We start from the raw sequence: 72089 nt of genomic DNA on the forward strand, positions 1-72089 counted from the left end.
TAGGCCTGTTGTTGGCATGCCTATGGTTTCTGTTAAGATAGGAGATCATTGTTATCATGGTTTATGTGACGTGGGTGCTAGTGTTAGTGCAATACCTCAATCCTTTTATGATGAAATCAAAGATGAGATTGCACCTGTTGAGATAGAACCTATAGATGTCACTATTCATCTTGCCAATAGAGATACTGTCTGCCCTGTGGGAATTTTTTGGGATGTTGAAGTCTTGTGTGGTAAAACGAAGCATCCTGCTGATTTCCTCGTTCTTTCTACTGCACAAGATAGCTTTTGTCCCATCATAATTGGCAGACCTTTTCTCAATACCGTCAATGCTCATATTGATTGTGAGAACCAAACTGTCACTGTTGGCTTTGAAGGTGTGTCACATGAGTTCAATTTCTCCAAGTTTGGTAGACAACCTCATGAAAAGGAGTTGCCTAGTAAGGATGAAACTATTGCCTTAGATTCTATTGTCGTGCCTCCTACTGATCCCTTAGAGCAATACTTGCTTGATCATAAAAATGATATGTATATGGATGAAAGGGATGAAATAGATAGAGTTGTCTTAGAACAATATCCTATTCTTAAAAATAACTTGCTTGTTGAACTGCTTGGGGATCCACCCCCACCAAAGGGTGATCCTGTGTTCGAGCTTAAACAGTTGCCTGATACTCTTAAGTATGCCTATCTTGATGAAAAAGAGATATATCCTGTTGTAATTAGTGCTGGCCTCTCAGAGCATGAAGAAAATAAGTTACTAAAAACTCTGAGAAAGCACCGTGCTGCTATTGGTTATACTCTTGATGATCTTAAGGGCATTAGACCTACTCTATGCCAGCACAAGATTAAAACCGATCCTGATTTCAAACCAATTGCTGATCATCAAAGGAGATTAAATCCTAAGATGAAAGAAGTAGTGAGAAAAGAAATACTAAAGCTCCTGGAAGCTGGTATCATCTATCCTGTTGCTCATAGCGATTGGGTGAGTCCCGTGCATTGCGTCCCTAAAAAGGGAGGCATTACCGTTGTCCCTAATGATAAGGATGATATGGTCCCACAGAGGATCATTACTAGCTATAGGATGGTGATCGATTTTAGGAAAATGAATAAAGCCACTAGGAAAGATCATTACCCTTTGCCTTTTATCGACCAAATGCTAGAAAGGCTGTCCAAACACACACACTTCTGCTTTCTAGACGGTTATTTTGGTTTCTCCCAAATACCAATTCCACAATCTGATCAGGAGAAAACCACTATCACCTGCCCTTTCGGTACCTTTGCTTATAGACGTATGCCTTTTGGCTTATGTAATGCACCTGCCACTTTTCAAAGATGTATGATGGCTATATTCTCTGACTTTTGTGAAAAGATTGTCGAGGTTTTCATGGATGACTTCTCCGTTTATGGGTCTTCCTTTGATGATTGCCTCAACAACCTTGATCGAGTCTTGCAGAGATGTAAAGACACCAATCTTGTCTTGAATTGGGAGAAGTGCCACTTTATGGTTAATGAAGGCATCGTCTTAGGACAAAAAAAAATTCTGAAAGAGGTATTGAAGTTGATAAGGCTAAGGTTGATTTAATCGAGAAAATGCCATACCCCCCAGATATCAAGGGTATAAGAAGTTTCCTTGGTCATGCTGGTTTCTATAGAAGGTTCATTAAAGACTTCTCTAAGATTTCTAGGCCTCTTACCAATCTCTTGCAAAAGGATATTCCTTTTGTTTTTGACGATGATTGTGAGGAAGCCTTCGAAATACTTAAGAGGGCTTTGATAACTGCACCTATTGTTCAACCACCTGATTGGAACTTGCCTTTTGAAATCATGTGTGACGCTAGTGATTATGCTGTTGGTGATGTTCTAGGGCAAAGAGTCGATAAGAAGTTGAATGTTATTCACTATGCTAGTAAAACTCTAGACAGTGCCCAGAGAAACTATGCTACTACGAAGGAGTTTTTAGCAGTCTCGTTTGCATGTGAAAAGTTCAGGTCTTACGTAGTTGATTCCAGAGTCACTATCACACTGATCATGCTGCTATTAAGTACCTCATGGAGAACAAAGACGCTAAACCTAGACTATTAGATAGGTTCTCTTGCTAAAAGAATTTTATTTGCACGTTGTCAACAGAAAGGGTGCCGATAACCCAGTAGCAGATAACTTGTCTAGGTTGGAGAACGTTCTTGATGACCCACAACCTATTGATGATAGCTTTCCCGGTGAGCAACTGAATGTCATCAATGCTTCACGTAGTGCACCGTGGTATGCCGATTATGCAAACTATATCGTTGCCAAATACATACCACCTAGTTGCATGTACCAGCAAAAGAAGAAATTCTTCTTTGACTTGAAACATAACTTTTGGGATGACCCTCACCTTTATAAGGAAGGAGTAGATGGTGTTATTAGACGTTGTGTACCAGAACATGAAGAGGGACAGATCCTACGGAAGTGTCACTCCGAGGCCTACGGAGGACACCATGCGGGAGATATAACTGCACACAAGGTATTGCAATCAGGTTTCTATTGGCCCACTCTCTTCAAGGATGCCCGTAAGTTTGTCTTGTCTTGTGAGGAATGTCAAAGAATAGGTAATATTAGCAAACGTGAGGAAATGCCTATGAATTATTCACTTGTCATTGAACCATTTGATGTTTGGGGCTTTGATTATATGGGACTTTTTCCAAAATCCAACGGGTATACTCACATCTTAGTTGTTATTGATTACGTCACTAAGTGGGTAGAAGCTATCCCCACTAGTAGTGCTGATCACAACACCTATATCAAGATGCTGAAAGAAGTTATCTTCCCTAGATTTGGAGTCCCTAGATATCTAATGACCGACGGTGGTTCACACTTCATTCATGGTGCTTTCCATAAAATGCTTGGTAAGTACGATGTCAACCATAGAATTGCGTCTCCCTACCACCCTCAGTCCAGTGGTGAAGTAGATCTAAGTAATAGAGAGATTAAACTGATTCTACAAAAGACTGTCAAGAGGTCTAGAAAGAATTGGTCTAAGAAGCTCGATGACGCACTGTGGGCTTATAGAACTGCCTATAAGAATCCCATGGGCATGTCTCCGTACAAAATGGTGTATGGGAAAGCATGCCACTTACCTCTTGAGCTAGAGCATAAAGCTTATTGGGCAATCAAAGAGCAAAACTTTGATTTCAAACTTGCCGGTGAGAAGAGGTTATTTGACATTAGCTTGCTTCATGAATGGAGAAGTCGGGCATGATAAGAGGATACAAAAGCGTGAGTTCGATGTAGGTGATTATGTCTTGCTATATAACTCTCGTTTAAGATTCTTTGCAGGCAAGCTTCTCTCTAAATGGTAAGGTCCCTATGTTGTTGAGGAACTATATCATTCCGGTGCTATCAAGATCAACAACACAGAAGGTAATTCTCCGAGAGTGGTAAATGGGCAGAGAATCAAGCATTATATCTCAGGTACTCCCATAAATATTAAGAGCAATATTATCAATACCATAACTCCAGAAGAATACCTAAGGGATATTTATCAGCCTGTTTCAGACTCCAAAAACGAAGAGGTATGTGATTCAGTAAGAAAACAGAGTCCAAAACTTTTCCAGTGGGAAATTTTCTCCGTTTTGGAATATTTGAAAAAATACAAAAATTGGAAGTAGTCCGGAAAGGGCGCGAGGAGGCGACAAGCATCCACGGCGCGGGCCCACCCCTTGGCCCCGCCGTGAGGGCTTGTGGCCACCTCGTGCGCCTCCCGGACTCCGTTTTCGTGCGGGGTACACCTTCTCGTCTGGAAAAAATCATTATATATACTTCCGTTTGGTCTGACCCCTGCATCACACAGATTTCCTCAGTTTTTCGTTTCGAGCCGGTTTTTGTTGCAGATCTAGATCGCTATGACTTCCCCACCTTGGAAGACGGAGGATCAAACCCATGTTGCAACAACTCCTCCACCATCACCACCAAAGGAAGACAACTAAACATGGATATGGGCAATCCCCTTGGCTTGTGCCAAGCTTGGGGGAGTTGCCCCGGTATCGTATCACCATCACATCTTTTGCCTTTACGTTTGTTTTAGTTTTTCTTTTCAGTTTTCTTTTTCTCTAGTAGTTTTAAAAGTCTTAGTGTTTTAGTCTTGACTTTTGCTTTGTGTCACCCCCGATGTATTCTTGCTCGTGAGCCATATAATAAAGAGTGTCTTAGTTGATGGGCTTTGCCTCTTGCCATGATCAAAAGAGTGAGAATAGAACAAAAGCATGAAACATCATGTAATGATCTTATGGGAAGTGATGGCTTCACATATAAAAGGGATGATGATTGAAACTTGTTGAGGGTAGACAAACGTAGACCTTGGTCATGGTTGCAATTAATAGGAAGTGATAAAGAAGGAGAGGTTCACATATAAATATATCATCTCTGATACCACCTATTATTGTGAACACTCACTAAACTATTGCATGCCTAGAAGTAGATGTTGGACAAGGAAGACAACGTAATGAATTGTGTTTGCTTGGCTCTAAACAATGTTATATGATTAGAGATCCCTTAGTATGTGACGATTTCTTCCACCTCATATTAGCCAAAACTCCCGCACCAAGTAGAGATACTACTTGTGCATCCATAAACCTTCAAACTAGTTTTGCCATGTGAGTCCACCATACCTACCTATGGATTGAATAAGATCCCTCAAGTAAGTTGTCATTGGTGCAAGCAATAAAAATTTCTCTCTGATATGTATGATTTATTAGTGTGTGGAAAATAAGCTTTGTACGAACCTGTGATGAGGAAGACATAAAAGCGACAGACTGCATAATAAAGTTCTTTATCACAGGAGGCAATACAAAGTGACGTTCCTCCGCACTAAGAGGACACGCATCCAAACCTCAAAAGCGCATGACAACCTCTGCTTCCCTCTGTGAAGGGCCTATCTTGTACCTTTACTTTTTGCCCTTGAAAGAGTCATGGTGATATTCACCAATTCCTTGTTTCGCCTTTATCTTGGCTAACGTCATATGCTTGGGAAATATCTATATTCATATGTCAACTTGGTTAATATGCCTTGAAAGAGGCAAAACTATAAGCCCCTATCTTTCTCTGTGTCCAGCTGAAACTTTGATCTCATGAGTACCACGTGAGTTGTAGCAATTGTAGTATGATTGAGTATGTGGATTTTCTTTACAAGCTCTTATTTGACTCTTTCTGATGTTGTGATAAATTGCAATTGCTTCAATGACTAAAGGCTATCGGTTGTTACTTCTCGGTAAGGTTCTTGATCCATGATTTACTGTGTGAAGTAATTATCACTTTAGCATGAGAGATTATATGTTGGTATTGTTGTTCTGATCATGATCATGATGCATGCATGTTCGTATCTTGTTTTGTTGGCACCTCTCTCCCTAAACATGTGGACATATTTATTGAGCTCGGCTTTCGCTTGAGGACAAGTGAGGTCTAAGCTTGGGGGAGTTGATACGTCAATTTTCCATCATGTTTTCATGTTGATATTTATCGCTTCTTTGGCTGTTATTTCACTTCACGGTACTATTCTTATGCCTTTTCTCTCTTATTTTGCAACGTTTACATGAAGAGGGAGAATGCCGGCAACTGGAATTCTGGCCTGAAAGTGGAGCAAAGTTGAGATACCTATTCTGCGCAAATCCAAACGCCGTAAAAATCAACCAGGATTTTTTTCCCGATTTATCAAAAATACTGGGCCAAAGAAGTGCCAGAGGGGGGCGTGCAGGGGGCCACAAGCCTGCACGGCGCGGCCACCCCCCCAGGCCACTTTCGTAGTTGCTTCGTAAGGGGCTAATTTGGATCCACTAGTTTAATGCTATGGTTAGACTTTGTCTTAATTCTTCTTTCGTAGTTGCAGATGCTTGCGAGAGGGGTTAATCATAAGTGGGATGCTTGTCCAAGTAAGGGCAGTACCCAAGCGCCGGTCAACCCGCATATCAAACTATCAAAGTAACGAACGTGAATCATATGAACATGATGAAACTAGCATGACAGAAATTCCCGTGTGTCCTCGGGAGCGTTTTTCCTCCTATAAGACTTTTTCCAGGCTTGTCCCTTGCTACAAAAGGGATTGGGCCACTTTGCTGCACTGTTGCTACTTTTGTTACTTGTTGCTTGCTACGAATCATCTCACCACACAATCACTTGTTACCGACAAATGCAGTGCGTGCAGATTTTACCTTGCTGAAAACCACTTGTCACATCCTTCTGCTCCTCGTTGGGTTCGATACTCTTACTTATCGAAAGGACTACGATTGATCCCCTATACTTGTGGGTCATCACCGCCCCACTAGCTGGCTCCTCTACACGTGCCCGCTTGGCGGGGTCATGCTTTGCCTTCAACCGCTTCTCCTTGGGGGGCTTCTCGGCTCGGTTGGGTTGAGGTTGGCCTTCGGCCGCCTTTCGAGCCGCGGTCTCCCAGCGGAGGGTGGACTCATCGTCCAGCGCCTTCTTGGCAGCGTCAGCATCTTCCCAGGCAACGCGCTCGATGGCGGAGGTTGTCTCCTCCTCCACCTCTTCGTCATCCCTACCAAGTTCAAACCAATGAGGAATTTATCCTCGCGCAAGAAATTAGAAGAGGCTAATGAAGATCTCTAACCCGGCCACGACGGGCACTCGCTTCCTGCCGGTGTCGGCTCGATGCTTCTTAGCGCCGCCGCCTCGGCTTCCGGCTGGAGGTCCCGTTGCGGCGTGCTTGGTAGCCGGCTTGGCAGTGGCGACCCCCTTTCCCTTTTCCCGGGCCGCCTCGCCATGCGGCGCCGTCTCGCCGGCATTTCAGCGAGCTCGCGTCAGGGGAGGGCTGGTGACTTCCTCCAGGTCCTCTGGGTCCTCCCCGAAGGCTGCACCATGCAGAGAAGGTGGCATCTTGTCATCGTTCGTCCAGTCAAGAAGGGAGGGCTTTAGGTGCTCACTAGGCGGCTCGGAGCCCTCTGACTCCAGCGCATCCTCCAAATCTTCGAAGGTGGCAGCCCGTGGTTCTATCACCCCTTCATCCTCTATCTCCGAAGGGTCTGATGCCTCCACGTCGCCAGCTGGCGGCTGAAGCGCTTGTAGGCGTTCAAACATCTGGATGATGGAGTCGGCATCCGGCTCAAAAAGAGAACAATACATTCAAAATAAGTAAAGGGGATTTTGGGAGATACTTACCACCGGAGCCGGATGGTCTCGGTCGTAGGGGTGCATTCCCCATTCCCAGTCTCTGCCATCATCCATTTTGGCGGAGGAGATCATGTTCACATTCCGGGCCACCGCGTCGGGTCGGAATCTTGGTGGAGAGCAGGCAAGGGTCGAGTCAGCCGCCCATCTGGCAAATCATATGCGGCCGTCGCTGCAGAGGCATGACCTGCCGTGACACCGTGGTGGTGAGAAGGTCATCGTCGAGAAGGCCGTTAATCTTCATGTTGTCGAGGTGAGTGCATATCTGCGCCACCTCGGCAATCAGCTTCGGAAGCGTCGCCTTCCAATTCTTCTTCACCGCCGGAGGAGCGATGGCGAAGCGGGGCAAGTTGATGCAGTCGTGGGAGGGGTCGATGTTCTTCACGTAGAAGAACCCCCTCTGACACATCTTGATGGAGTCTTGCAGCGGCATCTGGGGAAGCGAGACGCCGTCCGGTGATGAACCAGCACCGCGCCGCATGGGGTCATCAGCTTGGGGCCCTTAAACTTTGCCGCCTAGAACTTGTGCATTGTCACAGACTGCTATTTGAAGAAGAACAGCTTCTACCACAGGTCCAGGCGGGGTTCCATCCCCAGAAATTCTTCGCACAAGACGATGAAGGAGGCTAACTCGAGGATGGCGTTGGGCGCCAGATGATGCAGCTGCAAGCCAAAGAAGGTGAGTAAGTGGGCGAAGAAGTCGCTCGCCGGGAGCCCGAAGCCATGGTAGAAGTGTTCTTCAAACACCACTACCTCGCCCTTCTCCGGAGTCGGGGCTACTTCGGCTCCAGGCACCCGCGCCGCCACGAGGGTTGCGGTAGGCGGCATGCGGTGGTCGCGGAGCTCCTCAATATTTCTATCGCAGATGTCGCAGCCCACCCAACCGCCGCGGTGCTGCCCCTTCTTAGGGGCACTGCTGGACATGGTTGGTGGCGGCGGAGGCTAGGATGATTCTGGAGGCGCCCGGTGGCGATGGCTGGTGCGACGGTGAAGACAAGGCAGTGCTTCTTCTTTCTCTAGCTCTGGAAAGGAAGGGGCGCTGGTGCGATGCAAGAAGGGGGAGAATGGCCTCCTCGATGCCCCCGCACCCTATTTACACCCCCACGATAGATCGTGGGGTGGGGATCCGGTGCGCATAATGCCCACTTCCTCCGATTATTATGGGCGCATTTACGCCCATTGGAGCCCAACCGTCACGGAGTAATCCGTAGAGGATCCGTTCGCACGGGGCCGAGGGGCGTCATGGCGGGACCCAGGGCTCAGGCCTAGTCGCGTCACCTGTTCAATTCATCATTACGTCAGCCTGGGCCACGGCACGTGGCGCAACAATGCAACTTGCGGCGAAGCTGAGGCGTCCCTTGGAAGCCAGCCGACTTCCGAGCCGGCGCCTCCTGTAACAGGCGGATTAAGAAGATCATCAGCAAAAAACTCAAGCCGGCGAGGCCTCCCGCTTTAGGGCGGCGGGCCTCCCCTGCTTCGGGGACTACTAACGGCGGGATAACCCGGTGGTAGGCTCATCGAGCCTACTCCTTTGCCTTCTATATTGAAGGAAAAGCACAACTCGTTCCATACGGTAAAATCCCCCTGGCCGTCTAGGAAGCCCCTGCCGGCTAGGGGCGACACGGCCAACTCCTCCTCGCCGTCTAGGAATCACCTACCCGCTAGGAGCGAGATGGCTACCTCCTTCTGGCCGTCTGGGAAGCGTCTGTCGGCTAGAGGCGAGATAACCATTCCTAGGCCGGCTAGCGAGGCCGCTAGCCAGTCAGTGAGCTCAAGTCACATCAGATAGTAGGTCATGACGAGACCCGATGATTAAAGGTGAATACATGTCAGCACGGGTACAGGATTGGAACGCACTACACGTACAGTGTCAGCGGCCATACCGCTGACCTACTCCGGCTCTGATCCGTCAACCCCGCACAATATCAGCCCGTCAAACTCCCACTCCATTACCACACTCAGCGTGGGAACAGTGGAGACGGCCGTACTGGCAACCCATGACGGATCTCGCAAGACGACGCTGGACGTACCACATGTGTCCTGCGTCGTCCTTACACGAGAGCTTCATTGGCTGGCCGGCGGGTCCGATAGTCAGATGGGACCTCGCAGCCGACGGGCCCCTCCAGCGACAAGCAAGACCACTGTGGACCCCCAGGCCAGCCAGTGAGGCTGCCATCCGGGTCCCTCCTTTGTACTTTTATCCTTATTGTAGGTCGGTGGGTTCGTCTATAAACCCCCCCGATCCCCCTTCATGCAGAGGGTCGACCAACTGCACACACACACACCCATACATGAGAGGTAGTCGCGAGCCAACAGCTCCTTCTTCCTCCTCCGTTGAACAGATCAAGGAGCACACTATAACCACCCTGGTGTATTATACATTCCAGCAGGACTAGGGGTGTTATCTCTAGGAGAGCCCCGAACCTGGGTACATCGTGTCTCCGTGCTTGTACCAAGCCCGTTCCCAGAGCCCGCTGGTGTCCTTTCAGTCTCCATCTCATATCTTTAGCCTACCCATGGCTTATGTCGTGAGTAAACACCGACAAGCTACTCACTTGAGAGCCCCCTTGATAGTACGACAATCTATCCTAAAAAAGAAAAACCTATCAAGGGCAACCCTATACCTTGCACCTAGTCATCTTGAGCTAGTTGATGATGATGCAAGGATGCAAATAGTTTGAGCTCTCAACAAACGATACGATCAAGGTACTCACTTGAGAGCCCCCCTTGATAGTACGACAATCTACCCTAAAATAGAAAAACCTATCAAGGGCAACCCCGTACTGTGCACCTAGTCCTCTTGAGCTAGTTGATGATGATCTTGGCTTCCTCGAGATGGACCATCTTTCTTGATTGCTCCCCCATACTCACTATGGGTGAGCCAATCTTCAGTACATCTTACCAAGTCCATTGCCACCACAATGGATGGCAAGCTTCAAGCATGATATATTCGCGGTGCTCCACTTGAACTTGCACACCGCAATCTTGATGACGATTAGCACTTGATGTCATCCATACCATGGGATCACTTGATCCTTCTCGGTACATCTTGTACGCTTTGTGTGTTGATCATCTTGATTTACTCTTTGTCTTAGTCTTGATCGACCTTGTGTCTTTATGACCATTCTTTGGATAATACCTTGAATACCACCTTGGTCATCATATAAACTCCTTGAAACCAACAGATGGACTTCAAGAAGTGCCTGTGGACAAATCCTTCGAATATAACTTAAGGCAACCATTAGTCCATAGGGATTGTCATCAATTACCAAAATAACATACGGAGAAATATATGCTCTAACACCATAGAGAACGAATTAGGGGGAACCAGAGGCTCCTTCTCGTGAATCTGGATGAACTCACAAGAGTAAAGTTATTAAGCACCTCTCGGATCTCTAGCAGTCTTGCTACATAAGCTTGTAGCTGAATGGTTTGACAAAAGGTGTCTAAAAGGATGGGAAGATGGGGTTTTACAGCAGGGACAACCCCCTTAGCTAGGTGTGAAAATATTTCAAAAGTAACCAGCTTTGCATGAAGTCTTTGGGAGAATAAGCACTCAACTTTGGGAGTGCTACCTCTTGAGCTTGCGTTGGTTTTCCCTTGAAGAGGAAAGGGTGATGCAGCAAAGTAGATAACTAATTCCCTTAGTTTGTTGAGAACCAAGGTATCAATCCAGTAGGAGGAACAAGCAAAGCCCCAATAATGGCACCTACTCAAACAATCAAACACTTGCACCCAACGCTATAAAGGGGTTGTCAATCCCTTTAGAGTTATTTGCAAGCATGAGATCTGATATAGATAGATATAAAAGATTGTGGAAACAAAAGTAAATAAATTGCAACAAAGTATTTTTGGCATTTTTGGTTTATAGATATGAAAATATTATATGGAAAATAGACCCGGGGGGCATAGGTTTCACTAGAGGCTTCTCTCATAAAGTAAAATAATATGGTGGGTGAACAAATTACTGTCGAGCAATTGATTGAAAAGCGAATAATTATGAAGATGTCTAAGGCAATGATTATGCATATAGGCATCACATCCGTGTCAAGTAGACCAAAATGATTCTGCAACTACTACTATTAATCCACACATCGACCAACTCCTACCTTCATATAGAGTATTAAGTTCACGAAGAACAGAGTAACACATTAAGTAAGATGTCATGATGTAGAGGGATAAACTCAAGCAATATGATGAAAATCCCATATTTTTATCCTTGATGGCAACAATACAATACGTGCCTCGCTACCCCTACTTTGTCACTAGGTGAGGACACTGCAAGACTGAACTCAAGACTAAGCACTTCTCCTATTGCAAGAATTACCAATCTAGTTGGCCAAACCAAACCAATAATTCGAAGAGACTTGCAAAGATATGAAATCATGCAAATAAGAATTCAGAAGAGACTTAAACAATATTCATAGATAATCTAAACATAAACTCACAATTCATCGGATCTCGACAAACACACCGCAAAAGAGTATTACATCGGATAGATCTCCATGAAGATCATGAAGGACATGGTATTGAAGATCAAAGATAGAGAAGAAGCCATCTAGCTACTAGATATGGACCCGTAGGTTTGTGGTGAACTACTCACATATCATCGGAGAGGCAATCGAGTTGATGTAGATGACCTTCGTGATCAATACCCTCTCCAGCAGATTACCGAAAAAGGCTCCTAGATTGGATCTCACAGGAACGATGGCTCCCGGCGGGGTAATAGTTATTTCGTGGCTCTTTTTGGCGATACAATAATATTTGGGAATTTATAGGCCAAAGAATAGGGTTAGGAGACCTGCAGGGGACCCACAAGCCAGGGGCGCGGCCACCCCCAGGACGCGCCCTACAGGTCCAAGTTTGATGGGTGTCTTTTGGTCCAAGAAAAATCTTTCCGAAGATTTTGTTCCATTTGGACTCCATTTAATAGTCCTTATCTTCAATACTCATAAACGTGGAAAAAACTAAAATCAACACTAGGCTCTAGACTAATAGGTTAGTACCAAAAATAATATAAAACAACATATAAAACATCCAAAACAGATAATATAATAGCATGGAACAATCAAAAATTATAGATACGTTGGAGATGTATCAGGGAGTTGTCGGAGAGCTCCACAAAATTCGTGAAGCCTTTACAGCGTGGACACCTTACACGAGAATGACTTGAACTTTTGACTCCCAACTCCAAATGATGTGAAGATTTTTGCATCGAATAGTAAATTTGATTTAACTTCTGGTGATGTACTCCTATGTAGGGTTGGGCGTTCGGTTTATATGTTTAATACGGTTTGGTTTATTCGGTTCTATATAATTTCGGTTTTGGAGGAATAGAAACCGATATAATCATTCAAAATTTAAAAACCGAACCATGTTAACCATAATATATCGGTTCAGTTTGTTCGGTTAACCGAAAAACCAAAATTCATGCACTTGTCAGTATAAGTGTAATGACTCGAGATCACTGATGGATTGTATAATATGCAAAAAGATAACCACAAGTTATAGCAACCTTAATATCATTCTATGGTTTATTTGGTCAAGCAAACTAGTAACCATAATTAAGTACAAAAATCACATGGAACGTGAAATGTATTATGTGCGGAGAAATGTGTGATGCCTACTATTGCACTTTCGGAAACAAGGTATTACATGGGGTATCCCACATATCGGTTTGTTCGGTCTATTCGGTTTTTGGGCACCAAAATACAAACAAAACCAAAACATCGAACAACCTTAAAATTTCCCACCGAACAAAAAATCAAACCACCAAATAAGCCAACAAATCGGTTAATACAGTTTGGTTCGGTTTGGTTTTTCGGTTTTCGGTTTTACAGGTTGTGGATCAATGAAACATTAGAGGTAAAAACTGACAGCATCACCTTTATTTGAAACTTGTTTCTCCAAACCAGTTCCTTCAAGATCTCGTAGGATGTTGGATTTGTTCCATGTTATACCTAAGTTCAACCAACAACAATGGAGATGAAAGCATAGTTGTGCCATCAAGCTTACAAGGTAAACTTAAGTTAGCATTCACCAGGTCACGTATCAGTTTAGCGCGACTTCTTGTGATCGGTCCTATAATTGGTGAGGACTTGTTGATGGTTGTGGTGTCCTCATGAGATTGTCAACAATTACCAAAACCATACATGGAGAAATATGCTCTAATAACATATCCTCGTGTGTCGTCTGGTCTCCCTCTAAAGCTTCCATGTCTTATTTTGGTCCAGAAAAAACCATCAAAAAGTTTCATAGTGTTTGGACTCCGTTTGGTACTGGTCTCCAGAAAAGTCAAAAAAGATGCAAAAAACAGTAACTGACACTTGGCACTAGGTCAATAGGTTAGTTCCCAGAATGAATATAAAATCGCATATAATTGCATATAAAGTATCCAAGATTGATAATATAAATCATGGAACAATAAAGAATTATAAATACGTTAGAGATGTGTGAGTGGTGTAGAGAACCCACCATACAAAGAGGTCAACCTCTTCTTCAACTTTCGGGGTGGAACTAAACTTAGAGCCACCACTTGCTATTTTATCCATGGGACACTATTTGAGATTTCAAATATAGTTATGGGACTAGTCCATTTATTTCTAACACCTCGTCCTGCGCCTAATACGTCTCTGACATATCTATAATTTTCTATTGTTCCATGCTATTATATTATCATTCTTGGATGATTTATATGCATTTATTTGTTGCTTTATATCATTTTTGGGAGCTAACCTATTAACTCAATGCCTAGTGCCAGTTGTAGTTTTCTGCATGTTTTTGGCTTTTTAGAAAACCAGTACCAAACGAAGTCTAATAAAATGTCATGAAACTTTTAGATGGCATTTTCTAGACGAGAATAAAACGTGGGAGTTTCAGATGGAGGCCATACACCACACGATGTGGTGCCGAAGCAACATGGCACGCCCCAGGGGTAGGCACGCGATGATGCCTTGCAGCCACCCTAGCTCTGTTTACCTTAATTCCGCCTCTATATATTATCTCAAATTGGGAAAACACCAGAGATCCACCCAAAATACTTTTTCCGCCGCTGCAAGTATCTGTACCGCCGTGATCCCATCTGGAGCCCTGCTCTGATGCTTTGCCGGAGGGGGGCAATCACGAAGGGCCTCTACATCAACCTTGCTGCTCTCATTATGTTGTCTTAGTTGTCTACCATAGACCTACGGTTGCATAGGTAGTACGTAGGTGGTTATCTCTCTCTATGATCTTCAATACAAAGTTAACTATGATTCCCGCGATGATTTATTCCATGTCATCTTCTTTGCAATGTGTTTGTTCGGAACCGATGGATTGTGGGTTTATTATCAAATTATAAATGAACAGATACTGATTCTTTGATGATTTCTTATATGCATGATTGTTATAGCTTCGTATTTCTCTCCGATCTACCAGTTTAGTTTGGGGAACTAGATTAGTTTATCTTCAGTGTGAGGGTGTGTTGTGATAGTTTCAATCTTGTGGTGCTCTATTCCAGTGACAGAAAGGGACATGAAATGTATTTGTATTGCTGGCATTAAGGATAAAACGATGGGCTGAATTCATATTGGTTGAGTTCACTTTGTCTACATCATGTCACCTTGCTCCAAGCATTACTCTGTTTCATACTTAATACTCTAGATGCATGTTGGATATCGTCCAATGAGTGGAGTAATAGTAGTAGATGCAAGCAAGAGTCGGTCTACTTGCTTATGGATGTGATGCCTATATGCATGATCATTGTCGTGAATAAATATTTCATAACTATGTGTATTCTGTCAATTGCCTAACAGTAATTTGTCTACCCACTGTATGTTATCTCCGAGAGTGATGCCACTAGCGAAAACTATGGCCCGCGGGTCTATATAAAATATATTACTAAAACCCAAAAAATATTGCTTCCAATTACTTTTGCGATTTTACTTTGCATTTATATTATCTTTCTACCACTATTTGATCCTTGCAAATAACGAGTTCAAGGGACTTGACAACCCTCTAGCCCACGTTGGGCCCAAGTGTTTGCTCTTTTGTGTGTAGGAGTTGACGACGAGAGTTTGCGTGATTCTTCTATTGTTTCGATAACTTTGATTCTCACTAAGGGAGATACTTATCTCTACTGTGCTGCATCTCCCCTCCTGTTCGCGGAAACCCAATGCAGTTTACAAGTAGGAGGAAGATTTTCTGGCGCCATTGCCGAGGAGACATCATCAAATTCTTATGAGGTTCCTTCATAAAAATTATCATTCACTAGTTCTACTTTTTATTTGACTTGATATTTGCTTGTCTAAAAATACAAAAAACACACAAATATTTATTTGTGCTAGTTTACTTGTTTGTTTGCTTTACTTGCTAGTTTGGTTTTTTCGCTTGGTAGTTTGCTTGCTTGGTCACTATGTATCACGATAGTACCAAGTTGTGTAACTTCTCGAATACTAATAACAATGATTCTGTTAGTACTTCTATACCACCCGCCTCTATTGCAGAGTTTTATGATATTAATGATGCATTGCTAAGTCTTGTTATGAAAGAACAATTTTCCAGAAGTCCTAATGAGGATCCCGCTGTGCATCTCAATACTTTTGTTGAATTATGTGATAGGAAAAAGAAACACGATGTGGATAATGATATAGTAAAATTGAAATTATTTCCTTCCTCACTAATAGATAAAGCTAAAGCTTGGTTTTCATCTTTACCTCATAATAGTATTGGAACATGCGATTCGTGTAAATATGCTTTTATTGCCAAGTAGTTTCCTCCTGCTAAGATTATCTCTCTTCATAACCAAATTACGAAATTTAGACAACATGAGCAAGAACATGTTTCACAAGCATGGGAGAGAATGAAATTGATAATTAGGAATTGTCCGATGCATGGTTTGAGTCTATGGATGACTATACAAAATTTCTATGTTGGACTAAAGTTTGTATCTATAAATCATATAGATTGTGTTGTGGATCATACCGTTATGGGGGTTACATTGGGAGTGGCCAGAAAACTTCTGGACAACATGATGACAAATTATTCTCAATGGCACACAGAGCGAGCTCCAACTGGTAAGAAAGTAACACTACCGAGGAAAGGCTTATAGGTGAACCCCTTTTAGTGGCGGGCGGTGTGTGTCACCCGCCATAGCTAATTTTGAAAGCAAGCACTAGTGGGCACAACACCCCAGCTGCCAGTGCTACACATGTAGCTGTGGCAGGCGGCAACAACCACACGCCACAACTATATTTTTTCCAATTCGTGCATGGCTAACAAACTACTGGGGTGGGAGAGGATAACTGCCCGCCACAGCTAGCTTCCATACCAGTGGCGGGCCACCTTTCTTGCCTGCCACAGCCATATTTATGCACCCTTCCGCCAAATGTTTTCAAATATTTTTCATCGGTCTGGTGGCCGGTTTTGGCCTTCGCTCGCCACTGCTATATTTGGTCACATTGCCTCCTCCAACGCTTATATTGGGGTGGCGCTTGTCGCTCTGCATTCCTCATTGTTAAACAAATTGCTACCCACGCCCGCGGAAGTCGGATCAAATTCTGAAATCCCAATCTTTCTCCCTCCTCTCTCGGTGCCGCCAGCATCCTCGCATCATTCATCGCCATCGTTGAGGTCCTTGTCTACCGCCTCAAACAACAGCGAGGACCTATGATTTGCAACATAACTTTTGGAATGACCCGCATATTTACAAAGAAGGAGTAGATGGTATTATTAGACATTGTATACCTGGGCATGAACAGGAACAGATCCTAAGGAAGTGTCACTCCGAGGCCTAGGAAGGACACCATGCTGGTGACAAAACTGCACACAAGGTATTACAATCCGGTTTCTATAGGCCTACTATTTTTAAAGATGCTCGTAAGTATGTCCTTTCATGTGATGAATGTCAATGAGTTGGTAACATTGGTAAACATCAGGAAATGCGTATGAATTATTCACTTGCTATTGAACTATTTGATGTTTGGGGCTTTGATTTTGTGGGACCTTTTCCTTCCTCTAATTGGTATACTCATATTTTAGTTATTGTTTCTTACGCTACTAAGTGGGTAGAGGCTATTCCAACTAGTACTATTGATCTTAACACCTTTATTAAAATGCTTAAATACACCATTTTCCCGAGGTTTGGGGTCCCAAGAAATTTAATGACTGATGGTGGTTCACATTTTATTCATGGTGCTTTCCGTAAAATTCTGGCTAAATATGATGTTAACCATAGAATTGCATCACCTTATCATCCTCAGTCTAGTGGCCAAGTTGAATTGAGTAGCCAAGAAATAAATAGATCTTTCAAAAGACTGTTAATAGGTCTTGAAAGAGTTGGTTAAAAAACTTGATGATGCTTTATGCGCTTATAGAATTGCTTATAAAAATACCATGGGGATGTCCCTATACAAAATTGTCAATGGAAAATCATGTCATTTACCTCTTGAGTCAGCTTGGGCATTCATTTATTTCGCTTCTTCGGTTCAGTTAATTCGGTTTACGAGTAATTCGGGTAGCCACAAACAGAAACCAAAGTTCTACATGCCAAAAAAATAACAAAACCCAAATTGCTCGTAATTTTCGATTCAGGTAATTCAAATACCCAAATAATCGAAATGTTCGGAACTCACAAGGAAAATGTTTGCAAATTCAGGTAGCGCATATAGGTGCATACACACAGGACAAAGAAGTACCTTTCCAAATTTAGCAATGTAGACACACATGACAAAGCACCATGTCTGCAAATTCAGTAGTGCATACACAGAGTACATAAGTTTTTAAATTTAGATAGTTGAGTAGTGCACACACTCGACATACATACAAGAAGCGATCAACATGATGCGGATTGTCTCGTTACCTCTGGCTCCGGCAACTGGCATCATTGCACACATGCCTCCGGCGTCTGGTGTTTTAATTTGGCATGCCTCGTCGATGCCCGCATGGTCACGGATAACGCGTCGTTAGCATCATCTCCTTCGGCATCCAGGGTCATGACGCGCGAGTGGATGAGAAGATGCAGTGATGCAGGCGCCACCGGCGGCAGCCGCCATGGTCCGCTGCCTCGTCTATGGTTAGGATGAGGCGGATCCAACGGGTATTGGAGTGCAGCAGTGTTGTGCGGGGCTGAAAGGTTTCGTCTCCATGTCGTGCATGCGACTTGGGCCTTTTTTTGATGGGCCTGATTTATTGGTGAATTTAGCACAACCAAACATCAACGAATTCCATAAATATCGGTGAATTTGATTATTTCAGGATTTTAGGAATGAAAACTTAACCCGAATCAAAGACCAAATTGGCAGAAAATAAAAATGGAATCCTAACCCGATAACCATATTAACCGACAACTTGGTTAATACCGTCCGGTCCAGGTTCGGGGAGCGGGTTCGAATAACCAAATGTCCATGGTAGCTTTTGAGTTAGAACATAAAGATTATTGGGCAATCAAAGAACTTAATTATGACTTTAAGCTTGCCGGTGAAAAGAGGTTATTTGATGTTAGCTTATTAGATGAATGGAGGACACAAGCCTACGAAAATGCCAATTTTTTAAAGAAAGGGTTAAAAGATGGCATGATAAGACGATCCAAATATGAGAATTCAATGTAGGACTTCTAGTTCTTTTGTAGAATTCTCATTTCACATTCTTTGCAGGTAAACTCCTCTCCAAATGGGAAGGCCGATATGTTGTCGAGGAGGCCTATCACTCTGGTGCTATAAAGATCAATAAGTTTGAAGGAAAAAATCCGAGAGTGGTAAATGTGAAAAGAATTAAGAATTGCATCTCACGTACACCCACCAATGTTGAAATTAATATTATTCAAGTAATAACATCAGATTAGTACATAAGAGTGACCTTTCGGAACGCTCCAGAAACTTGAAAAAGGAGTGGGTACACAAAACAGTAAGAAAACCGACTCCAAAAATTCCCAAAAAAATATGTTCTGTTGGCTTTAGTATTTAAAAATCCAAAAATAAAAAGGAGTTGTGTGAACCCACGAGGGAGGCACAAGCCAACAGAGCGCACCCACCCCCCTCGGCGCATCGTGATCGCTTGTGGGGCCCTCATGTGCCTCTCAGACTCCCTTTTCTTCCCAAGCACGTATTCTTACATGAAAAAAATCTTTATATATACTCCCGATTGTTTTGACCACCGTATCGTGAGCTTATCCTGTTTTCTTGTTCCGGGATGTTTTTCTCACTGATCTAGATCGCCATCACAACATCAAGTTCCTCCAAGGACAAGTTCTTTGAGAAGATCATCAACCCTTACCTATCAGAGGTGATAAAGCACCATCGGGCCATTGAGATGCATGACGGAATGCTTCACATACATTACATGTAAGGACCAAATAAGGAGGGAAGCGAGAAATCTAGGCTTGTCGCGGTTGAGCCAGAGATCTTCAAGTGCCAAGGGATGGTTGAACGTGGTTTGAGTGCTAATCACTCTATGATGGAGAACAAGTTGGACACTAGGAACATGGGAGAGGACCTCTTCAAGCTTCAAGAGTGGATTGATTATCTACAAGCTCAAATATTTGACGTGCAAAACCAAAACTGTGAATATGAATTGAGGCTTAAGAGGATGAGCATCGCTGCTGATTTTAGGATTCCGGAGACAAGATTCTCTTTTTATGATGGTGAGGCAATGCCTTGGAATGCAGAAGACCAAGCTGCTGCAACATCACCACCATCACCTAAGAAGGATGCGTGAGTACATGGGTATGTGCACCACCCTTAGCTTGCTCCAAGATTGGGGGAGGTTCCCTGTATTGTATCACCATCACTTCCACCATTACCATATATCTTAGTTCGGTCCTTAGCTATTTCATGAGTTAGAGAAATAAAATTTCAGATTTTCTTTGCTTAGAATTTTTGCTTTGGGTTCTACCTGTCCTTGTAATCGAGTATGAGAATTATATAATTAATATTAGCTGAGCTTGTGTGCTCTACTTATGTGCACCCATCATCATAGCATGGCAATAAAAGAAATAGAAATATCCTAAGCTTATCTCAAGAGGAGTATTGAATTCACATAGAAAAAAATATAAGTTATAAAAGTTGTTGAGAATAAACAAATATATATTAGTCATTGTTACAATCTAAGCAAGATTATAGTAGAGTAAAGGAGATTATCATATAACTACACTATCTTGGACACCTTTTTATGATTGTGAGCCCTCACTAAATAATATATAATGATCAGGTATTGATGTAGGACATGGAAGACAACGTAATGATCATGGTAGTTTATATTCACATAGAAGTTATATGGTCATTCATACTTTAACATGTGGTTCTTGCTTTAGATCATTTTGAATCCCAAAAAACTCGCACTAAGTAGGGATACTACTTGTGCATCCATAACCTTGAAACCCAGTTTCTTGCCATGAGAGTCCACCATACCTACCTATGGATTGGATAAGATACTTCAAGTAAGTTTTCCTCGGTGCATCAAGCAATAAAAATTGCTCTTATATATGCATGATCTTTTATTTCAAGGGGAAATAAGCTTTGTACGATCTTGTGATGGCAAATAAATAAAAGCAATCGAGTGCATAATAAAGTTTGCTCTCATAAGGGGCGATATAAAGTGACATTCCTTTGCATTAAGAGTTTGCACATCCAAAAACTTAAAAGCACATGACAACCTATGCTTCCCTCTGTGAAGGGCCTATCTTTTATCGTCAGGAGTTCACTCATGTGTGTGTGTCAATAAAGTTTATTCCTCTTCCTATCTATTAACTCTATAGTGGCAAGCATCATGTGTTGAGGAAAGATCCGGACTTATATATCAAAGTCGATGTAGATGATCATGATTTATTATCGTTCATATTATCCTTGAGGTAAATAAGTTGGGTGGCAAATCATTTAAGCTCCTATCTTTCTAGGTGTCCTATGGAAACATGAGATGCAAAAATATGTCTTGAGCGTGAGCAATCATAGAATATTAAATGATAGTTGAGCATGTGAACTTGCCAATAAGAAAGCTCTTACATAGACTCTCCTCTAAAATATGATGAGTTTTGATTGTCCTAGTGACTAAGAACATAGTTTGATTATTGTCAATAAAGTTTATGCTTTATACTCCAATAATTGTGAATGGATTACTACTTGTTTTATCAGGAGATATATGATAAAAATACTTGCTTCTATGATATTATCCATGATGCTCCCATGTCTGTATTTTGTTTTTACCAACTTCTCCCGCTCAAATCATGTGGACATTATTTTCGGGCTCTGCTTTCACTTGAGGACAAGCGAGGTATAAGTTTGGGGAGTTAATACGTCCATTTTGCATCATGATTCCTAATTCATATTTGTGTTATTCTTGTCCTTTATTCCCTATTATCATACAATTATTATGCCCTTTCTCTCTGAATATGCAAGGTACATCACGAAGAGGGAAATATCTCAAAACTAGAATTCTGGACCGGAAAACCGAGCAAATGGCAGAAAAATCAACAAACTCCGAATGACCTGAAACTTCACGAAGCAGTTTCTGGAATATTTAAATATTATTGGGCGAAAAATATACCACAGGGCCACCTGCTGGCCACAAGCCAAGAGGGTGCGCCCTGATAGCTTATGGGCCCCATGCACGCCCTTTGATGCCCCTCTTCTCCTATATGGAGTGTTTTGACCTAGAAAATTATAAGCAACCTTTCGGAACGAAGCGCCGCCATCTCAAGGTGGAAACCTAGGCACAGGCCCTTTTGCTCTCTGGTAAAGAGATTCTACTGGGGGAATTTCCCTCCAGGAAGGGAAATCAAAGGCATCATCATCGCCAGCGCTTCCTCCTTCGTGCGAGGACCAATATCCATCAACATTTTTACCAACACCATATCATATCCAACCCTAGTTTATCTTTTGTATTCAATCTTTGTCTCAAAACCTCAGATTGGTACGTGTAGGTTACTAGTTGGGTTGATTAAATCTTGTAGTTGATGCTTGTTGGATTACTTGGTGGAACATATTATGTTAAGATCATTAATCATTATAAGTACACCTATGATGTTGAACATGTTGATGGGGTGTGATTAGTTACTATTGTTCCTGAGGACATGGGAGAAGTCTTGTTATAAGTAATCATGTAAAGTTGGTATTCGTTCGATATTTTGATGATATGTATGTTGTTACTTCTCTTAATGGTTTCATGTGAGCGTCGACTACATGACACTTCACCAGGTTATGGGCCTAAGGGAAGTCATTATGAGTAAAATTTAGATGATGGGTTGCAAGAGTGATAGAAGCTTAAACCCCAGTTTATGCTTTGCTTCACGAGGGGCTGATTTGGATCCACACATTTAATGTTATGGTTAGATTTATCTCAATTATTCTTTCGTAGTTTAGGATGCTTGCGAGAGAGGGTAATCATAAGTTGGTTGTTTGTTCAAGTAAGAACAACAGCTTAGCACCGTTCCACCCACATATCAAATTACCAAAGTAGCTAATGTGAATCAACTCAACATGATGAACATGATTAGACAGATTCCCGTGTATCTCGGGAGCTCTTGCATAATATAAGAGTACTTTCTGGATGGTACTTTACTACAAAAAAATTGGCCTACCTTGTTGCACCTTTGCTACTACTATTACTTGTAACTTTTTACAAATTATCTTGCTACAAAACTATCTATCATTGTTAGTTACAACATTTGCAGACAATACCTTGCTAAAAACTGCTTTTCATTTCCTTCTTCTCCTTGTTGGGTTCGAGACTCTTAATTATCTAAAGGACTACGATTGATCCCCTATACTTATGGGTCTCGAGGTGGAACTTGGAGAAGAGCACTTTTGCTCTCCGACGGAGCGATTCCGCCGAGGATACTTCCCTCCGGGAGGGGGAAATCGAAGCCATCCTCATCAACAATAACCCTCTCACCTTGGGAGGATCAATCTTCATCAACATCTTCACCAGCACCATTTCATCTCGAAACCCTAGTTCATCTCTTGTGTTCAATCTTTGTATCAAAACCTTAGATCGGTACATGTGGTGACTAGTAGTGTTGATTACATCTTGTAGTTGATGCTAGTTGTTTTATTTGATTGAAGATTAAATATTCACATCCATTATGCTATTTATTACCCCTCTGATCTTGAGCATGAATATGATTTGTGAGTAGTATCTTTTGTTCTTGAGTACATGGGATAAGTCTTGTCATAAGTAATGATGTGAATTTGGTATGTGTTCACTATTTTGATGATGTGTATGTTGTGATTCTCTTATTGGTGTTATGTGAACGTCGACTACATGACACTTCACCATCTTTGGGCCTAAGGGAATACATTGTGGAGTAGTTATTAGATGATGGGTTGTGATATGTCTCCAACGTATCTATAATTTTTTTATTTTTTCATGTTGTCATATTTTCATTCTTGGATGTTTTATGATCATTTTATAGCAACTTTATATCATTTTTTGGGACTAACCTATTGACATAGTGCCTAGTGCCAGTTGCTGCTTTTGCTATTTGTTTCCTTTGCGGAAAATCCATATCAGATCGGGTCCAAATGCCACGAAACTTTACGGAGTTTTATCTGGACTAGAAGAAATTTGGGAGGCAAGAATGAGAAGCAGATGAGGCGCAAGGGGGCCACTAGATATCACGGCACGCTAGAGGCCCCTCACACGGCATGGTGTCTCGTGGGGCCCTCAGGCGCCTCCTCCACCGCCTCTGAGCTCTATAAATAAGACAATATTCAGAAAACCCTAGAGGAGTCGATGAAAAATCGTTTCAGCCACCGCAAGTTCCAGAGTCATGAAATCCAATCCAGAGCCCGTTCGAGAGAGGAACATGCTACCTCTTGAGCTTGCGTTGGTTTTTTCCCTTGAAGAGGAAACGGTGATGCAGCACAGTAGGAGTAAGTATTTCCCTCATTTTGAGAACCAAGATATCAATCCAGTAGGAGTATCAAGATGAAGCACCAATATCCCTTCATGATTGATTGCAAGGTGAGATCTGAAGGCGGAAAGTGCAACAAAGTAAAAGTGTAAGGCTGAAAATATGATGTGAAGTAGACCCGGGGGCCATAGTGTTCACTAGAGGCTTCTCTCAAGATAGCAAATATTAAGGTGGGTGAACGAATTACTGTCGCGCAATTGATAGAACCGCGCAAAGTTATGGCGATATCTGAGGCAATGATCATACATATAGGCATCACGTCCGAGACAAGTAGACCGATACTTTCTGCATCTACTACTATTACTCCACACATCGACTGCTATCCAGCATGCATCTAGTGTATTGAGTTCATGACAAACAGAGTAACGCCTTAAGCAAGATGACATGATGAAGAGGGATAAATTCATGCAATATATATAAATCATATTTTTACCCTTGATGGCAACAACATGATGCGTGCCTCGCTACCCCTTCTGTCACTGGGTGAGGTCACTGCACGGTATGAACCCAAAACCAAGCACTTCTCCCATTGCAAGAATCATATATTAAGTTGGCCAAACAAAACCCACAACTCGAAGAGAATTACAAGGATATGAAATCATGCATATAAGATATCAGAATAAACTCAAATAAGATTCATAGATAATCTGATCATAAATCCACAATTCATCGGATCTCGACAAACACACTGCAAAAGAAGATTAAATCGGATAGATCTCCATGAAGATCATGGAGAACTTTGTGTTGAAGATCCAAGGGAGAGAAGAAACCATCTAGCTACTAGCTATGGACCCGAAGGTCTATGGTGAAGTACTCACGCATCATCGGAGAGGCAATGGTGTTGATGAAGAAGCCCTCCGTATCCGAATCCCCCCTCCGGCATGGCACCAGAATGTAGCGACCCGACTCAATACGAGTCAAGCCTCTGGTGTTTCCGTACCATCCCAAGATCATGCTGGTACACACTCAGTACATCAATGTATATATCAAGAGTTCAATCACACAGCTTTATTAATTGAAATATCATATCGAGTACTTTATTACAATAATAAATTACAATAAAGTGGTTCAAGGCCATCTCATGAGATATCTAACGAAGACTAGCGGAAGCATCAGGTAGACAAGTCCATCCGACTCCAGGGCATGTCGTTGAGCGTAGATCATAGCCTCACTCCTGGTCAGAAAAGTACTCTGCAACATGATACGTTGCAGCCGTGTAGGTCAGCATATGGAATATGCCGGCACGTCATCAAAGAGAGGGGAAAGATAATAACCAACTGTCTCTACATGCATATTTGGCAGGTGGGGCTATAAGTTTAAGCATAAAGCCAATTTTCTCCTACAACAAGAGAGGCCTGAAAGCAAAATATTACTAGATTGTTTGTTGTTAACGACATGGTTCCGCCAACCAATTCTCATGCCCGAGTTGTTGATAAATCCCACATCATTATTAAGTTGTATCGAGAGTTCAGGGAAAATTTCAATGCCTTCGGCTCAAGTTGTCCATGACCGTGGACACGGCTAATCGATTAGGTTTGGGCACTCTGCAGAGTTTTGCACACGTTCCCCACAAGATTTGATCGCCTCCGAGTATATCGTCGCACTTCAGGGTGTTTGAAGACCAGAGGATCAAAACATGGTCTTTCAACGGGTGCCTCTGAATCCCTGTCGGTGCCCATCCATTCCTATCGTTCTTCTACATCTGCTAGCACTGCCTATCCAGAGTCGCTGCATTGTCCAACCAACCAGAGCCCATAATGACTTGTGGCTGTGCACATAAGCCTTGGGTCTTGAAGCCTCCGTCCGTCTCTTCGAGCCTGGGTGAAGCTTTCGGCAAGATGTCATGGCACGTCTCCAGCATCCCGGGGTCGTCCACTGGTTTCTCTAGGGAGCCCGTCAAACCGTCCTTCAGCCAGAGTTGCATTGCTTCACGAGGTCTTGAAAATCTTGACTTAACCGGTCTTGGTTATTTAATTATCTTCGCATCACTCGTGTTATGCACTCAACCAGAATCCCGTCTACTCAAGAATAGCAATGTGAAATTTGTCGTCCCGGGCCAAGTATCGGGGTTGTTGTGTGCCTACCACATGATACTACAACCTATAACTATAATTTCCAAGTACCTACTCAGCATGCAATTGGGCAAAGAAAGGTGAAACTACCATGCATAGAAAAAACATAGGAGATAGTATGATCAAAATGACATGCCTTGATGATAGTTGTCTTGATCGAGCGCTTCTAAGTAATAAGCTTTGCACTCCGGGTGATCTACCGATACAAACAAATACACACCATAAGCACTACAATCATCAACAAGTAAAATAACATCACAAGCATAAAGTAGCTATGGCATAAAGTGAAGGAATTAACTTCACCTAACTAAGGCATAAATTGTTTCTGTTAAAACCCCAAGTAAAAATATTTAAACAAAATGGAAACTTATACTACAGTAAGATATAATCACTAGGAAGCAGTAGCAAAAAGAATCAAATACAAATCATTTTTTAAACTCCTGGAATAAGCAAAACAAGGTTTAAACTAAATCTGATCTAAAACAAATTTGCAAATTTCAAACATAGACAAATTGTATGTTTTTAAAAACTAAAGACAAATTGCGATCTACTCGAAAAAGAATCAACCTCATTGGGTCTATAGATCAAGAGTTATGAGCCAAACAAAATTAGAACTTTCTCTGTTTTTGAATTAAACAGAAAAAAACAGAAAACTAACTAGTCAACGGGGGGTAGGTGGCAGCTCCTGATTCGCTAAGGGTGTGTGTGTTGCGGGCATAACCAGCAAACGACCGGTATGTAAACAAAAGCACCGGCTAACTAATAAGTGAAGAGAAAACCGTTTTGGTTTTTTTCTAAAAGACCGAAGGGGTATCTAACATTTAATCTAGCGCGTTTATCTTTGATCTAACGGCTACAGGAAGTTAGGGGGGGGGGGCTCACCGTGAGTTGCTTCTTCTCCGGCGAACAGGAAAGTGGAGGTCGATGGGGACGGGGCTCCGGCGGGTCTCCGGCGAGTCCGATGGCACCAGGGGACGGCGGCGAGGCTCCTCCATCCGTTTGCTGTGTCGAGGAGACGAGGGAGCATCGGGGGCGAGCGGCACGAGCTCTTCAAGCTTCTGCGGTGGCCGAACTCCGGCGAGGGGAGGTGTAGCGGTGTGGGGCGGGAAGGGGGGTCTATGAGGGAAAATGGAGCGCGGCGGCGATGGGAGTTTCTCCGGTGGCGTTGGGTGGTTGGGGCGGCGAGGGGGTGGCGCAGGGTGGCGAGGCGAGGTTCTACTAGAGCCTCGCTCCAGCGAGGTGCGGCGGCGTTCTAGCGTGGGGTGGAGGGGCTGAGGGGGCTCGGGGCGGCGGCTTAAATAGGGGGCAGGGGGGCCGAGGGAAGGAAGGGGGAGGCTGAGTCGGGGGGATCCATCGGATCCCGGTGAACACGGGAGTCACGCCATGGCTGATTGGAAGGAAAGGGTCACGGGAGAAGAAAGGAAAGAGGAAGAAGAAGGCAGGAAGGAAAGAAAGGAGAAAAAAAGGAAAGAAAGGGGGTGCGCTGCGTGGGGGCTGGATCCCGGTGGAATTCTGGCCCAGAAATCTCCCAATTTGGTTTTTTTTAAACAGCAAGAAAAAGAATAAAAGGAAACAAAATAAAAATAATTTATATGGGGTATGATATACCAAATCGATCAGAAAAATATTTCCTAATTGATTATGATTTTTCCAAAACCAAAATAAAACTTTTTAAAAATGTTTTTTCAGAAAAACCCCTAAGGCTTTATTTTCTTTTTTTTTTGAAATTATTTTCTCCACAAAGTTTGTGTTTTCTTGGCTCAAATAATTTCAAAAATGCCTCACATTGTGGAGGGTCATTTTCCTCCGCTCTTTCTTGCTTGCAAGAATTTTGTCGGGGCATTTTGTCGGGGAGGAAAAATAGAAAAGCAAAAGCAAGTATTTGACGGAAATCAAATGCAAAACTTTATTGCAAACAAAATGCATAGATGCTTAGCTACATTTGTAGAACATTCCCAATTAGGAAAATTGGGATGGTACAAACCTACCCACCTTAAGATGAATCTCGCCCTCGAGATTTGGGTTGGCCAGAAAATAGGTGAGGGTGGTCTCGACGAAGATCTTCTTCTCGTTCAAAGGTGGCTTCTTCCTCGGTGTGGTGGCTCCACAACACCTTGCAGAACTTGATGATCTTGCTGCGGGTAACTCTGTTGGCAGTCTCGAGAATCCTGACGGGTTTCTCCGCATACGTCAGATCACTGTCAAGGTGTATGGCCTCTAGAGGCACTGTATCTCTCAATGGAACATCAGCCATCTCAGCGTGGCATTTCTTCAACTGGGAAACATGGAAGACATCATGAACTCCGGACAATCCTTCCGGCAGTTCCAGTTTATAAGCAAATTCGCCTCTATGTTCAAGAATTTTGTAGGGGCCAATGAATCGGGGTGCTAACTTTCCTTTCACACCAAATATCTTGATTCCTCGAAGTGGAGACACCCGAAGATAGGCTCGGTCTCCCACTTCGTATGTAACTTCCTTGCGTTTGCTGTCAGCATAACTTTTCTGCCTGGACTGAGCTATCTTGAGTCGGTCACGAATCAGCTTGACCTTCTCTTCAGAATCTCGGATAAGGTCAGGACCAAAAAGTTGTCGGTCTCCAACTCCATCCCACATCAACGGTGTTCTGCACCTCCTTCCGTATAGAGCTTCGAAAGGGGCCATCTTCAGACTGGTCTGATAGCTATTGTTCTATGAGAACTCGGCATAAGGCAAATTGTCATCCCAACTAGACCCATAGTCTAGTGCGCAAGCTCTCAACATGTCCTCTAGAATCTGATTGACTCTCTCGGTCTGTCCATCTGTCTGTGGGTGAAAAGTTGTACTGAACTCTAATCTCGTTCCCAAGGTTTCATGCAGTTGGTGCCAAAATTTTGATGTGAACTGAGTCCCTCTATCTGACACAATACTCTTCGGTACTCCATGCAGACATATGATCCTGGTCATATATATCTTGGCCAGCTTGGCACTCGTGTAAGTAGTCTTCACGGGAATGAAGTGAGCTACCTTGGTCAGACGATCGACCACAACCCAAATAGAATCATAGCCAGAACGGGCCCTGGGTAATCCTGTGATGAAGTACATACCAAGCTTTTCCCATTTCCACTCGGGTATCGGCAGAGGTTGAAGCAAACCTGTTGGCTTCTGATGCTCGGCTTTTACTCGTTGACAAACATCGCATATTGCTACAAACTCGGCAATGTCTTTCTTCATTGCTGTCCACCAGAAACTTTCTTTCAGATCCACATACATCTTTGTGTTGCCGGAGTGTATCTAGTACGGGGAATCATGGGCCTCCTGAAGTATCAACTTCCTGAGTTCGGGATCATTGGGCACATAAATGCGATCCTCAACCCATAAAGTTCCATGTTCATCCTCATGAAAACCTTTGGCCTTCCCATCTTTCATTTTCTGCTTAATCTCAGCTATCTCCTTGTCTGATTTCTGTGCTTCGCGGATCTTTTCTGTAAAAGTGTACTGAATTTCCAGTGTGGCTACAAATCCTCATGGAACTATTCCCAATTTGAGCTCTCGGAGATCATCGGCTAACTCCTGGGGTAATCCTCCCGCTATGAGTGTGTTCACATAACTCTTGCGGCTCAACGCATCGCTTACAATATTTGCTTTGCCTGGGTGATAATGCAATCTCATGTCATAGTCCTTGATCAATTCTAGCCATCTCCTCTGTCTGAGGTTAAACTCCTTCTGTGTGAAGATATATTTCAGGCTCTTGTGATCAGTGTAAACATCACAACTATTTTTGATCAGGAAATGTCTCCAGGTCTTGAGAGCGTGCACTACGGCTGCTAGCTCCAAGTCATGCGTGGCATAATTCAACTCATGGGGTCTGAGCTGTCTGGATGCATAGGCTACAATTTTACCTTCTTGCATGAGCACTCCTCCGAGTCCTTAACGAGAAGCGTCACAGTAAACCTGGAAATCCTTCCGAATGTTCGGCAATATCAGCACTGGGGTTGTAACCAGACGTTTCTTCAACTCTTGAAAACTGGTTTCACATTTCTCGGTCCAAACATACTTGGAGTCCTTCTTCAACAACTCTGTCATGGGCTTGGCGATCTTTGGGAAATTCTCAATGAACCTCCGATAATATCCGGCAAGTTCGAGGAAACTGCGGATCTCCTTAACTGAAGTGGGTGCTACCCATTCGGTGACTGCTGCGACCTTGGCAGGGTCCACTGCTATTCCTTCTCTTGAAATAACGTGTCCGAGGAATCCGACTTGCTTCAACCAAAATTCACATTTGCTGAACTTCGCATACAGCTGATGCTCTCGAAGTTTCTCCAGAACTAGACGCATATGTTCCTTGTGTTCCTCCTCGTTCTTGGAGAATATCAGTATGTCATCGATGAACACCACGACAAACTTGTCCAAGTATTCCATAAATACCTTGTTCATCAGATTCATAAAATATGCCGGAGCATTAGTTAGTCCAAATGACATGACCGTGTAATCATACAAGCCGTACCGAGTGGTGAAGGTTGTCTTGGGTATATCCTATTCACGAATCTTCAGCTGATGATACCCGGATCGAAGATCGATCTTGGAGAATATTCGGGCTTCGGCTAACTGGTCAAACAGATCATTCATCATCGGCAAGGGGTACTTGTTCTTGATGGTCACCTCGTTCAATGCACGATAATCGACTACCATTCTCAAGGACTTATCCTTCTTTTCAACCAAGAGCACTGGGGCTCCCCAAGGTGAAGCACTTGGGCGAATATACCCTTTGTCCAACAACTCCTTAATTTGCTTCTTGATTTCTGCCAAGTCATTTGCGGGCATCCGATAGGGTCTCTTGGATATCGGGGCTGTTCCGGGTAATAGCTCAATTAGGAACTCAATCTCTCTATCAGGTGGCATGCCCGACAATTCCTCCAGAAATACATCTGGGTATTCTTGTACAATCGGTACTTCCTCCTGGACTACTCCCGTGAGAGAGTTTACTCGTTTACTCCGTGTCAGGCGCTGAGACACGTACTTAATCCGCTTTTGCTCGAGGGTGGTGAGCAAAATAGACTTAAGGGCACAATCAATATTACCTTCGTACTTGGCCAACCAATCCATGCCTAGGATTACATCCAATCCCTGAGACTCTAATACGATGAGGTCGGTGGGAAACTTATGGTTCCCGATGTTGAGACTCAAAGCATCGCATCCTATCCCGGCTGTCATCATGCCTCTTGGGGAACTGACCTTAATAGGCTGGCTAAGGGTTCTAGTTGGCAAACTATACTTTTCCACAACTACCCTTGATATGAATGAATGCGTTGCACCAGAATCAAAAAGTACCAATACTGGACGTGAATTTAGCAAAAACTTACCAACCACAGTATCGGGGTGATCATAGACCTCTTCAACATCAATGTGATTCACGTGAGCTCGAGGAAAGGATTGGGCTTCTTTGCTGCAAAGTTGTCATTGCCGTTTCCATTTCCCTGCTTGTTCTGGGGAAATTCAGTGGCATAGTGTCCCTTCTTCTAACACTTGAAGCAGGTGTTGTGATTCAGATCCTTCTGAGCTAGAGCTGAATGATGCTGAGTGCCGGTACCGCCATTCTTGAAGTTGTTGTTGTTGCGGTGGTTCCCATTTCCTCCATGGTTGAGCACTGGGTGGTTATGCTGGACGTGTCCTCCAAACTTACCGGATCCAGTCCCGGTATTCCCTGAATAGGGGGTGTAGCGAGGCTTCTGCTGAGTGCCGGAGTTGAACTTTCCATTGCCATACTTCCGCTTGCGGTTCTCCATCTGCTGATGTTTCCCCTTCAAGATGAGGTCCTTATCTACCAGCTCCTGGTAGTTGTTGAAGTTGGCTATAGTCAGCTGAATGCTTAGCTCATCATTGAGTCCCTCCAAGAACTTTTCCTGCTTGGCCGGATCATCGGCCACATCTCCAGGTGCATAACGGGCGAGCATGCTGAATTCATCGACATACTGAGCCACAGAGCGATTTCCCTGGCGTAAGTTGCAAAACTCACGCTTCTTCAGACTTATTGCACCAGTTGAGACATGTGCGGTGCGGAAGGCTTGCTTGAACTGCTCCCAAGTGACTCCAGCAATGTGGTATGTGGTGGTGTAGTTCTCCCACCATGCAGCTGCAGGGCCTTCAAGTTGATGCGCGGCAAAACGCACCTTCTCAGCTTCAGTACAACCAGCAGTGATAAGTTCCCGCCCCATCTTGTGGAGCCAATAATCTCCCACAATGGGCTCAATGCTGCTGGAGAAAGTCGGAGGGTTCAACCTCGGGAAACGGGTGAGATTGTCGGCCTGGGGTGGATGATGGTTATTGTTATTGTTCTGGTTCTGGATGATCGGCTGCATCAGGGTATTCTGTTGCTGAATCAACAGAGTGAGTTCCGGCGGGAAGTTGGAAGCAGGGGCACGTCTCAGAGGCATCTGGTGTTTGTAGAGGGGTGAGATTAGCATAGAACAATGGTCTAAAGAGTAATTACACTACCCATATGAAATGCAACAACCAAGTATCACACCACACATTTTATTAAATACCATCACAAAAGGTTCACACACGGGGATACAAAATTCGATAACCTAAACATCGGCCTAAGCGTTTAACGATAAGATAAATTTGGTGGTCTAGTCTAAGTGTCCTCCTTAGAAAAGCATGGTGGTGGGTCCTTCGGTGGAGCTTTTTTCATAGTCCTCCTCATTGCTGATCAAGGGGGCTACGTCTCCTTCGGGATGAAGGTTCTCGCCCATGTCCAGTTCCTCCTCCAGGTATGCGACACGAGTCTTCAGCTTCCTGATCCTCTCCAGAAGGTCCTTCACCTCCAATTCATGCTCATAATGGGCTTCCCGGGCTGCTTCTTCGAGTTCGAGTTCGCGGAGCGACAGTTGCTTGATCTTCCTGGCGTCCTTGATCACACGATGCTCCAGAGTCCCACTGTGCTTCTCCAAGGTCTGGGCATAGGACAGGAGAGCGTCCTTGGTCTTGCTTGAGATGATTTCTCCATCTTCTCCTCTCCGGGATACCGTGAATAGGTCCGGTGAAATAGGGCAACCTCTGTACACTTCCTTGATACGTCCGAGTGCACAATGGACCACCATGTCCCTTCCGACAATCCAGTTGGGTGCGATGAACTTGAAGTCCACAGGCTCAGTGCGCGGCTCGAATGTCCTTCCGGGAACGTGCACCTCAATCCTGTAGCATGAATCCTCCGGGTAAGACAATGTAGGCTTCCCTGTGATAGTCGGCAGAGCAATCCTCAAGTCCTTGGTGATTTGTATCAGCTCCTTTCCGAAAGGCATAGTGGCGTCGGGCTGGCAAAACTCCGTGAACTTAATGGGGATGAAGGTGGCCATCTAAAACATTGGAAAAACGGAGAGAAGTCAGAAATGATCACAAGAGGAAATAGAGCATTTATAGACATAATAAAATAGTTTTCTTCCTAAGGCTTTTCCATTCCTAGAGGTTACGTCCTACGGTCAGCGTGTGCTCTGAATACCATTTCTATAGCGACCCGACTCAATACGAGTCAAGCCTCTGGTGTTTCCGTACCATCCCAATATCATGGTGGTACACACTCAGTACATCAATGTATATATCAAGAGTTCAATCACACATCTTTATTAATCAAAATCTCATATCGAGTACTTTATTACAATAATGAATTACGATAAAGTGGTTGAAGGCCATCTCATGAGATATCTAACGAAGACTAGCGGAAGCATCAGGTAGACGAGTCCATCCGACTCCAGGGCATGTCGTTGAGCGTAGATCATAGCCTCACTCCTGGTCGGAAAAGTACTCTGCAACATGATACGTTGCAGCCATGTAGGTAAGCATATGGAATATGCCGGCAAGTCATCAAAGAGAGGGGGAAAATAATAACCAACTATCTCTACATGCATATTTGGCAGGTGGGGCTATAAGTTTAAGCATAAAGCCAATTTTCTCCTACAACAAGAGAGGGCTGAAAGCAAAATACTACTACATTGTTTGTTGTTAACGAGATGGTTCCGCCAACCAATTATCGTACCCGAGTTGTTGATAAATCCCACATCATTATTAAGTTGTGTCGAGAGTTCAGGGAAAATGTCAATGCCTTCGGCTCAAGTTGTCCATGACCGTGGACACGGCTAATCGATTAGGTTTGGGCACTCTATAGAGTTTTGCACACGTTCCCCACAAGATTTGATCACCCCGAGTATGTCCTCGCACTTCAGGGTGTTTGAAGACCGGATGATGAAAACATGGTCTTTCAACGGGTCCCTCGGAATCCCTGTCGGTGCCCATCCATTCCTACCGTTCTTCTACATCTGCTAGCACCGCCTGTCCAGAGTCGCCGCGTTGTCCAACCAAGCCAGAGCCCATAATGACTTGTGACTGTGCAGGTAAGCCTTGGGTCTTGAAGTCTCCGTCCATCTCTTCGAGCCTGGGTGAAGCTTTCCGCAAAATATCATGGCACGTCTCCAGCATCCCGGGGTCGTCCACTGGTTTTCCAGGGAGCCCGTCAAACCGTCCTTCACCCAGAGTTTCATTGCTTCACGAGGTCTTGAAAATCTTGACTTAACCGGTCTTGGTTATTTAATTATCCTCGCATCACTCGTGTTATGCACTCAACCAGAATCCCGTCTACTCAAGCATAGCAATGTGAAATTTGTCGTCCCGGGCCAAGTATCGGGGTTGTTGTGTGCCTACCACATGATACTACAACCTATAACTATAATTTCCAAGTACCTACTCAGCATGCAATTGGGCAAAGAAACGTGAAACTACCATGCATAGAAAAAACATAGGAGATAGTATGATCAAAATGACTTGCCTTGATGATAGTTGTCTTGATCGAGCGCTTCTAAGTAACAAGCTTGGCACTTCGGGTGATCCACCGATACAAACAAATACACACCATAAGCACTACAATCATCAACAAGTAAAATAACATCACAAGCATAAAGTAGCTATGGCATAAAGTGAAGGAATTCACTTCATCTAACTAAGGCAGACATTGTTTCTGTTAAAACCCCAAGTAAAAATATTTAAACAAAATTGAAACTTATACTATAGTAAGATATAATCACTAGGAAGCAGTAGCAAAAAGAATCAAATACAAATCATTTTTTAAACTCTTGGAATAAGCAAAACAAGGTTTAAACTAAATCTGATCTAAAACAAATTTGAAAATTTCAAACATAGACAAATTATATGTTTTTAAAAACTACAGACAAATTGTGATCTACTGCAAGAAGAATTAACCTCATTGGGTTTATAGATCAAGAGTTATGAGCCAAACAAAATTAGAACTTTCTCTGTTTTTGAACTAAACAGAAAAAACAGAAAACTAACTAGTCAACTTGGGGGGGGGGGGTAGGTGGCAGCTCCTGAATCGCTAAGGGTGTGTGTGTTGCGGGGATAAACAGCAAATGACCGGTATGTAAGCAAAAGCACCGGCTAACTAATAGGAGAAAACCATTCTGGTTTTTTCTAAAAGACCGAAGGGGTATCTATCATTTAATCTAGTGCGTTTATCTTTGATGTAACGGCTACAGGAAGTTGGGGGGATCACCGTGAGTTTCTTCTTCTGCGGCGAACAGGGAAGTGGAGGTCGACGGGGACAGGGCTCCGGCGGGTCTCCGGCGAGTCCGATGGTACCACGGGACGACGGCGAGGCTCCTTCGTCCGTTTGCTGTGTCGGGGAGTCGAGGGAGCGTCGGGGGCGACTGGCACGAGCTCTTCAAGCTTCTGCGGTGGCCGAACTCCGGCGAGGGGAGGTACAGCGGCGTGGGGCGGCGAAGGGGGGTCTAGGGGGGAAAATGGAGCGTGGCGGCGATGGGGGTTTCTCCGGTGGCGTTGGGTCGTTGGGGCGGCGAGGGGGTGGCGCAGGGTGGCAAGGCGAGGTTCTACTGGAGCCTCGCTCCAGCGAGGTGCGGCGGCGTTCTGGCGTGGGGTGGAGGGGCCGAGGGGGCTTGGGGCGGCGGCTTAAATAGGGGGCAGGGGGGCGACGGAAGGAAGGGGGAGGCCGAAGCGGGGGAGATCCATCGGATCCCGGCGAATAGGGGAGTCACGCCATGGCTGACTTGAAGGAAAGGGTCACGGGAGAAGAAAAGAAAGACGAAGAAGAAGGAAGGAAAGAAAGAAAGGAGAAAAAAAGAAAAGGAAAGAAAGGGGGTGCGCTGCGTGGGGGTTGGATCCCGGTGGGATTCTGGCCCAGAAATCTCCCGATTTGTTTTTTTTTAAACAGCAAGAAAAAGAATAAAAGGAAACAAAATAAAAATAATTTATATGGGGTATTATATACCAAATCGATCAGAAAAATATTTCCTAATTGATTATCATTTTCCCAAAACCAAAATAAAAAACAAATTCAAAATGTTTTTTCAGAAAAAAACCCTAAGGCTTTATTTTCTTGTTTTTTGAAATTATTTTCTCCACAAAGTTTGTGTTTTCTTGGCTCAAATAATTTCAAAAATGCCTCACATTGTGGAGGGTCATTGTCCTCCCCTCTTTCTTGCTTGCAAGAATTTTGTCGGGGCATTTTCTCGGGGAGGAAAAGTAGAAAAGCAAAATCAAGTATTTGACGGAAATCAAATGCAAAACTTTATTGCATACAAAATGCATAGATGCTTAGCTACATTTGTAGAACATTCCCAATTAGGAAAATTGGGATGTTACACAGAACGTGCCCAGATGGGATCTTGCGGAGAAAGAAACTTGCGGTGGCAGAAAAGTATTTTCGTGGATCTCTCCTGTGGTTTTGGATTTTTCGGGGATTTATAGGCGGAAGAAGTAGGGCAGAGGAGCCACAGGGGCCCACAAGCCTGCTAGGCGCGGGCCCCCGCCAGGCCGGGGCTAGGGGGCTTGTGGCCTCCCCTGGCGCCCTTTACCTTGGTTCTCAAGTTCCATGCGTATCTTTTGTTCCGGAAAAAATATTTTCGGAGGTTTTATTCCGTTTGGACTCCGTTTAATATTCTCCTCTGAAAAGGGTCAAAAACACAGAAAAAACAGGAACTGGCACTTGGCAATGAGTTAATAAGTTAGTCCCCAAAAAGATATAAAAGGCATACAAAACATCCAAAGTTTGACAAGTTAATAGCATGGAACCATCAAAAATTATAGATACGTTGGAGACGTATCAAGCATCCCCAAGCTTAACTCCTGCTCGTCCTCGAGTAGGGAAGTGATAAAGACTGAATTTTTGTTGTGGAATGCTACCTAGCATATTTGTACTATGTAAATTCTTTCATGTGACATGAATGTTCAAATCTGTAAGATTCAAAACTATAGTTTTCTATTGACATGAAAACAATAATACATCAAGCAAACTAGCAAGGTAATCATGAACTTTCAAAATAACAAGGCCAAAGAAAATTATCCCTACAAAATCATATAGTATGGCTACGCTCCATCATCCCCACACAACTAATTTAAATCATGCACAATCTCGGTATTGGCCAAGTAATTGTTTTCGCACTCTTACTTTCTCAAACATTTTTCAACTCTCACGCAATACATGAGCGTGAGCCATGGATATAGCACTATAGGTGGAATAGAGTGTGGTGGAGGTTGTGAGACAAAAAGGAAGAGATGGTCACATCGACTCGGCATATCATAGGGCTATGGAGATGCCCATCAGTAGATATCAATGCGAAAGAGTAGGGATTACCATGCAATGGATGCACTTAGAGCTATAAGTATGTGAAACCTCAAAAGGAGAACTAGTGGGTGTGCATCCAACTTGCTTGCTCACGAAGACCTAGGGCAATTTTGGGGAAGCCCATCATTGGAATATACAAGCCAAGTTATATAATGAAGATTCCCTCTAGCATATGGTGGTGACAAAACAAGAGACTCTCAACCATGAAGAACATGGTGCTATTATGAAGCACAAGTGTAGAAAAGATAGTAGCATTGTCCCTTCTCTCTTTTTCTCTATTTGTTTTGTTTGGGCTCTTTGGCCTCTTTCCATATATATTTTTTTTGTGTGGGCAACTTTGGCCTCTTTTTTTTATTTCCTCACATGGGACAATGCTCTAATAATGATGATCATGACACTTTAATTTACTCAAAGCTCAATGCTTAGAACCATGATGACTCTATAGGAAATGCCTCCGGCAGTGTACCGGGATGTGCAACGATCTAGCTTGGCGTATGACGTTGAAACATCTCGCTAGCTATCTTACGATCATGCAATGGCAATATGAAAGCGACGACACATGTCATGAGAAGGAACGGTGGGAGTTGCATGGCAATATATCTCGGAATGGCTATGAAAATACCATAATAGGTAGGTATGGTGGCTGTTTTGAGGAAGGTATATGGTGGGTTTGTGCACCGGCGAAAGTTGCATGGCACTAGAGAGGCTAGCAAAGGTGGAAGGTGAAAGTGCATCTATACCATGGACTCACATTAGTCATGAATAACTCACATACTTATTGTGAAGGTTTTTATTAGTAATCGAAACAAAGTGTTAAACACATACTCCTAGGCGAAGGGTTGGTAGGTCTTAACCATCGCGCGATCCCGACCGCAACACAAAGGATGACAATCAATAAATCAATTATGCTCCGATTTCCTAACATAGCGGTTCACCATACGTACAAGTATTTCTAGATTCACAACACCCTACTAACATAACTCTTAATATTACCAAATCCATGTCTCAAAACTAATTGAGAGGAATCAAACTTCTCTTTCTAATCAATGCACATGAATATGGAAGTTTTATTGTATCCTCTTTGGGTGCCTATTACCTTTGGGACTACTTTCATAGCACAAGCCAACTACCAAGTTACTCAAAGAGAGCACTCTCAAAAAGATATAAGTGAAGATCGAGAGTTCTTATTTCTACAGAATATGACACCGTCGTGCTCTAAAAGATCTAAGTGAAGCACTTAGAGAAAAGTTATATAGCTGAAAAGATATAAGTGAAGCACATGTGAGCTAAATTTCCTAACTCAAAAGATATAAGCGTAGCTCAATGAGTATTCTAGCAAATTCACGATGAGTGCATGTCTCTCTCAAAAGGTGTGCAGCAAGGATGATTGTGACACGACAAAAAGAAAAGACTCCTATAATACACGATGCTCCAAGAAAAACACGTATCATGTGGTGAATAAAAATATAGCTCCAAGTAATGTTACCGATGGATTGAAGACGAAAGAGGGGATGCCTTCCCGGGGCATCCCCAAGCTTAGGATTTTTGGTGTCCTTGAATTTGGCTTGGGATGCCTTGGGCATACCCAAGCATGATCTCTTTCCACTCTTTATCCCTTTGTCCATGAGAACATCACCCAAAACTTGAAAACTTCACAACACAAAACTTAAACAGAAACTAGTGATATCATTAGCACAAGAAAACAAACTACCACCTCTTGAGGTACTGTACCAAACTTGATTTATATTTATATTGGTGTTGGATTACTGTATTATCACTATTCCATGGCTAGTACTCCTTATCTCTTTGTCCATGAGAACGTCACCCAAACCTTGAAAACTTCACAACACAAAACTTAAACAGAAACTCGTGATAAGATTAGCACAAGAAAACAAACTACCACTTCTTTTGGTACTGTAGCAACCTCGGATTCTATCTATATTGGTGTTGGGCTACTATATTCTCACTTTTCCATGGCTAGTACCCCCCGATACTAACCATAGTTTCATCAAAACAAGCAACCAACTCAACAAAAACAGAATCTGTCAAAAACAGACCAGTCTGTAGCAATCTGTATACTTCGTATACTTCTGGTATCTCAAAAATTCTGAAAAATTATGACAGTTTGTGCAATTGGCATATCAACCAGCAGAAAGAAGAATCAACTCAAAATATATTCCTATATAAAAATGAAAAATAATTTCGTGAGTGAAAAGTTTCTGTCTTTTCCAGCATGATCAAACAACCATCACAAAACTAGTCATAAAGGTTTTACTTGGCTCAAAGACAAAAAGAAACACAAAAGACACAATCATAAAATAATTATGATGGTGTGGAAGCAACAAAACAGAAAGCAAAAAAGCAAAGATAAATTCATTGGGTGATGGAGAACTTTGTATTGAAGATCCAAGAGAGAGAAGAAGTCATCTAGCTACTAACTATGGACCCGAAGGTCTATGGTGAACTACTCACGCATCATCGGAGAGGCAATGGTGTTGATGAAGAAGCCATCTGTATCTGAATCCCCCCTCCGATAGGGCACCAGAACGTGCCCCTCCGGCGGAAAAGTATTTTCGTGGATCTCTCACATCATTTTGGATTTTTCGGGGATTTATAGGCGGAAGAAGTAGGGTACAGGAGCCACAGGGGGGCCACAAGCCTGCTAGGCGCCCCCAGGCCGTGGCTAGGGGGCTTGTGGCCTCCCCTGGCGCCCTCTGCCTTGGTTCTCAAGCTCCTTCCGTATCTTCTGTTCCAGAAAAAATCTTTTCGGAGGTTTTATTCCGTTTGGACTCCGTTTAATATTCTCCTCTGAAAAGGGTAAAAAACACGGAAAAAATAGGAACTGGAACTTGGCATTGAGTTAATAAGTTAGTCCCAAAAAAGATATAAAAGGCATACAAAACATCCAAAGTTTGACAAGATAATAGCATGGAACCATCAAAAATTATAGATACATTCGAGATGTATCAGAACACGATCACGGAGGGGTTCACCATCCTCATTGGTGCTCCTCCGATGATGCATGAGTAGCTGATATCATACCTACGGGTCCATAGGCAGTAGCTAGATGGCTTTCTATCTCGTTTTGTTTCTCAATACAATGGTCTCTTGGATATACATATGATGTAACAATTTCTTGTGCGGTGTGTTTGTTGGGATCCAATGAATTTTGAGTTTATGATCACATCTATGAAAACATGTTCATGCTTAATTATTATAGCCTTGTATTTCCTCTGTGATATTTGGTTTTTGTGTGGCCAACTTGATATTTAATCTTTCAAAGGGAATAGGTGCTTTGTGATGGGTTCGATCTTGCGGTGCTCAATCTCAGTGACAGAAAGAGAAATGACACACTTGTATCATTGCTATCAAGGATACAACGATGGGGTATATTCCTACATTAATAGATCTTGTCTACATCATGTCATTGTTCTTAAGGCATTACTTCATTTCTCCATGAACTCAATACACTAGATGCATGTTGGATAGAGGTCGATGTGTGGATTAATAGAAGTAGATGCAGGTAGAAGTTGATCTACTTGTCTTGGACGTAATTCCTATATACATGATCATTATCTTGAATATCGTCATAATTATTTGATTTTCTATCAATTGACCAACAGTAATTTGTCTACGCATTTTTGCTATTTCTCGAGAGAAGCCACTAGTGAAACCTGTGACCCCCGGGTCTACTTCACATCATCTATTTGGAATCTCTACTTTGCTATATTCATTTATATTTTATTTGCTCTTTTATTTTCAAATCTATATTATCAAAAAACCCAAAAATACATTGTTGTGTTCTATTTGCTATCCCTCTTATTTGCATCTATCAATCTATCCTTACTTTACCGATGAGGTATTGACAACCTCTCCATGCGTTGGGTTGTGAGGATTTGCTATTTGTGTGTGGGTGATCCTTACACAATCTTGTAGATCTTCCTACTGGATTGATACCTTGGTTTCATAACTGAGGGAAATACTTGTCGTCGTTGTTCTACATCACCAGTTTTCTTGGAGGGAAGCCAACGCATCAACAAGGAGTAGCATGTTTCTAGGGTGATAGAAACTTAAACCCTAGCTTATGCACGATTTCGTAAGGGGGGCGATTTGGATCCATATGTGTAATGCTATGGTTAGATGTTATCTTAATTATTCTTTTGTAGTTGCAGATACTTGCGAGAGGGGTTAATCATAAGTGGGAGGCTTGTTCAAGTATGAACATCACCCAAGCACCGATCCACCCACATATCGAATTATCAAAGTAGAGAGCGTGAATCAAGCAAACATTATGAAGTGACTAGATGAAACTCCCATGTGTCCTCGAGAATGTTTTACTTATTATCAGAGACTGTTCCGGCCAGTCCTTTGCTACAAAAGTATTGGGCTACCATGCTACACTTTTATTACCATTACTATTACTTGCTTGTTACAAATGATCTTGCTATCAAACTATTTGTTACCGAACATTGTAGTGCGTGTAGAAAATACTTGCTGAAAACTGCTTCTCATTTCCTTCTCCTACTAGCTAAAATTACATGCTAAAATTACTGTTACTGTTACTTGCTACTATGGAAAACAATCCTTTGAGCGGTTTGTTCGTGCTATCTTCACCTCGACAACAAGCACAAAGGGTTGCTCCTCAACCTACATCATTTACTGGAAATATTGGTTATGAGATTCTTTGGGTATGGTAGAGAAACTGCTAGCTAATCCTTATGCGGGAAATGGAATACTACATCGTGATATGCACCTAACCAATGTGGATGAAGTGTGTGGATTATTTAAGCTTGCAGGTTTACCCAAATATGAAGTTAAGAAGATGGTTTTCCCTTTATATTTTAGGGGAAAAGCATTGACATGTTATATGGTATGTGATGATAATGGAGCTTGGGACTGGAATGGACTGAAATTGAAATTTCATCAAAAGTTTTATCCTATGCATCTAATTCACCCTGATCGGAATTATATATATAATTTTTGTCCTCGTGAAGGAGAAAGTATCGCTCAAGCTTGGGGAAGGCATAAATACATGATGTATACATGACCCAATCAATATCTCTCAAGGGAAATTATCTTACATAATTTTTATGCTCAACTTTTTGATGATAATCAAACCATGCTCGATTCTTCTTTGAGTGGGCCTTTTATGAAGAAAACTATTGAATTCAGGTGGGACCTTTTGGAAAGAATTAAACGCAACTCCAAAGATCGGGAAAGTGACAAAGGCAATGAGTCAGGTATAACACTTTAGTTCGCTTGTGTTAAATCTTTTATGGACACCGATGCTTTTCACTAGTTTAGCAATAAATATGGACTTGACTCTCAAATATTAGCCTCTTTTTGTGAATAATTTGCTACTCATATTGACCTCCCTAAGGATAAACAGTTTAAATTTCATCCACCTGTTAAACCAAAGATTAAGGAGCCAGTTATAATTAAAGATGAAATTATCATTTACAATGTTGATCCAGTTGTGCATGGTGCTTATATTGAAAAACCACATTTCCCTGTAAGGATAAAGGAACATGCTAAGGTTGAACCATGGTTAACCAAAGTAATATTAGAGCACCTAGGCCATGCGAACAAATTAAGGTAGAACCTAGTATTGCTATGGTTAAGGATCTCTTGATTTATAATATCAATCGGCATGTTATTTATTTCTATGATGAATATGCTAGAATTGCCAAACCAGGTACTAAAGATAAGAATAAACCTGTTGTTGGCATGCCCGTTGTCTCAGTTAAAAAAGGAGATCATTGCTATCATGACTTATGTGATTTGGGTGCTAGTGTTAGTGCTATCCCTTTTACTTTATATCAAGAAATTATGAATGATATTGCACCTACTGAAATAGATGATATTGATGTCACTATTCAACTTGCAAATAGAGACACTATCACACCATATCGCTGATAACGATGGCTTCGATATGTTCAAGTCTTGTGTGGGAAAATAAAATAACCTCCTGATTTTCTAGCCCTTGCTTCTCCACAAGATGATTTTTGCCCAATTATATTTGGTAGACCTTTCATGAACATTGTTAATACTAAGATAGATTGCAATAAAGAAGTAGTTAGTGTTAATTTTGGGTAAGTCATGTTCATTGTGTCCCTAAGAAAGGAGGCATTGAAGTGGGTTATACCTCCTTTATTAGGGACACAATGAACATGACTTACCCATCTACTATGAGATATAGGATAAATCTTGAGGCGGAACTTGGGCATTAGCACTTTACTCTTCGACAAAGCAATTCTGTCGGGGATAATTCCCGCCGGGAGGTGGAAATCGAAGCTATCGTTATCACCAACAACCCTCTCACCTTGGCAGGATCAATCTTGATCAACATATTCACAAGAACCATCTCATATCAAAACCCTAGTTCATCTCTTGTGTTCAATCTTTGTATCAAAACCTGAGATTGGTATCTATGGGTGATTAGTAGTGTTGATTACATCTTGTAGTTCATGCTAGTTGGTTTATTTGGTGGATGGTAAAATATACAGATCCATTATGTTATTTATTACACCTCTGATCTTGAGCATGAATATGATTTGTGATTAGTAGTTTTTGTTCCTGACGGCATGTGAGAAGTCTTCTCATAAGCAATCATGTGAATTTGGTATTCGTTTGATATTTTGATGAAGTGTATGTTGTGATTCTCTTAGTGGTGTAATGTGAATGTTGAATACTTGAAACTTGACCATCTTTGGGCCTAAGGGAATGCATTGTGGTGTAGTGATTAGATGATGGGTTGCTAGAGTGGCAGAAGCTTAAACCTTAGTTTATGTGCTATTCCATAAGGGGCTGATTTGGATCCATATGTTTAATGCTATGGTTAGATGTTATCTTATTTCTTATTTCATAGTTGCGGATGCTTGCGAGAGGGGCTAACCATAAGTGGACGGCTTGTTCAAGTAAGAACAACATCCAAGCACCGGTCCACCCACATATCAAATTATCAAAGTAGCGAACGTGAATCAAACAAACATGTTGAAAGTGACTAGATGAAATTTCCATGTGTCCTCGAGAATGTTTTACTTATTATTAGAGACCGTTTTGTTCTGTCATTTGCTACAAAAAGCATTGGGCTACCTTGCTGCAATTTTGTTACCATTATTATTACTTGCAAGTTACAAATTATCTTGCTATCAAACTACCTGTTATCGACAATTTCAGTGCGTGCAGAAAATACCTTGCTGAAAACTGCTTATCATTTCCTTCTGCTTGTCGTTGGTTTCGAGACTCTTACTTATCAAAAGGACTATCATTAATCTCCTATACTTGTGGGTCATCACCCCCACCCCCTATCGCCCACACTAGCAAGGTGACGGTTTGGAACTACTTTGTGGAAAGGGTGTAAAAACCATTTGTATAGCAACCGCGTGCACTAGTGTAATTAGTCGATATGCATAAAACAATTTGAGATTCATGGTATTCAATCAAACACAAAGAACTTGAAAGATTACCCATGATTTCTATGAAAGGAATTCAAAAGCATAACTATCACATAAAATTTATTTTCATGATCCAAAAGCGTAGAATTTTCGTTATTCTCCACATAAGAAATTTTCTTCTCATTCATAGTAGTGGGTACAAACTCAACAAAATAATTATCATGAGATACTCGACTGACATAACCAAATTGATTATTAAAATCATGATGACAGGTTTCATGGTTATCATTACTCTTTGTAGCATACATATCATCACCATAATAATCATAGATAGGAGGCATGCTATTTTTCTCATCAAAACTTGGGGAACTAAATATATCATCTTCATCAAACATAGCATCCCCAAGCTTGTGGCTTTGCATATCCTTAGCATCATGGATATTAATATAATTCATACTAACAACATTTCTATCATTCTCGTCATTCAAGGGTTTAATGTCAAACATTTTATTAAATTCTTCTTGTATGACTTTGGCACAATTTTCTGAATCGTCATTTTCACGAAAGACATTATAAAGATGAAGTTATTGAGGCAACCTAAACTAGATTTTTGTAGTTTTCTTTTATATGCCAAACTAGTGATAAAAAAGAAACTAAAAGATTCAGTTGAAAGATCTAAAGATATACCTTCAAGCACTCACCTCCCCGACAATGACACCGGAAAAGAGCTTCATGTCTACTGCACAACTTTATTTTTGTACACGTTTTTCGGCCTCCAAATGCAGAGTTTTGTAGGACAGCAGCAAATTACCCTCAAGTCGATGACCTAAGGTTTATCAATTCGTGGGAGGTGTATGATGAAGATGGTCTCTCTCAAACAACCGTGCAATCAAATACAAGAAATCTATTGTGTCCCCAACACACCCAATACAATGGAAATTGTATAGGTGAAGTAATTCGGCAAAGTGATAGTGATAGAATATAGTATGGATAGTAGAAATAGGTTTTTGTAATCTGAAAATATAAAACATCAAGGAAGCAAGTAGTAAAAGTGATCGTAAATGGTATTGCAATGCTTGGAAATAAGGCCTAGGGTTCATACTTTCACTAGAGCAATCTCTCAACAATGCTAACACAATAGAATCATATGATCATCCCTCAACGTGCGACAAATAATCACCCCAAAGTTCTTATTAGTGGAGAACATAATATGAAATTGTAGTAGGTAGTAAAACCACCTCAAAGCTATTCTTTCCGATCAATCTATTGAGCTACTCCTATAAGTGTCACAAACAGTCCTAGAGTTCATACTAGAATAACACATATGATACACGTCAATCAACCCTCATGTCACCTAGAAACTCCAATGTCACCTTAAGTATCTATGGGTCAATTATTCGACATGCTTCAAACAATTTCAGCTTCATCATATTCAATCCAAAAAAAAGAACTTCAAATAGTACCCCAAGATTTATATCAAAGAAAGTAGTACAAGAACGTGTATCAACCCATATGCATAGATTACCCCATAGCCACCACGGGAATCTGCAAGTTGAGTATCAAAACATATATCAAGTGAACCAATAGGATACCCCATTGACACGAAGGGTATCCACATGCAAGACATACATCAAGTGATCACAAATCAAATATTCTATCCGACATAACAAAATCTCAAAGGGAAAGATACAATCCATCACATCAAGATAGCAAGGGATGAACACCATATGATCCAACTATATAAACAAAACCCGTGATATATCAAGATCATGACATCTCAAGAACACAGAGAGAGAGTGTGTGTGATAGATATAGAGAGAGATCAAAAATATAGCTACTGGTACAAACCCTCAACCTGAGGGTGAACTACTCCCTCTTCATCATAAACACCGACGGGGTGATGATGGTGGCCTCTGGTGTTGATTCAGCCTCCGACAAATTGCCGGAACAGGGCTCCGAGTGAGATTTGTTTGTTACAGAGGCTTGCGGTGGCGGAACGGCAGTTCTCTATTAACTTATATGTATTTGTGGATTAATAGGATTTGTACCTTTAGAATCGCGTCAAACTGAGCCACGGGGTGGTTCTAAGCCATCATGGCACGACCACCCCCCTAGGTGCGCCCTGTTAACTTGAGGACACCTGGTGGCCCCCCTTGAGTGGTTCTTCGTTCTAGTATTTCTTATTTGTTCCGAAAAAATCATCAAAAAATTTCGGGCAATTTCAGAACTTTTATTTTCTACACAAAAACAACACCAGATAATTCTGATGAAAACAACGTCAGTTCGTGTTAGTTCCAATTAAATCATATAAAATGAATCAAAATCATATAAAAGTATTGTAAACATGGGTAAATATGGCATGGATACTTCATAAATTATCGATATGTTGGAGGCATATCATATAAATCCTCCGGCGCATAGCCAAGCAGCATGACAAGGTCTATGTCGACCTCATCTCCGACGATGAGGACTGAACTCCTCTGCTGTCGTGGGGGCAGCACCGCAATACCCAACTCTAGTGAGCCAAATTTTGTATGATAGGGTTAGGGTGTGCGCGTGGCCTCCAAATATTATCTGTGTAATTTTAGTTTGTATGACTTTTGAAGATGATAATGTACTATGAATAGTTCAATTTCACGCGGAAATGTTTATTTTTAAAATTTGTGGGTTCTTATACGGTTTATGTTCTGCACTGGCTGATTTCGGGTCGTAGACGAAGACAACCACGACATATAAATGCGGTATAAGGGTCCGCGATATGAAGGGTCTGCTAGAGTTACTCTTAGACTAGTGTCATATGCATGACACTAGTATAAGTTACTTACTACTATGACTAGCATTTCTCCGACTATGGCCAATCTTAATTCACAACCCACTTTTCTTCTCTCTCCTTTTCTCTTTCATCCAATTCTGTAAAAAATAATAGTTTAATCTCTATAGCTTGCTGATACGTCCAAAATGCATCACTATTTTGTATCATAATTTGTCTCTATTCATTGATATATTTCACACTATGATGATGTACTTATAGTGTTTTGGCTTATTTTCACAATTTACAACTTTCCGGTGCTGAAACAGCAGACGTAGGATTCAACGGAGAAAATAGCACGAACAGTTACCATATGAGAACATCTCCAACTGCGCTGAAAATTTGAGGGAAGCAATTTCCAAACAGATCCCGAAGACAGGCCGAAGAAGGGCCGGAGGGGGGCCATAGGTCATCCAAGCGACCTACTGGCACGGGCCACCCCTAGGCCGCGCCCAGAGGCCGCCTGTGTTGTGGGTCCCGCCTCCAGCGCTCTCCTTTGACCTATATGATCCTCTTAACCTAAAAGTTACGGGAACAGAAGAGTTTTTGCAGTTCCGCCGCCACTCCGCGGCGGAAACCTACACAAAAGAAAAGACCTTTCCCGCGGGCATATTCCGCTGGGGAGAACTCCTCCCGGAAGGGTAAATCGTCCTCATCGTCATCACCATTGTCACCATCATCACCAGCACCAGCACCATCTCCATCTTCATCCCATCTCACTTCACCATTGCAATCGGAGTTGTACCTTGCACTATTCATCTCCTCTACTCTACCAGTGTTCATTACTCTTTTATGGTGAATGCTATTGAGTTTTTTGGAGGATTATTTTTATGATCAGATTGTTAATCATATTTTCATCACCTCTGATCATGATCTATTTTATGTCTTGTGAGTAGTTCCATTAGTTCTTGAGGACCTGGGAAAAGTCTAGATGATAGTAGTCATATGATGTTGAAGTAATATGTGTTGATTGATATTTCAGTTATGTTGTTATTCTTCTAGTGGTGTTATGTGAACATTGGCTACACAAAACTTCACCTTTTTAAGGACCTAGGGGAGTGCATCGTGTATAAAGAATGCTTATGGTGGGTTGCCGGAGTGACAGAAATGTGAACCCTAGTTCGCATACTTTTGCATGAGGGAGTATTGGATCCTAAAGCTTATTGCTATGGTTAGGCTTTGCCTTAATTTCTCTCTTGTATTTGCGGATGCTTGCTAGAGGGATTAATCATAAGACGGTACTAGTCTTAGCCTATACGATGCACTTGTTAAGATCCACCCACATAACACTTATCAATACAAAACATAGTACTAGACGGAATATGGCGAAATCACTTAACTATGTCTCCCGTGTGTCCTCAGGAACGCCTTAGTCTTTATAAGTTTAGTCCCCCGGGTTATCCTTTGTTTTAAAAAGGATTGGGCCACTTGCTGCACCTCGGCACCACTTAATTTCCTTGCATTTATTTCCTTGTTGCTATTACTAGAAAACCCATAAAAAGTTACCTTCCAGTACTTGCAGCTATTCCTTGCACAAGATCACTTGTCAGTACCTTCTGCTCCTCGTTGGGTTCGACACTCTTACTTTTCAAAAAGGCTACGATAGAGCCCCTACACTTGTGGGTCATCAAGACCATTTTCTGGCACCGTTGTTGGGGAGTGTAGCGCTATTAGTTAGTGAAATTGGTAAGGAAACCTTTATGTTGTACGTGTTCTTTTTCTTTTACTGTTTCCGCTTTTTGTCCCTATGGACAACTATGCTCTTGGTTTGTTACTTGTGGGGAACTGCCCCAACACTATTGTGGTGGAGAAGCCTCCCCCACCTACTGAAATTCTGCCCTTTAAAATACCAACTAGTATTATTGATTGTGTCTTGGCTAATCGATATGCAGGAGATAGACATCCAGGTGAACACTTGCTATATCTTTCACAACTATGCTCCTTATTTAAGCTTGCAGGTATATTGATGGATTTTGTTATGAGAAAGCTATTCTCTCTATCATTAAAAGATAAGGCTTCGGATTGGTATAGACTTCTTGATGACTCTCATTTACTAAATTGGCTTGATCTTATGCCTCTCTTTTATGCAAAGTTTTATCCTCTTCATGAAATACATCAAGACAGGAATACATTTATAACTTTTGGTCTCGTGGTGTTGAAAGCATCACTCAAGCTTGGGGGAGATTGAAGTCCTTAATTCTCAAATGTCCCAATCATGAGCTCTCCAAAGAAATTATTCTTACATTTTTTATGCAAGGCTTTCTCGTCAAGATAAAGAGATGCTTGATGCCTCCTCTAGTGGGGCATTTTCCAACAAAAGCACTGAAGCTAAGTGGGATCTTATTGAAAGGATCCAGAAGAACACTGAAGACTCGGATATTGATAAAGGTTTTATAAATTATGAGCATGATTACATTGAGAGCTATGTGGAAACTGATTACTTTAATACCTTTTGTGCTAAGATTGGTCTTGATTGCCAGCTTCTAATTGATTTTTGCAAAGACTTTGCCTCTCATATTGACTCTTCTAAGAAGAAGGAGGATCAACACCATAAAATTTTTAAGGAATTACCTGTTGATATTAATGTTGTTGACTCTATCTTGCCTGCAGTTGTATATGAAAAGCCCCCTTTCCCCACCAGGATGAGAGGGCATTCTTTTGTCACACGCATCCTGAATAAAAGTGAAAGAACGACTAATGAGCATGATGACCCGATTAAAGTCGATCCTCAAGTTGCATTAGTCAAGGATCTTGTTACTAGTAATATCAAGGATTCCAATATAAATTTTTGTGTCGTTTCTACTAACCTTGTTACAGCCAAGAATAAAGGCCCAATTTCAGGTACTCCAGTCGTATCTGTGAAAATAGGAGATCATAATTATTATGGGCTATGTGATTTTGGATCCAGTGCTAGTGTTATTCCTTTTTCACTTTATCAAGAGATCATGAATGAGATTCTATCGTGTAAAATTGAAGAAGTCGATGTTACTATTCATCTTGGAAACAAAGAAACTATCTCTCCTATTGGAATTGTGCGAGATGTTGAAGTTCTATGTGGAAAGGTAAAATATCCTACCGACTTTCTAGTACTTGGTTCAGTGCAAGATAGTTTTTGCCCTATTACCTTTGGTAGGCCTTTTCTCGAAACTTGTGGAGCTATTATAGATTGCAGGAAAGGAAAAGTATCTATTGAATTTAATGGTGAGCCATAAGAATTTAACTTTTCTAAATTCTCGAAGCAAACTCGTGGTGCTGATCTGCCTAGTAATGACAAAACTATTGAAGAGATTGCTACTATTGCTATTCCTCCTAATGATCCTTTGCAACAATTTATGGAGGACCAAGACAATGATATGCATATGCTGGAAAGGAATGAGCTAGATGACATATTCTTGAGACAACCTGCTATCCTGAAGCACAACCTTTCAGTTGAGCCTTTGGGAATTTTATCGAAACCAAAAGAAGACGCGGTGTTTGATATCAAACCTCTTCCTAGTACGCTCAAGTATGCTTATTTAGGTGAAAAGAAAGTATATCATGTTATTATCAATTCTAACCTTTCAGGATATGAAGAAGAGAGATTATTGGAAGTCCTTCGTAAACACCGAGGCGCTATTGGCTATACCCTTTATAATCTTAAGGGGATTAGCCCATCTATTTGTCAACATACTATCAATCATGAGCCTGATGCTAAACCGGTTGTTGATCATCAACGACGGTTGAACCCGAAGATGAAGGATGTTGTGAGGACCGAAACCCTCAAGCTTCTATCCGCAGGTATTATCTACCCTATAGCTGATAGTAAGTGGGTAAGTCCGGTACATTGTGTTCCCAAGAAAGGAGGTACGACTGTGGTTCCTAATGATAAGAATGAACTAATACCTCCAATAATTATTATTGGATATAGAATGTGTATTGATTACAGGAAGCTGAACAAGGCGACCAGGAAGGACCACTACCAGCTGTCGTTCATCGACCAAATGCTTGAAAGGTTATCCAAAAACACTCACTTTTGTTATATTGATGGGTACTCTGGTTTCTCTCAAATTCATGTTAACACTGCCAATCAAGAGAAGACCACTTTTACTTGTCCCTTTGGTACTTATGCTTATAGACGTATGCCTTTTGGTTTATGTCCACTATCTTTCATGGTTTTTGTGAGGAAATTGTGGAGGTCTTCATGGACGATTTCTCCGTCTATGGAACCTCTTTTGACCATTTTCTCCACAACCTTAATAAAGTTTTGCAGAGATGTGAGGAGACGAACTTGGTACTCAACTGGGAGAAGTGCCATTTCATGGTCAATGAGGGAATTGTTCTTGGCCACAAGAATTCTGAAAAGGGAATTGAGGTGGACAGGGCAAAAGTCGAAGCAATCAAGAGGATGCCTTATCCAAAGGACATCAGAGGTATTCGTAGTTTCCTCAGTCATGCTGGGTTCTATAGAAGATTTATTAAAGACTTTTCTAAGACTTCTAAACCCCTCACTAATCTTCTCCAGAAGGATATTCCTTTTGTGTTTGATGAGGATTGTAAGGAAGCCTTCGAAGTTCTTAAGAAAGCCTTGATAACCGCCCCTATAGTCCAACCACCTGATTGGAATTTGCCTTTTGAAATCATGTGTGATGCTAGTGATTTTGTTGTTGGAGCTATGTTAGGACAAAGGGTTGATAAGAAATTGAATGTTATACATTATGCTAGCAAAACCCTTGATAGTGCTCAAAAGAATCACGCTACTACTGAAAAAGAATTTTTAGCGATCGTGTTTGCTTGTGATAAGTTTAGGCCTTACATTCTTGATTCTAAAGTCATCATTCATACTGGTCATGCTGCTATTAAGTATCTTATGGAAAAGAAGGATGCCAAACCAAGGCTTATCGTATGGGTCCTTCTTCTTCAAGAATTTGATTTGCAGATTGTTGATAGGAAGGGAGCACACAACCGTGTAGAAGACAACCTTTCAAGGATGGAGGACATACCACATGATCCTATTCCGGTCAACCATAGTTTTCCTGATGAATAGTTAGCTGTTTTGAAAGTACAATCTAATTCTGATCCTGGTATGCAGATCATGCTAACTTTATTGTTGCAAAGTTTTTGCCTCCAGGTTTAACATTCCAGCAGAGGAAGAAGTTCTTCCACGGCTTGAGGTATTAATTTTGGGATGACCCACATCTTTTTAGAGAAGGTGCGAATGGAATTGCGAGGAGATGCATACTTGAGCATGAGCAGCAGGATATCTTGAGACAATGTCATAGCAGTCCTTATGGAGGACATCATGCCGGTGAGGACCGCACACAAGGTTCTCCAGTCAGGTTTTTATTGGCCTACTCTCTTTAAATATGCTAGAAATTATGTTTTATCTTGTGATAAGTGCCAGCGAGTTGGTAATATTAGTAGGAGGAATGAGATGCCTATGAATTATTCTCTAGTCATTGAGCCTTTTGATTGTTGGGGTTTTGATTTTATGGGTCCTTTCCCTCCTTCACACAAGTACACTCACATCTTAATAGCTATTGATTATGTGAACAAGTGGGTTGAAGCAATCCTCACTGAAAGTGTTGAACACAAGACATCTTTGAAAATGCTCAAGGATGTAATCTTCCCTAGGTTTGGTGTACCTAGGTACCTCATGACCGATGAAGGATCACATTTTACACACGGCGCTTCTAGAAAAGCTCTAGCCAAATATGATGTTAATCATAGAATTGATTCACCTTACCACCCTCACACAAGTGGGCCAAGTTTAGCTCACAAATAGAGAGATCAAGTTGATGTTGCAAAAGACAGTGAACAGTTCTAGAAAGGACTGGTCCAATAAGCTAGGAGATGCCTTGTGGGCGTATAGAACTACTTACAAAAATCCCATGGGGATGTCTCCGTATAAGATGGTCTATGGCAAGGCATGCCATCTACCTCTAGAGTTAGAGCACAAAGCTTTCTGGGCTATTAGAGAGCTTAATGTTGATCCAAAACTTGCTGGTGAAAAGCGTCTCATGAACTTGACTTCTCTAGATGAGTGGAGAAGTGAAGCTTACGGGAGCGCAACAATGTTCTAATAAAAGGTAAAGAAGTGGCATGACAAGAGAATTTTGAAACGTGAATTTAATGTTGGTGATAAAGTTTTGTTGTATAGATCTTGTTTCAGGTTTTCTCCAGGTAAATTACTTTCCAAGTGGGAAGGACCGTACCATATCGAAGAAGTCTACCGCTCCGCTGTAATCAAGATTAATAATTTTGAAGGCACAAAACCACATGTTGTGAATAGTCAAAGACTCAAGCATTACATGGCTGGAGACCCCATTAATGTGGAGGTGGATGCGATACAGGTAGCCACTCATGAAGAACATATTGCAACACTGTATCAGACACCAGCAGAAGCAGAATAAGAATAGGTATGAAATACGGTAAGGAAACTTCGCGAACATCAATAAAAGTTCTGAATTATGTGTTTTTTGCAAAATTAGGAAAATTCCGAGCCTAAGTGGAGCCGGAGAGGAACTCAAGGTGCTCCAGGCGACCTGTGGGCGCGGGCTACCTCCTGGCCACGCCAGGAGGCCGCCTGGACCACCCGGAGTCCGTCTCTGACCCTACTTCCGCTTGTTACCTTCCTTTTGGTGCAGAAATTTTTGCTATATATTCTCCCGGATCGTCCCGTCTTTGTATCTTGTGATTCCGTGCATTTTGTCTTTCAATCTTTTTCTGCCACGCTGAGGAGCTATTGTTCGAGATGTCTTCTTGCGACTCATGCGAGGAGGACTACACGGGTCGTCGTCTCCGTCGTGTCCAGCAAGATATCAATCAAGGGAAGGTCACCGGATGGGGTACTAAGGAAGAAATTGCCGCAAGACAAGCAGAGATGGAGCGCTTCGTGAGAGAGGAAGTCAAGATGGTCACCACCCAGCAAGAAGGAGAACCATCATCACGAGGATCCAGCTCCAACAACCCCATCCTCGTGGGGTTTATTAACCCTCAACATGATCTTTCTCTGAGCCTTTCAGAAACTGTCCCTCCATTGGGAGCCCCACCTGTGTCATCCGCTATATCCGAAACTTATACAGTCACTAACCAATTATGTGAAGACTTCTGTGTTCTTAAAGTACAAGTGGCCATATTGGAAGCTGAAAACAAAACCCTTCGGCGCATAATAGCGGACTTGAATAACAACGAGTAGGATGAAGAGTGAAATATTCATGGGTAATGGCATTCCCTTAGCTTGTTCCAAGCTTGGGGGAGTGCCCGGTATCTTTATTTATTTCTATCTTTTACCTTTTACAATCAAGTTTAGTGTCGTATCATGTTTAGGGAAGTTATCTTATAAAATAGTTGTTTGCATTGAGGTCTATCACTCCTTTGTGGAGAGTCTTGCATCTGTGAGTGTGCAGTGTCTATGATGGAATATTAATGAGAAGTCTATTGTTTTTTCTGCTGCACTTGGTATTCTCTTCATGCAATCGATCTTATATGCTGATTCTTATGGGAGTATTGATCTTACATATCAGGTATGGCTTTGAAAACTTTATTTAATCTTGGCAAACATAGCATTGGTCATAACAACAAGCATGAGTTTTTCTAGTAGCGACATAGCCAAAACCTTTATGTTCTTATGCTTGAAGTGTTATGCTGACAAGGAAGACAACTTGATGTTTTATGCCATTTTTTTATGTTAAACTTTATATTGTTTTGCATCCAAGTCAACATTATTTGTTTGCTGTCAAAAGCCTTTGCTAGCCAACCCTTGCACTAAGCGGGAATACTGCTTGTGCATCCATACCCTGAAACCTCAACCTTCCCAACAGTCCACCATACCTTCCCTATACGTGGTATTTCATCGCCACTCCTAAAGTTTATTACTCATGTGCTATATTTAAACCATCAAATATTACGCCCTGTTTCATGCCTATGTTTTAGCTCATGAGGAAGTAGTAGATAATTCATGATCTTCTCATACTGGACAAGTTTTATCCTAGGTTTGCATGTTTAATCTGCAAACCCCTAATACCAGAAGGGACAGGCATGAGCGCGCCAGCTCGTAAAGGATAATAACAGCAAACAAAACCTCCTTCATGGTTTGTTGATGAGATATCAGAAAACTTTGGTAGTGATAAACAAAGGAGACTAAGGGGATGTGATCATCCCCACTTTGGGGGCCGTTCCTCAAACCTTGTCCAGCATGAGAAGTATTGGGCTATCTACTAGCATTCGTTGACAAATTATGCACCTCTCAAAAGCTTGTTTTTACAATTTTAATGATTTCAAAATCCCTAAAAGCTCTAGCACATGAGTTTTCCCTACTTTCCTCTGTGAAGGGCCAATCTTTTACTTTTATGTTGAGTCAGTAAAACCTACTTCTTTCCATCCTAAAAAAGAGCAGACACCTTATGTTGACAAAGATGCATGCATTTATATTGTTTCATTGAGAATTGCCATATGACACCTTTGTTGATATTATCATTAAGATAAGTAAGTTGTTTGTTGAAGCCTAGCTAAAGCAAACATCTTCCTTTGTGTTAGCATTTTCACTTCTTGACTAATAACATGTTCTTTCAAAAAGCTTCAATTGATCTCATCGAAATATAAGAGGAAGAGCAGAAGTTAAAATTTACTAGTTGTTCTTTGACCAAGGACATGGTTGCCATGGTTTGATGAGTTTTCTTAGCTCTACTTTTGATTGTGATTGATGTTACTCTTTCATATGAGCCTTATGAGTTGAGATTGATGTTGAGGATGGTTGAGTCTAGTAGAGAAATTATGATGCTTCTTGTCTGTATTCTTATTTATCAACACTTCACTCTCTAGACTTGTGGACAGGTTTATCGAGCTCAGTATTCTCTTGGGGACAAGCGAAGTCTAAGCTTGGGGGAGTTGATACGTCCAAAATGCATCACTATTTTGTATCATAATTTGTCTCTGTTCATTGATATATTTCACATTATGATGATGTACTTATAGTGTTTTGGCTTATTTTACACGATTTACAACTTTACGGTGTCGAAACAGCAGACGCAGGATTCATCGGAGAAAATAGCACAAAGAGTTACCATGTTAGAACATCTCCAACTATGCTGAAAATTTAAGGGAAGGAGTTTCCAAACAGATCCCGAAGAAGGGTCGAAGGGGGGGCACAGGTCACTCAGGCGACCTGCTGGCGTGGGCCACCCCTAGGCCGCGCCCAGAGGCCGCCTGGGTGCTGGGTCCCGCCTCGAGCGCTCTCCTTTGGCATATATGATCCTCTTAACCTAAAAGTTACGAGGACAGAAGAGTTTTCGCAGTTCCGACGCCGCCTCGCGGCGGAAACCTGCAGAGAAGGAAGGCCTTTCCGGCGGGCAGATTCCGCCGGGGAGTACTCCTCCTGGAAGGGGAGATCATCCTCATCGTCATCACCATCGTCACGGGCATCATCGAGATCATCATCACCATCACCATCACCATCTCCATCTTCATCCCATCTCACTTCACCATTGCAATCGGAGTTGTACCTTGCACTATTCATCCCCTCTACTCTACCGGTGTTGATTACTCTTTTGTGGTGAATGTTATTGAGTTTTTTGGAGGATTATTGTTAAGACCAGATTGTTAATCATATTTTCATCACCTCTGATCATGATCTCTTTCATGTCTTGTGAGTAGTTCTGTTAGTTCTCGAGGACCTGGGAAAAGTCTAGATGATAGTAGTCATATGACGTTCAAGTAATATGTGTTGATTGATATTTAAGTTATGGTGTTATTATTCTAGTGGTGTTATGTGAATGTCGAGTAGATAACACTGCCCATTTTTAAGGACCTAGGGAAATGCATCGTGTATAAAGAATGCTTATGGTGCATTGCCCGAGTGACAGAAACCTGAACCCCAGTTCGCATACTTTTGCATGAGGGAGTATTGGATCCTGAAGCTTATTGCTATGGTTAGGCTTCTCCTTAATTTCTCTCTTGTATTTGCGGATGCTTGCAAGAGGGATTAATCATAAGATTGTACTTGTCTTAGCCTAGACGGTGCACTAGTTAAGATCCACCCACATAACACTTATCAATACAAAACATAGTACTAGACGGAATATGGCGAAAGCACTTGACTATCTCTCCAGTGTGTCCTCAGGAACGCCTTAGTCTTTATAGGTTTAGTCCCCCGGCTTATCATTTGTGTTCAGAAGGATTGGGCCACTTGTTGAACCTCGGCACCATTTACTTTCCTTGCATTTATTTCCTTGTTGCTATTACTTGAAAACCCATAAAAAGTTACCTTTCATTACTTGCAGTTATTCCTTGCACAAGATCACTTGTCAGTACCTTCTGATCCTCATTGGGTTTGACACTCTTACTTATAAAAAAGGCTACGATAGATCCCCTAGACTTGTGGGGTCATCACTTGGTGACTAGACCTTATTAGTTTAAGGGTTATCTCGCTTTCTAGACTATGTTAGGTTGAATTAAACTCTTGGCTTTCTACAGGTTCACCTCCGTACTTGAAAGTTTCTTCCTAGCGAGAGTTAGAGAATCTATAGTCGAGTGCCTCAAATCCGCCGCAAACGTCCTGGTGGATGGCTCGGTTAGTGATAGGTCACGAAAATGTGACCCGGACGTGCGTCTTAAACGGGCCTCAAACGCCCGGGTTGTTTGGCGCCCCTCATATTCGGCCCAAATTTAGGGTAGATATGGGGCGGCTTGGGCACGTCCGCCACGTCAGCTCTGTCCACCCCAACCCCACTCCATCCCCACAAATATCCCAAATCGGGAACCCTGCCTTGCTCGACTTTCGCTTTGTCTCTTTTCTCCTCTCCGATTCCGATCCAGTCCAACGAATCCAGCGACCATGTAGAGCTGTTGCAGCAGCTCCGACTCCGACCTCGATGACAATGAGGACCTACCCTATGCATTTCCCTTGAGAGGTCCAAGGTGGAAACGACGACCAATTTTGAATCTGTCGTCACGCCTCTCCCTCGTCGGCGTAGCGAGGATGCCTACGCTAACACCACCCAACCTACACTTAGCTCCGCGAGGGTTGTACAGTTCGTGCCTCCCCCATGCTATCCCTTGCCCCCCATCGGCCGCAGCTCCCCTACGTGGGCAGCGGTGGGTGTTTGTGCTGGCCGAGCCAACCCAGACGCGTATGTTGGAATCAGAGGCGCGTGCTTCCCTTCTCAAGAGGAGACATGCAAAGGAGAGGGACACGACGGAGAAATTTGTCCGCCATCGCCGTAGTTTTTCGGTGGAGCCTCATGAGAATGAGTGGCTTCTCGCTTGGGTCTACCGCAGGTCGCTTACGGTGACTCAAACGGTTGCTCGACGGCTCCATCAGAAGAACGCCAAGGTGCGCTGGCTTGCCATCGAACAATCTGAGCGCGAGGCAAAGGAGAAAGCAAGGGAGGCAACTCGCCTGTGAATCTCAAGTGGTAGAAGGACCGAGTCATACGGCAGCTCAAAGGGATCATCACCCTCTCCTCCTAAAATGACGACAACAACAATCACGGCGCCACGTCCGACCACTCGGACGATACTCCACCACCGGCTGACACGGACAACTGCGCCGACGATCGAAAGGGGAATGGGCCAGCGAGGAAGTGGTGAATATCCTCTTTATTCACTTTAATTTCAAAATTTTAGATGTTGTTTAAAGTTGTCCATTATTTGTGTTCATTTTGTGAACATTGGTAGTCTTTTGAAAATTTGCTGGTAATATTTTGGTGTATGTATTGTGCATTTGGATGTCCGTTTTTATTTCTGCACATACTTTGATCGATGTTGCATGGGTTAGTATGGATAGAGGGCACTGGATAGATACACGAATGTAGTCGATGCCATTTGAGGAGTGATAGGTTAATGTCCACGAATGTGCACGGCCGCATTGATGGGTGTTTTGAGCAACTAGATTTATCATGCCCGGTTGTAGATGATCTTAGAGCAACTCCAACCGTGCGACCCAAACGGAGGCATGCTTTTTCCGTCATTTGTCCGTTTGGGTCGGCATGTCCTCCCTCTTTTCCAAATGGGCAGGTCGTACATCCAACGCACCGACCCATTTTTCGCCCGCGCGGCTGGCTAGCATCCTTTTTTTAATCACAAAATTTCCTTCATTTCAGATTTGAATGTTATTTTTATTTCATAAAATGCATTTTAATACATACAATTTTACCAATTATTCCCTACGAATATAAGACCAAAGAAAACAAGAACCACAATTAGACATTTTAAAAGATGTCCAACTTTTATAACTGCTCCTATTAGTTGGATTAAGATCTTCTCTATGTCCTCGTTGTCAATCTGTGGATTCTTGAACACAACCTCTTCCTTCTTTGATGCTAAATAATTAGACGTTGCTTCCCCTTTGGTCTCTTCTTTATTATCATCTAAACCTTCGATCCAAGATATAAGTGCACGAACATCTAGCAAATTTCGTGAGATCAATAGATCAATGTATTCTTCTTCTCAATACCAAAAATTGCATCCATCCTACACACAATATTGAGAAAATAATAAGCTATCATAATTGCACCGAATCATTAAATAGAAAAAGGCCAAAGGAAAATTGTATCCCATCGTTTGTGCACTTCATGAATGCCCAACCGGGATGTTCCCGCGTCCAAGAAATGCGTCGGACGACATGCAGCGAGCAATTGTCGCTCTTTACTAATGATAAAGCTGAGCCAGCAAGCTTTTGGGCCAATGTCGAGCCAGGGCGACGAACGGCTGTGGCCCTCTGTAGGATCTGAAGTATGTCTAGAAGAGGGGTGATTAGACTAATTGACAAAATAAAACTTAGCCTTTTGCCAATTTTAGTTGTCTGCAGTTTTGGCAATTATGACTAGTCAAGTTCACCCTACACATGCATATCTAAGATTATAGCAGCGGAAAGTAAAAACATGCAAAATGTAATATAGAGGGTAAGGAAATAAGATCAAACGCAAAGGTTGGCATGGTGATTTTTGGCATGGTTCCGATAGGTGGTGCTATTGTAGGTCCATGTTAGTAGAAATTTCTACCCATGGAGGATAACGCCTGCAAGAGTCCACGGAGGGCTCCACCCACAAGGGATCCACGAAGAAGCATCATTGTCTATTCCACCATGCCTTATGTCCACACGGGACTGGCCTCAATCACGGTAGATCTTCATGAAGTACGCGATCTCCTTGACCTTACAAACTTCTTGGTTCAACTCCACAAAACGAAGTAGGAGGCTACCAAACGACACCTAACCAATCTAGGAGGGACCACCCTCCAAAAAGTAGTAGATGCGCTAGAACGATGAACTCATTTCTCTTGTGCTTCAAAAGATAGTCTCCTCAACACTCAACCACTCTCTCACAGATTTGGCATGGGTAGAAGAGATTGATTTTGTGGAAAGCAACTTGAGGAGGCTAGAGATCAAGTTTAAAATGGTTGGATTGGAATCTCTTGATCTCAACACACGAGTAGGTGGCTGTCTCTCTCTCAGAAAAATGTACCTCTAAAGTGTAAGTGTGTTGTGAGTGCTTTCTGTGCGTATGAGAGGAGATGGAGGGGTATATATAGGCATCCCCCAAAATCCAACCATTACAACATTATTGCCCAACTCAGTGACACCGAAATGAATCTGGATGGTGCCGAGTTGCACTAAATGTGGCAGCTTTTGAATTCTCGATGAGACTGATATATGAATCTAGGTGGTACCGATACGATGACCTAGAGTAGTTTCCAAATCTCGGTGAGACCGATTCCAATCTCCGAAATTCTGATTCTTGTAGTTTTCTCAACAGAAAGTTGGTCACATGTTTTTGGTGGCACGGATGTCAAACTTGGTGGTCCCTAGAGATTAGGGTTTGGCCAATGATTAGTGAGTGGAAAAATCGGTAGGACCGAGTGGAAAAAGTTGGTTGCATCAATTTTGCTGGTTTGGCTTGGGACAGATATGTTTGTGGGAGAAATGAGTGAATATTTTTTGTGTCTATCTCTAAGCACTTGAGCAACCAATTCATCATATTACCTCACCACCTTTTAATAGTATTGGCTTTCCAACAAACTCAAAATTGATTTCTCACGAATGTAAAATGTAGAGTCCTTTTGCTTGGAGCTTGAGCCAATCATATTCCTTTCCTTGCATCAAGGGGTTTCTCCTCACAATCCTTTGGCCAGTGCATCTTTGAACTTTTCTGAAATATACTTGGATACAATCTTTAATTCAATGATACATGTGTTGTGATTAATTACCAAAACCACCTTAGGGAGCAATTGTTCTTTCAATCTCCCCCTTTTTGGTAATTGATGACAACATATAGATAAAGCTTCGATAAAAGATATAATAAATGATTTGCATCGACGCTTTGAGAAGTAGGTGAAAAGCAAGAGCTCCGCCTAAATTTTTGCATTATTTTAATTTGCGTTTGAATGCAAATGCACAATCGATTAGGATCATGGGTCACTCTTCCATGTCACATACAACTTGGTGGTGCGCATAAATGATATGAATGAATAGAATGCACATAACACCAAACAAATAAGTGGATGATCATCATGTAGATAGCTCAAAGGTTTAATGTAGTAGCATCAACAATCAAGATGTATGATCAAACACAAAAGATTAAATCATCCAAAGGATCAAATGTTTTTAAAAAGAAAATGAGAGAAAATAAAATGCAAGTCTCTCTCTCGAAGCCCTAATTGATGTATACACTTCTCCCCCTTTGGCAACAAGTTACCAAAAAGTTCAAACATCTAGAACTAAACGTCTCTCTAGGCTCGATCTCCTCCGGTGGCAGTTGATGGAGTGGATAAAAGAGTGTCGGTGAAGGTTTCTGTGGATGTCCCTGGAGCTGGAGGTTTAGAATCTAAAGGTGCAGGAGCTGAAGTTGAAGGTTCTAAAGCTTAAGCTAATGAAGTTGGTCTTGCTTATGGAACTCGCAAAGCTGCTGACCTAGTCTAGGTCGTGAACTGAATAGTGGTGGGAAGAGGCGGCTCTTCATCATCACTGCTAGAATGGGGAATCTTCACAGAATCAACTTCATGTTGGAGTTGCTGAACAGTTGTAGTCAACTCCATTACCTTAACATCGAGGTCATGGAACTTTGTTTCCACGATCCTGTCAAGGCTCTTCTGGTTCAGCAAGATCTTTGAAATTTTCTTCTCCATCCCTTGGATGTTGCTGACAAGAAAAGACATTTGCTCCTTTCTGGTCCTGAGTTGTGGAGCTGGTGCTCGAGAATCTCTAGCTGCCTCTACCTATGGTGTCTCTGCTGCTTCACGTGCTGAAGGTGAGCTGGGATGGCTGGGGTCCATCACAACTTCGTTATCTTTGAACTCACACTGAAGTGGAAGGTGTGGACGATCAAGTTGATATGCATGCTTGCCAATCTTGGAATTGATGAGCATTTGAATATAGGGTGCATATCCACAAGATCTCTTCTAATCTGTAGCAGTCCTCCTGACAGTCTCAACTATAAAATACATCACTCTAGATGATGTAGCATGTTAATGGAATAATCTTTGATCATCTTATCATCTCCTGATTTGGGCATCATGATGTGTCTCATAACGATGTTTGTAGTAGGTATTCCTGCTTGTAGAAAATAGACACAACAAAACTTATGTGCCTTCACATACTTATGGGGCACTAGGTTGTACATGTTTGCCATGGAGTTATGATTCATCTTGGGTTGTCACTATACATCCAAGTCTCCTTCTTGTGCCTTTTGGGCACCAATGATAGTGTCCCACTCATCCATGGTAGACTCATACCGGTGACCTTCTGTCATCCAAACTATCCTTCCATCAGGATAAAAATGAGCAGTTGAATATAATTGCATGATCATCTCATCGTTCCAGACAGTCATCTCTCTACCAACAAAATCTTCAATATCAACTAGCCTAAAGTTTTCTCTCACATGAGGAAACTAATTCTCATTTGCCTTGATATATTCCCAATCAACATGTGGCATGTCACTGACTGTAGGACTCTTGTCAAGCAACACTATCTCATAGAAATCGTGTTGCTCCTTAGTGTGAAAACGAGGGTCAACAACAGTTCTTCTCCTAATAGCATATGGATCTGCAAACCTCCACATCCTCAAACCTTGGTCCCTTCTCTTCTTCATATCATCAGCAATAGCATGAGCAGCATTGTGCAATGGCATATGAGATCTCAGTTTCATCAGTAATGGTGTTTTTCCTTCTTCCTGTGCAGCAAGCTCTCTGGATGGAGAGCCTTTGTTCTTCTCTGCTGCAGGAATGTCCTTGGTAGTGCTCTTGGGGGCTATAGGATTCTTAGGAGTTGAAGGCTTGGGTGCAGACTTCTTTGGCACAGCATCAGCCATAAGCTTCTTCTTCTTCTTAGTAGCAGGGACATCAGGTGGAATCTCTTCCTCCTCTTCCTTAGTAGCTTCTGTTGGGTCTTCATACATATAAGTTGGCCTTCCAACGACATGCACTACTCTCTTCCTGGATCTTTTCTGACTTTGCTTCTTAGCAAGCCTGGAAGAAGGTCTCTCAAGGGTGAGTGTCATCCCTTGCCTTGCAGACTCTGGGGCTCTCACATCTGCAGGTCTGGCATACTCCTTCCTCATAGTTTTCTTGATTGTGGTGTTCTCATTCTGCTTCTGAAAAGATATCTCTTCTGCGATAAAATCAACATCTTCTTCATCTGAATTGAGCTTCTTCCTTGACCTGGTAGCTGCCTTGGGCAACCCATGTGAGCTAGGTGCTCCTGGGTCAGAAGTTGTCCTCTCTAGACTAGTGCCTGAATCCATGTCAATAGTGGGCTCACTTAAGTTGTTCTCACTATCCTTTGATCCTGACATACTAACAGACAGCCAAGCACACAAGCACCGTGTGAAAAGATTTAGATGAGCTGGAAAAGATAAGCATCACAAAATCGGAAGTTCTGCAAAGATTTGAACTCTGAAAAATTAGGTTTAACATTCAGCAAAAAGGGATTTCGGTTCTACCGAGTCAAAAAATTCAGATCCACCGAGACTGACATTCTCCTAAACAGAAACTTGGCAACCCTTTTTGGTTTCACCGAAAAGGGAAACTCGGTTTCATCGAGAATGTTCTCAACATCCCTAAAACAAAATTGGTAACACCAACTTTTCAAAATCCGTGACACCGAGATTCGTTTTTGCGGATGTCTAACCCTAAGTTCTTCGTTGTTCTCTAATCTATAGGAAGTATCTTCTAGATAGATTTTGGCAATTGTGGACAACATTCATCAAAGCCGATTTGCATATGAATCGGAGATGGGAGCGCAAAGAGGTGTGCTACCTCTTGAGCTTGCGTTGGTTTTCCCTTGAAGAGGAAAGGGTGATACAGCAAAGTAGATAAGTATTTCCCTCGGTTTGTTGAGAACCAAGGTATCAATCCAGTAGGAGGAACAAGCAAGGTCCCAATCATAGTACCTACACAAACAATCAAACACTTGCACCCAACGCTAAAAAGGGGTTGTCAATCCCTTGAGAGTTATTTGCAAGGATGAGATCTCATAGAGATAGATAAAATATTGCTACAACTACAAGTAAAACAAAAGGTAATAAATAGTAGCAATATCTTTTTGATATTTTTGGTTTATAGATCTGAAAGTATAATACGGAAAATAGACACGGGGGCCATAGGTTTCACTAGAGACTTCTCTCATACAGGAAAATAATACGGTGGGTGAGCAAATTACTGTCGGGAAATTGATAGAAAAGCGGATAATTATGAAGATATCCAAGTCAATGATTATGCATATAGGCATCACGTCCGTGTCAAGTAGACCGAAACAATTCTGCGTCTACTACTATTACTCGACACATCGACCGACTCGTGCCTGCATCTAGAGTATTAAGTTCAGGAAGAACAGAGTAACGCATTAAGTAAGATGACATGATGTAGAGGGATAAACTCAAGCAATATGATGAAAACCCCAACTTTTATCCTTGATGGCAATAATGTAATACCTACCTCGCTACCCGTACTTTGTCACTGTGTGAGGACACTACAAGATTGAACCCAAAACTAAGCGCTTCTCCAATTGCAAGAATTACCAATCTAGTTGGCCAAACCAAACCAATAACTCAAAGAGACTTGCAAAGATATGTAATCATGCATATAAGAATTCAGAGAAGATTCAAATAATATTCATAGATAATCTGAACATAAACCCACGATTCATCGGATCTCGACAAACACACCAAGAAAGAGTATTACATCGGATAGATCTCCATGAAGATCATGAAGAACATGGTATTGAAGAACAAAGAGGGAGAAGAAGCCATCTAGCTACTAGCTATGGACCCGTAGGTGTGTGGTGAACTACCGACACATCATCAGAGGGGCAATGGAGTTGATGTAGATGCCTTCCATGATCAATTCCCTCTCTGGTAGATTACCAGAAAAGGCTCCCAGATTGGATCTCACGGGAACAGAGGCTCCCTGCGGCGGAAAAGTATTTTTGTGGGAATATTTGGTAATTTATAGGTCAAGGATAAGGGATAGGAGAGCTGCAGGGGGGGGGCACAAGCCAGGGGCGCTCCCCCTAGGGCGCGCCCTGCAGGCTTGTCGCCTCCCGACAGGTCTCCTGCCCCCTTCTCCAAGTCTAGCAGATGTCTTCTGGTCCAACAAAATTATTCCGGAGATTTTATTCCGTTTGGACTCCGTTTAATATTTCTTATCTGCAATACTCAAAAATAAGGAATAATAGAAAATCACACTAGGCTCTAGATTAATAGGTTAGTCTCAAAAGTAACACAAAATAGCATATTACTGCATATAAAACATCCAAAATAGATAATATAATAGCATGGAACAATCAAAATTATAGATATGTTGGAGACGTATCAAGGGGTCGGATCCATACCCTAGCTTGGTGATGGATCCAGTACGACGACGACGGCGGTGATGATTTCCATCGATGGCCAATATTCTTGTGGCAAGGGCGCACGGGGGAGTCAAGGCGACCTCCTGAGGACTAGGGCTCAGCAGCGAGGAGGTGTGGGAGGCAAGGTTTGAACATGTATTTCAAACATCAGGTTCCGTAGGATATATATCACATGGCTGTCGGTGACACCAAGTTGGAATTTTGGGTGCCATCGAGGTCCATAACTGTGAGGAGACACTAAAACTCGATGAGTCCGAAAATGAAAAATTGGTGGTACATAGATAAGAAAACCTAATCAACCCTAGGCTTTGGTGGGATCGAGTTTTTGAGATTGGTCACAATGAGTTGTGATACGTCTCCAAAGTATCTACTTTTCCAAACTCTTTTGCCCTTGTTTTGGACTCTAATTTGCATGATTTGAATGAAACTAACCCGGATTGACGTTGTTTGCAGCAGAACTGCCATGGTGTTGTTTCTGTGCAGAAATAAAAGTTCTCGGAATGACCTGAAACTTACAACGATTTTTGTGGAATATATAAAAAATATCAGAGAAAAAATCAACTGAAGATACGCTTCCAGTGGGCCATGAGCCCTGCACGCGCCCCCCTAGGGCGCGCCTAGCAGGCTCGTGGGGCCCACGTGGCTCCTCCGACTTCATTTCCAACTCCATATAACCTCTCTCGCCCAGAAAAAATAGGAGAGAAGAGTTCATCGCGTGTCACGATACGGAGCCGCCGCCACCGCCTGTTCTTCCTCGGCAGGGCAGATCTGGATTCCCTTCTAGGCTCCGGAGAGGGGAAATCGACGCCGTCGTCATCATCAACCATCCTCCATCGCCAATTCCATGATGCTCTCCATCGTTCGTGAGTAGTCTTATCGTAGGCTTGCTGGACGGTGATGGGTTGGATGAGATCTATCATGTAATTGAGTTAGTTTTGATGGGGTTTGATCCCTAGTATCCACTATGTTCTAAGATTGATGTTGCTACTATTTTGCTATTCTTAATGCTTGTCACTAGGGACCGAGTGCCATGATTTCAGATATGAAGCTATTATGTTTTTGTCAATATATGTGTGTTCTTGATCCTATCTTGCAAGTTGTAGTCACCTACTATGTGTTATGACCCGGCAACCTCGGAGTGACAATAGTCGGAACCACTCCCGGAGATGACCATAGTATGAGGTTCCCATGTATTCACCATGCTAATTCTTTGTTCCGGTTCTCTATTAAAAGGAGACCTTAATATCCCTTAGTTTCCATTAGGACCCCGCTGCCACGGGAGGGTAGGACAAAAGATGTCATGCAAGTTCTTTTCCATAAGCACGTATGACTAAATACGGAATACATGCCTACATTACATTGATGAACTGGAGCTAGTTACATATCACCCTATGTTATAACTGTTACATGATGAATGCCATCTGACACAATTAAACATCACCGATCCAATGCCTATGAGATTTTCCTATACTGGTCCTTGTTAAGTTACTTTACCGCTACTGCTGTCACACTTGCTATACAAATTACTACTGCTACTATTACCACTGCTACCGTTACTATCATACTACTTTGCTACTAAAACTTTGCTGCAGATACTAAGTCTTTCAGGTGTGGTTGAATTGACAACTCAACTGCTAATACTCGAGAGTATTCTTTGGCTACCCTTGTGTCGAATCAATAAATTTGAGTTGAATACTCTACCCTCGAAAACTATTGCGATCCTCTACACTTGTGGTTTATCAAGACCTTTTTCTGGCGCCGTTGCCGGGGAGCATAGCTCTATTCTCTAAGTCACTTGGGATTTATATCTGTTGATCACTATGAGGAATCCGAGAGATCCAAAAACTAAAGTCTTGCGCTCAAGTACGAGGACATGTAAGGAACTGCCATCTAGCTCTGCACTTGATTCACCTTCTGTTATGATTAAATTTGCGACACCACCACCTACTAGTAATTCTGGTATGTCGCATGTGCTTGATGATGCTACTTCTGCTATCCATGATGCTTATGATGATGCTTTGCTTGATAATGATATGCCACTGGGTGAATTTCTTGATGTACAAATTGCTAGAGTTACTGCTGAATCTGATGATACTTCTGAAACTGATGAAATTATTGAAGTTGAACGTTTTGTGACACCTGTTAGACCTAACTCTCCTAGATATGAACTGCCTAATATACCTAAGGGTTATGTTATGGAGGGAGAGGTAGCTGAAGACTTTCTTGCTTGTAAGGATAGCTATGATCTTGAGAATTTGTTACGCAAGTGGAAAGAAAAATCTCTGAATGCTAGAATGAAATATGATCCTAAGTTTTCTACTTCACCCATCTTTGTTACTGATAAGGATTATGAATTCTCTGTCAATCCTGAGTTAATCACTTTGGTTGAATCTGATCCTTTTCATGGTTATGAATCCGAAATTGTTGTAGCACATCTTACTAAACTGAATGATATAGCCACCCTATTCACTAATGAGGAAAAAATTCGCGATTACTATATCCTTAAGTTGTTTCCTTTCTCACTAAAGGGTGATGCTAAAAATTGGTTTACTTCTCTTGCTCCTGGTTGTGTGCATAGTCCCGAGGATATGATATACTACTTCTCTGAGAAATACTTTCCTGCCCATAAGAAACAAGCTTCCTTGCAGGATATATATAACTTTGTGCAAATTGAAGAAGAGAGTCACCCACAAGCTTGGGGGAGGCTTGTCCAGTTACTTAATGCTTTGCCTGATCACCCTCTTAAGAAAAAATACTTGATATCTTTTATAATGAACTAACCGATGCTTCTAGGGACCACCTAGATAGTTGTGCTGGTTGTGTTTTCAGGGAACGAACTATGGAACAAACTGAAATTCTATTGAATAATATCTTGAGCAATGATAATGCTTGGACTATTCCCGAACCACCTCCGAAGCCAACTCCGAAGAAAAGAGGTATTCTATTCCTCAGTCCTGAAGATATGCAAGAAGCCAAGAAATCTATGCAAGAAAAAGGTATTAAATCTGAAGATGTTAAAATCTACCACCTATTGAAGAAATACATGGTCTTGATAACCCGACACAGGTAGTAGAGGTAAATTCTCTTCGTAGATTCCATGAGAGTGATATTCCTTATGATAAACCTGCTAGCTTATGCTTAGATGAATTTGATAACTTTGTTACCAAACAACAAAGATTTAATGATCATGTTAGCAGACAACTGAAACAAAATGCTCGTATGATTAATCATATAAGTGCTTGTGTGGATAGACATGTTAATGATCTTAAGCTTATTGGTAAACATGCTTCTATGGTCACTACTCAAGTAGAACAAGTACTTAAGGCACAAAATGACTTGCTTAATGAATTGAATGATAATTCTGTTAGAGTTGTTACTAAAGGTCGTAGAATGACTCAGGAACCTTTGTATCCCGAGGGCCATCCTAAGAGAACTGAACAAGATTCTCAAGGAGTTATACTGATGCACCTAGTCATCCTGGTAATAGGAAGAAAGAGAAATATGATAGGAACTTGCATACTAGTAAACTTGTTGCTATTACACCTGAGAATCCAAATGATGTTTCTATTTCTGATGCCGAAACAGAATCTGGTGATGAGCATGAGCCTAGTCATAATATTGATAATGGTGTTCATGTTGATGCTCAAGCTAGTAATGATAATGATGTGGAGATTGAACCTGTTGTTGATCTTGATAACCCACAACCTAAGAACAAGAGATATGATAAGAATGATTTTATTGCTAGGAAGCATGGTAAAGAAAGAGAACCATGGATTCAGAAACCCATGCCTTTTCCTCCCAAACCATCCAAGAAAAAGGATGATGAGGATTTTGAGAACTTTGTTGAAATGATTAGACCTATCTTTTTGCGAATGTGTTTGACTGATATGCTTAAAATGTCTCCTTATGCTAAGTACAGAAAAGATATTGTGACTAATAAAAGAAAGATACCTGATGTTGAGATTTCCACCATGCTTGCTAATTACACTTTTAAATGTGGGACTCCTAAGAAACTATGTGATCCCGGAGTGCCCACTATACCTTGCTCCATTAAAGGAAATTATGTTAGAACTGCTTTATGTGATCTTGGAGCTGGTGTTAGTGTTATGCCTCTCTCTTTATATCGTAGACTTGAATTGGATAAGTTGACACCTACTGAAATTTCTTTGCAAATGGACGACAAATCAACTGCTTTACCTATCGGCATTTGCAAGGATGTGCCTGTTGTGGTTGCGAACGTTACTATCTTAACGGACTTTGTTATTCTTGATATTCCCGAGGATGATGCCATGGCGGTCATCCTTGGAAGACCCTTTTAAAACACTACAGGGGCTGTTATTGATTGCAACAAAGGCAATGTCACTTTCCATGTTAATGGTAATGAGCACACGGTGCAGTTTCCGAAGAAACAATATCGAGTTCATTGCATTAATGCTATTGAAAAATCTTCATCAATTATTATTGGAAGCTTTGAATTCCCTATACCTACTGTCAAGATGAAATATGATATACTTGTTATTGGGGATATGCACATCCCTGTTGAGGTAACCTAGTGATTATTCAAAAATTCTCCAGTTTTATGTGATTCGAAAAAAGTTTGTCAAGGAGACTTGATCAACCTCATTGACGGATTTCTTTTGATGACCATGAGATGGATAAATCTACAAGTCACAACCTTCTGTTCCCAACTTTTACTTTCTGTTATTTAGTAGAAAAATAATAAATATGGCATTATTTTCCTGTTTTCTGCATTATCCGTTCGATAAAAAATGACCTGAAAATAAAAGTTCTCCAAATGCCCTAAAATTCAAGTATGATTTTTTCTGGAATATTTAAAAATTTCTGAGATAGATAACTAGTCAGGGAGATGCACCAGTGGGCCACGAGCCCAGGAGGCGCGCCCACCCCCCCCCCCCCCCCCCCCCGTGGGCACGCCTGGCAGGCTCGTGGGTCCCACGTGGCCCCTCCACTTATTCCAGCACCCATCTCCTTCGTCTACCTCCAGAAAAAATCATTCCACGGCTCAAACCCGTGTTCTTGCTCATTTTGCTGCATTTTTCGATCTCCTTGTGCAAAGCCCCATTCACCAAAATGTTTTGGGGAATTGTTCCTTGGTATGTTACCCCTCCAGTGGTCCAATTAGTTTTTATTCTAGTGCGTTATTCATTGCATATTATTGATGCCTTGGTGACCCTGTTCTTGAGCTTTGCATGTTAATTTTAGTTGGTCCCAAGTAGTTTTGATGCATGATAGCCTCTAGGCACTTGTAGGAGTAGTTGCTATGAGTTTTGTTAAACTTTGTTCAGTTTTATTTTGAGTCACTAAAA

Source organism: Hordeum vulgare, chromosome 3H, assembly GCF_904849725.1.
Source record: "Hordeum vulgare subsp. vulgare chromosome 3H, MorexV3_pseudomolecules_assembly, whole genome shotgun sequence".
In the NCBI taxonomy this organism is placed as follows: domain Eukaryota; kingdom Viridiplantae; phylum Streptophyta; class Magnoliopsida; order Poales; family Poaceae; genus Hordeum; species Hordeum vulgare.